This window comes from Oryctolagus cuniculus, chromosome 12 (assembly GCF_051225735.1).
Source record: "Oryctolagus cuniculus isolate XC-2025 breed Fujian yellow rabbit chromosome 12, ASM5122573v1, whole genome shotgun sequence".
Lineage (NCBI taxonomy): Eukaryota > Metazoa > Chordata > Mammalia > Lagomorpha > Leporidae > Oryctolagus > Oryctolagus cuniculus.
This window is the reverse complement of record NC_142878.1, coordinates 115,668,881-115,729,828: the sequence shown is the minus strand read 5'-3', so window position 1 is coordinate 115,729,828 and position 60,948 is coordinate 115,668,881. Positions and strand designations below refer to the sequence as shown.

General features: G+C 43.1%; 2 pseudogenes; both read right to left on the bottom strand.

Annotated features, from left to right (window-relative positions):
• Positions 1–5,685: 5,685 nt before the first annotated feature.
• On the bottom strand, positions 5,686–6,958 carry LOC127488454 (UPF0561 protein C2orf68-like; annotated as a pseudogene).
• A 17,417-nt stretch (positions 6,959–24,375) lies between these two features.
• Positions 24,376–31,524, bottom strand: LOC138844826 (protein-L-histidine N-pros-methyltransferase CARNMT1 pseudogene; annotated as a pseudogene).
• Positions 31,525–60,948: the final 29,424 nt, after the last annotated feature.

The following is a 60,948-nucleotide window of genomic DNA, read 5'->3' as shown; positions in this document are numbered from 1 at the left end:
CTGTGCTTTGATGAGGGAAGATTGCCTTTCATCTGAGAGCCATTTTTCATTGTGTTGTATGCTGCAATCGCACCGAATTAAAATATTTTTCCTAATTGTTTTCTTTCTCTGAAAATGTTCATCTTAAGGATGTATTTACAATAAGATTGCATTTGGGGGCTGGTACTGTGGTGCAGTGGGTTAAACCACTGCTTGAGGTGCTAGCATCACATACAGGTGCCAGTTTGAGTCCTGGCCGCTCCACTTCCAATTCAGCTCCCTGCTAACATACCTGGGGTAGTAGCAGAAGTGCTTGGGCCCCTGTACCCACGTGGGAGACCTGGAAGAAGCTCCCAGCTCCTGGCTTTGGTCTGGCCCAGCCTTGGCCATTGCAGCCATCTGGGGAGTGAAGTAGATAAAAGATGCCCCCCTTTCTCTCTCTCTCTCTCTCTCCTCTTTCTCTCTCTCTCTCTCTTCCTCTAACTCTATCTTGCAAATAAAGTAAATAAATCATCTTAAAAGATATTGCATGTTATATACCTTATTACCATCAGATAGCTGAATAATTTTGGGGCTCCTAAGCTTACTGGGGATGCATTAAAGACCTGAATTTAAGGCCTATGACTAAATTTGCTAGGAGAAAATATAGGGGAAACACTTCAAGACATTGGTGTAGATGGTGACATCTTGGTTAAGGTCTCCAAGGCATAGACAACAAAAGCAAAACTAGACAAATGGTATATCAAAACTCAGAAGCTTCTGCATGTCAAAGGAAAAGATAGAGTGAAGAGACGTCCAACAGAAAGTGCAAAAATACTTGTGAGCTACTTATCTGATAAGGGGTTAACATCCAAAATATATCAGCAACATAAAAAACTCAACAACAAACAACCAATCGAGTTAAGAAATGGGGAAAGGACGTCAGAAGACAGTTCTCTAAAGAAGAAATGCAAATGGCTAACAAATATAGTGAGGGAATTCTTAGGGGATAATAATTTAAACCAATCCAAGCATTTGGTATATGATTGTCCTTGAATGCAGAACCTGGCAATCAGGAGGTAATTAGTTCTGACCAAATGATACTCCATTATTGGTTTTGTAATAATTGTCAAATATCTTCAGTTTCTCATAGTGGATTCCAAAACATTTGGAGAGGCTTATTATTTTTTGGACATTTGGGAAGGAAGGAGAGACTGTTCAGTGCTCAGAAAGGTGTTCTTTAGAACCACCACAAGAGAGCAGTAAGACGTAGGCTTTAGTATCTGCACCCCTGTTTCTCAGAGGCTTGGGAATATTTATTCCACCTTTCTTGTGTTAATGTCTCCTTTTCTTCATTTTAAAATTCTCAAACATCTTAATAGAGATAAATTTACTTTCTCTGGAACCTTCTGATTGTGCATCTGTGTCTGTATCTGTGTGCACATGTGCATGAGTATATGTTAGTGTTCACATGCATGCATTGTGATGTGTGTGCTTGTCTAACATATGTATACATCTCTGTTAGTGTTGTTATTGTATATCTTCATGTGTACCTTCATCTCTAACAGAGATGTATACATATGTTAGACAAGCACACAGCTTTGCAACATTGAATGATTCTCTACTTTATGTAGAAAAATTCATGATATCAGCTCTGATGACCAAAGAGCTTGCCATAAAACCCTCCAGACATGAGGCACTGAAAAACCCAGGAAGCTTGCTTATTGTGAGAGTTGAAGGATCAAATTCCATTGCATATTAACTGTAAATTTCAAGATTTAGAGGTGACTTTTTTCTTTTTTTAGTTTTCTTAAAGATTTTAAAATTTATATGAGAGTAACAGAGAAAGACAGAGAGGTCTTAGATCTACTGGCCCAGTCCCCAAAAGGCTACAATGGCCCAGACTGGTCCAGGCCAAAGTCAGGAGCCCAGAGATCTTTCCCAAGTCTCCTGCATGTGTACAGGGGACCAAGCACTTGAGTCGTCTGCCACTGTTTTTCCAGGCAAATTAGCCCAGAGCTGGACAGGAGATGAAACTGTCAGGTCCTGGACTTGTGCCCATACTGGATGCCAGCATCACAGACGGCAGCTTAACCTGCTATACCACAATGTCAGCCCAAAGTAGTTTTATTTTTAAACATTGCCTTTGTTAATGAATTAATAAATCTATTCATCCTTGATTTTTCCAGTCATTTCTTTATTCTCTGTGAATTTGCATTTGCTCTTTGGGATACCAACCCTTCTGCATTATTGACTGCAAACATTATATGAGGTTCCCTCTTGTCATTCATGAAGGGATGAAAGCATAAACTCATTTTAATGTGAACCTAAGGAGATCACTTTAACATTAAAGACAGATAATCTTGAGGTAGTTTCCTTTTTCCCTTCATTTGCTCGATTTTATTTACTTTTCCACCTCTCTGGTGTAAGCATGGTTTTAATAGCACAAGTTCCCATTAGTTGTGTTTCCAGAGTGGCCATGAGAAGCCACTCAGATGTAGTCAGCTGATGCATAGTAATAGTTCTGCAGTATAAAGCATAAGCACATCAGAGCACTGTGTTGGTTTCTGATTTTCAGACTGCTTTTTCCTTTGCTTTTTTTTTTTTTTGCTGTAAAAAGAGTAAGTTTATTGTTTAAAAAAATACTGTATTTTAAAAGAACCTTTTTTTCTTGGGCCAGTCACATAATTTGCACTTAATTTTATTAATCCACACAGCAGAAACACTGGAAATGAGGAAACAGAACATATGGCTTTTTATACATTTAACACAAGCAGTGCAGTCTCATCTGTTGCAGGCAGTGGAGTTGTCACTCAGGTTTTCGTTTTGAACATTGCTCCAACTCCTGGGGACGTTTGGGGTGGGTGCCTATGGCTCCTCCCAGCTGATTCCTCAACAGGGCAGCAATTCAATGAGGGGATTTAAGACGTTTCAAGTAGTTAACTGTCAACATGCCGTGGCAATTCTCCCAAAAGGCAGCTCAGAGGTAGGAAAGTGATGTCCTTACTGTTCTTTCTTCTTAGAAAGGTTCCCCTAAATTTGTGAGCTGGCTGGGGATCTACCAACCATTCACTGGTCCTGCCAAATGAATGGCAGACTGGATACATACTACCTCCAAACGCTTCCACATGGGCTCATCTCTAGCAGGCAGTGCCCCTCAGAGTGGACCGACCACATGAGCATCCTTTCCACAGAGAGATGCGCTTGTAATTGCCTACAAGGGCCCACTGGCTGGTTGGCCTCCAGAGGCTCTCTCAATGGGTACAAGGTTTTCTAGAGAAAGGTGGTTTGGCCCAGTGGTTAGGATGCCCATGTCCCACCAGGAATACCTGGTTTCAATTCCTGGCTCCAGCTCCCTAATACAGACTCTGGAAGGCAGCAGTGATGGCTCAAGTAACTGGATTCTTACCATCCACATGGGAGACCTTGACTGAAGCTTGGCTCTGGCCTAGCCCAGCTCAGGCCATGGTCATTGTGGACATTTGGGGGGTGAACCAATGGATGGGAGCTCTTTCAAATTAAAAAAACAAAACAAAACAAAAACAAACCAAAAAGTTGTATAATTCCCTTCCTTTCTTGTGTTACATTCTTTAAGCACTATCTCTGCCAACTGGCTATGATTCACGGTTTAGTGTTTACTCTTGCACAGCCCAAAGTCCCTGCAAGCCTAAGTTCCTTGTACCTATGACATCACCTGCTGGCTCAGGAAACACAAAGCGTTAAAATCCAGGCTTACCTTCAGTTAAGAATTAATACTGCATATTGAATGCTGAGAGATATGCCTATCAGACTTTTTTTAAGACAGCCAAGAATTTATCTAATCAAACGAACACTGATTATGAAGCAGCCAGTTGGAAAGTTCTATTTAGTCCAAAAGTGTTGCCACTGTCCCACACAACACAGGGCAGTCCTGAGACATCCTGGAGTCAGTGGGAGAACACAGTCCTGGATGGCAAAGCACCAATTTTTGTAACTGGTGGAAGGTGTCTGGAGGCAGTTCCGGTGATGAGATAGTACCATTTTTGGGCTTCCAGTAGGGGGTGGCAGTCAGCGGTAAGGCTGAAGCTGTCCGTCTGCAGAGAGGCAGCCTTGCCTCCAAGAGCCCAGTTCTGATGGACAGGCTCTCTTCCAGGTACAAGGCTTAGTGCTTTACAGGTCATGCTACACGGATTAGAGTGCTCTGTTGGGTAGAAAATGTTTTACATACACTTGATAAGCAAAGTGCTGCAAGAAAAGCAAGTTTAGAGGCAAGGAGTTTCAATCCATCTACCTGAGGGGATCTCGGAGGATCCCATGACAAACACACGAAAGGACACGATGTGTAAACACTGACAACTTCCCTCCACACAAAACAGGAACAGAAGCTCAAATGTCAGGGGTCACGCCCCCAGACTTCAACCCTCTGGTGTTCTGAGTTCTATAAAAATAGGACACAGGTGATCCAGTTGTGAGATGAATCCAGAAAGTATTTCCTTCTAAGCCATCATGGAATTCCAGTGAAGTCCTATGTCCCAACCATAGGATCCATTGAGGAGCTGGAGGACTAGAGTGACTGGTCCTCTAGGCTGTGTGAAGAACGGGGGTAGGGCTCGGCACAGCCTCCATGACCCAGGCTGTGGAGGGTAGTGAACAGAAGGCACTTTTAGCCAGCTGCCTAAGTAGAGGGCAAAGACTTTTCTCCTTTGAAAGTAGACCTGAGCCCAGGACTGGTAAGTTCAAGGCACTTAACCTGGTGCAGCTTTGCGGGTTTGCAGCACTCTGCTCACTGGCTTTCACAACCAGGCCCCTCGACCTTATCTGCCTCACTCACTGTCCCAGCGTTCCCTGGCGCTGCAGGCTGCAACTCAGCATTCCACGTTCTAATGGCGTAGCTGAAGGAGCCGCCTTGCCCCATTTGGAGGGAGATGATTTTCAGGAGTGCGGGGCACAAACCAACAGTTCTCTTGGGTGTCTTTTAGGAGAAGAACTGCTGCAATAGAACTGCCAGCCTGATCCTGAGACCCTGATGTGGAGAAACCAGGGGGCCAAGGGGCTTTGGTTTCAGGAAGTTCCAGGGCTCACTGGCTCACTTAAGCTGTAAACTTCAAGTCACTGAGGTCACACCGATTTGCTCGCAGATAGATGTGCCTTGGAAACTTTGGTGCACACGATGTCTTGTGGACTTCAGACCTTAGCCTAACCCTGTGGTAGAAAAAAATGTTCCCTCGGGAAGAGCAGCGCTACCCTGGGACTCTTTCAGGACCTCAGTTATACGTACACCAGAGGGCTTCAAGAAGTTCACAGACAATTCAGACTGTCTTTCGATTCCACTTTCCATGAACTTTTTGAAGCTGCCTTATGCATATCCTTGAGATAGCGAGGGAGGAAGCATGGGACAGGACATTGGACAGGGAGAGGGAACAGATAAGGAGAGTTGTGTAGTCCCCCCCCACACCTTTTTTTTGCAACTAGGGCTCCAAACAGGCAATTATTGTTAATGTTGAGTTTCCCTTTGTACTTATGGTCTAGACTTTTAAGTCACGGTTGGAGAGTTAGTTTCAAGCTTGCTTTGATAATTCTCCATTGGTTGTCCTGAGCAGAGGAGTCTATTCGCAGCTATTTGCAGCTGGAATTCTGCAGCTCCAGGCAGGTTTTGCTGCAAGAAATCCTTGCAGTTTAGCACCAGGATCTTCTTCCTAGGTCTGCTGTCTGACAGTGGTGTGGCGCATGCAAGCAGCTCACGAAAGCATGGGAGGGGAGGGAGACGTGCTTGTGAGTGGGCCTCAGAAATAAAGGTCTCCCACTTTATTCTGGCGTCAGAATTACTTGGAGAACTTGTTGGAAAGGCAGAGCCTCACAGTCCCCCCCTCCAAGGTCCTGAGCAGCAGCAGGTGCACAGTCCTGTTGAGGGGGTGGGGAGAGAACTGAGAGATTCGACCTGAGGCAGAGAGATGAAGAAAAGGAAAAACAAAGAATAAAGCTAAGAAAAAAAAGAAAAAAAAGTCCAGGGAAACACGGGTGGAAGTGAAGTGAGCACAACACGAAGGAAAGGAACTATGACATAACAGCGCTCACGGAGCTGGGTGGGACACGAAGCAGCCAGGCATGTGACCTCTGAGAACGCAGCATGATGGCGAAAGGCTTCATGGACCCTGGTTCGCCCTCAAGCCTGTGCTCCCAGAACACCAAGTCAGCCACACCGAATTCTCAGAGAATTCCAGAATATGAGGCTGGTCAACAGGCCAACCAGTAAACAGTTGTGGGGGACATGGGCCAGGTGGAGTCTTGGAATGACCCTGGGGATGCAGCAGCTCTGGCAGTGTCAAGATCAAACAGTGGTGCAGGTGCCCTCAGGCTACGGCTGAGCTCCCTGGGCAGAATTCTTCCACGGGCAGTGAATCCAGCCTGCAAAGAATGCTTTCAAGTTGGTCAGTGACGGTTCTGGTGCTTTGCAATCTCCTCTTGGATACGCAACTTGAGAGCCTCTCGCATGGGCGGATCCAGAGGCGTGCGGGCAGACACCTCCTCGCTCACCCTTCCTGGGTCATCGTCCTGATACACAATAACTGATGTGACCTCGCCACTGTCCGCCTCGTATTCTAAGCAGAAGAGCTGATGGCCAGAAGGCTCTAGTTCAGAGCCACCACTACTGCTGCTTTCACTGGACTCCTCCAAGTCTGGGTTGCCTGGGCGGGTAGAGCCATCTTCTCCTTGGCCGCCTGCTTCACCTTCTTGTCGTAGTCGTCCCTGCGGGGAGCCTAGCGGGAGTCAGGGACAGCCGGCCGGGCCAGGCCAAGGGTGGCGGTGGCGCTGGGCGGGGAGGTACCGGGCGATCTGGTTCCGTCGGATGTGGTGCACGAAGCCGTGGCTCATGTCCAGCCGCCCGCCAGGCTTGCAGCAGAGCCTGGGCCTGGGATCCCGGGCCGCCTCCATCTGGAGCCCTGGGCGCAGAGTCGCCGCCACCTCAACGGCCCCAACGGCCGCCCTCCCGCCGGTGGAGGCCCGAGCCAGCCCGCGCTCAGCTTCCGTTCGGGTTTCCTTTGCTTTTTATAAACATCACAATTTGAATTAACATATCTCAGTCCATTGCTGTGGATAGAAGTTAAACCATGTGTTGTAAAAAATAGGGTGTGGAGGGAGAGTTTCTGGGTGATGTTCCATCTCTGTCTGGCTTCTTGGTGATTTGGACCTGGGTCAGTGATAAATTCATGCTTCTCTCTGGTCTGCTTTGCTTTCTAGGAGTCCAACTATTCTAGCTATTTGTTCCTCCAGGTTATTGCTTTGCAGGTTCCTTTGAATGCCTGTTATAATTCAGGCCTATTTTTGGTTAGGAACGGCAGCAGTGGAGATGAATGTATGTATTACTGTTGTCTCACTAAGCAGCCTGGAGTAGAGCCGATGGGTTTACTTGACAGTGTGAACTTCCCTTCATGTTCCTGGAAGCAGCCTCGACCCCTGCATGCAGGCAACAAGGTAGCAGGACAGCGGCACAGCAAACAATGCCATGGAAATTTACTGTTGCAGGGAGCTAGGCCATGCTGCATTGGCTTCTGCATTGGCAGTGCTTAGCCTCGACAGCAGAGCCATCTGCTGGGGCTGCCTCCTTCATACAGGCAGCCCTTCTTTCTTAGTGACCATGGCTCCTGTGACAGCAAAGCTACAGGTTTGGATGGTGGAAACCGTGGAGGAGTCAACAGTGTGGAGCAGCTTGAGTAGATTTCTTTGGTGCTTGAATGATCCTGGCCCACCCGTACAGCTTCTGTGTCTAACATCACTGCCTTCTGCTGCATGGTGGCTCTGCTCTGTCGTGTGTCAGAGACCTTTGGGTAGCATTTTCATTTATAGAGCATGAGCCTAGAAATGTCACTTCCCCAGTGGTTTTAAGTATTAGTTCTTTGGCCTCAGTTTCTGGAAACTCTTCTGTCTTAATGTCATGGCCCAGCACAGAGATGGTGTTTTTCTGGCACTTGCTGGGTTGAGATGGCTGTGTGGCCTTCCTGCTTTATTCCATAAGTGAATGAAATCCTGTTTCAAAGATCAGAAACATAATTTGTTCATTTCTGAGTCAAAGACAGCAGGCTACCTCACTGGTAAGGCAGGCATAAATGGTTATCCCGTGATACCTGGTAAAAGCCACTTGGTTCTTCTTCCTTTAGTTCTGAAAAGCTAGAGCTTGTAGAGTGTTTTTGTAGGCTACAAGCTGACCATTATTGAAGGTGCTGTGAGCATGTGGTAACCCTGTATTCCTAGTCTTGGTTAGCATGTGAATGGTTGTGTTTAATGTATGAAAAAATATATAGATATATATTTCTAAACCTCCAAGAAATAAATAAAGGAAACAAATTGCTTTCAAATGCTTGTGATTATTTAAATGTTTGGTAAGTAAAATAGTAGTATCATACGCTTAATAATAGTAGCTCTGTCTCCTCATACATACATGTTATAAAAAGTTACTAGGAAATTACTGAAAACAATGGCTAGCTTTCTTTAATATTATTTCTCTCTAGAGTAGAGTCTAGATCCTTTCTAAGCCAGATAAAGTACTGAAACAGTAATTACTGAACATAAGTTTATGTATTCTATTTGACATCTTGCTTCTGTATGATAAGGAGAAGCAAAATATCTTGGAGTATCTTAATGAATATGAAAAAGATAAGCTGGCGCTGCGGCTCACTAGACTAATCCTCTGCCTTGTGGCGCTGGCACACCGGGTTCTAGTCCCAGTCGGGACACCGGATTCTGTCCTGGTTGCCCCTCTTCCAGGCCAGCTCTCTGCTGTGGCCAGGGAGTGCAGTGGAGGATGGCCCAAGTGCTTGGGCCTTGCACCCCATGGGAGACCAGGATAAGTACCTGGCTCCTGCCATCGGATCAGCCAGGTGCGCCGGCCGCAGCGCGCCGGCCACAGCGTGCCGGCCGCAGCGGCCACGGCGGCCATTGGAGGGTGAACCAACGGCAAAAGGAAGACCTTTCTCTCTGTCTCTCTCTCTTACTGTCCACTCTTCCTGTCAAAAAAAAAAAAAAAAGATATCACATGAGGGTCCTTATTCCTCTAGAAATTACAGATTCACAAATGTATTAGTCTGCTATCAAATGCTGCTCCATGACTGCACTATAGAGTGAATGTTCATGGCTTCCTCAAATATATCTGTTGGTATATTTAGCCTGTTGTGATAGTCTTCAATACTGGGGTTCTTGGTAAATGATATGGTCACTCTTACAACAGAACCCTATGGTTTTTTTTTTGTTTTTTGATGATTTCTTTTCTTTTTTTTTTTTTTGACAGGCAGAGTTAGACAGTGAGAGAGAGAGACAGAGAGACAGAGAGACAGAGAGACAGAGAAAAAGGTCTTCCTTCCATTGGTTCACTCCCCAAATGGCCACTACACCTATCTGAAGCCAGGAGCCAGGTGCTTCCTCCTGGTCTCCCATGCGGGTGCAGGGCCCAAGCACTTGGGCCATCCTCCACTGCCTTCCTGGGCCACAGCAGAGAGCTGGCCTGGAAGAGGAGCAACTGGGACAGAATCCAATGGCCCCTCTGGTACTAGAACCCCGGGGTGCCGGCACTGCAGGTGGAGGATTAGCCAAACGAGCCGCAGTGCCAGCCTAGAACCCTATGTCTTAAACATTACTTGGCTGTTTCTTCTCTGAACAGCCCTCAGCAATTTTGACAAATTATTTCAACCATAATTGTTTCCATATTTGTCAGCATGTCCTAGGAAAATAATTTATTTGAAATCACAATTAAGAATTACAGAATCAAATTGTTGCAGGAGTTTGAGTCAGTTTTTTACTTCAGGTTGGATAATGAGTGTGAGAAAAAGGAGAAGTAAAGTTTCACTGAGGAGGGGATCCAAGGGAGTGTTCCAGTAAGGTTGTGGACAACACAGCTTATTTAGCAATTGCCTGTTGATTGATCAATCGCCTATGTTGGGGCCTGCTTTGTTGTTTTGTTTCATGTTTGCATATGTTTTCTTCAGGGGTCTGGTTTCTGGTGAATTGAGAAATGGCTTCCTTACATACATTTCAGGAAGTGGTCATTGTCTCTGACCAGGTTATCTCTCTATTGAGGTCTGATCTGGCTTCCAATACCTAGAACATTCTATACATCAAGAAAGTGGTCCTGGTCTCTGATGAGCTGAGAATGCCATCTTTCTGAGTAGAAAGAGTTGAAAGACGTTACCTCACTGATCACTATAGAAATGCCATAGTTGGAAACTGTTGCTGACAGGTTGAAAATGTGGTGGTCTGGCCGGTGCCGTGGCTCACTAGGCTAATCCTCCACCTTGCGGCACCGGCACACCGGGTTCTAGTCCCAGTTGGGGCGCCGAATTCTGTCCCAGTTGCCCCTCTTCCAGGCCAGCTCTCCGCTGTGGCCCGGGAGTGCAGTGGAGGATGGCCCAAGTCCTTGGGCCCTGCACCCCATGGGAGACCAAGATAAGCACCTGGCTCCTGCCTTCGGATCAGCACAGCGTGCCGGCCGCAGTGGCCATTGGAGGGTGAACCAACAGCAAAAGGAAGACCTTTCTCTCTGTCTCTCTCTCTCTCACTGTCCACTCTGTCAAAAAGAAAGAAAGAAAGAAAGAAAGAAAGAAAGAAAGAAAGAAAGAAAGAAAGAAAGAAAGAAAGAGAAAGAAAGAAAGAAAGAAAGAAAGAAAGAAAGAAAGAAAGAAAGAAAGAAAGAAAGAAAGAAAGAAAAGAAAAAAGAAAATGTGGTGGTCTGCTCCGACACCAGAACCTGGTATCTTGTAGTTATTTAAGAAAAAAGGACACTTCTATATCCCAGAACCCGTAATTTTCCTATCTTTCTGTTGGTATTTCACTTACTGCATTCTCACAAGATAGTTACTCAAGGAGCACCCCGCTGCTACCTTTACAATGAATAGTTGATCTGCTGACTGATGTGAGATGAGAAGGCCATAGATATCCAACTGCAGCACCAGCAACAATAAGCACAAAGAAACACATAGGAACATCTGACTACAGAATTGCCCACTTTTGGCAACTGAGGTTTATCTTCAGTTATTGAAACTGGAGTTAGAGAAGTATTTAACTTCATAATAGTAAATGAGAAATGGGCATATCTTTCCCATTCCTAAGATTCTTTTTTCAGTTGCTGACTGAGTGTGGTGGCTGCAGCTGACCAATTCTACAATAGCTTCTCTGTGCTGAGAACTACAGGTTGCACTGGGAGGCCAAGATGTAGCCCCTCTCCTACCAACACCTCTTTTTCTGTTCTATCCTCCATGGTAGGAAGGTTTGATTGCTTCTACAACACAAAACTCAGAGATCACAACCAGTTAAATTTGTGTTTTAACTCTGGTATACTACACATAAAACATGAATGCCATGGCATTGTTCTTAACCATCGTTTTTGTACTATGTCTATGATGATTAATAATTATTCTGTAAAGAATTTCGATGGTGTTCATGTTTGCAGGGAATTTTTCCCTATATTCATTATCTGGTTTTTTGGAGTTCCTTCTCCATAGACTTCTCTTATAATTCTGTTTCTAGAAATTGAAACAGTAATAAAGGCCCTCCCAACAAAGAAAAGCCCAGGACCAGATGGATTCACTGCTGAATTCTACCAGACATTTAAAGAAGAACTAATCCCATTTCTTCTCAAACTATTCAGAACAATCGAAAAAGAGGGAATCCTCCCAAATTCTTTCTATGAAGCCAGCATCACCTTAATCCCTAAGCCAGAGAAAGATGCAGCACTGAAAGAAAATTACAGACCAATATCCCTGATGAGCATAGATGCAAAAATCCTCAATAAAATTCTGGCCAATAGAATACAACAACACATCAGGAAAATCATCCACCCAGACCAAGTGGGATTCATCCCTGGTATGCAGGGATGGTTCAACATTCGCAAATCAATCAATGTGATTCACCACATTAACAGACTGCAGAAGAAAAACCATATGGTTATCTCAATTGATGCAGAGAAAGCATTTGATAAAATTCAACACCCTTTCATGATGAAAACTCTAAGCAAATTGGGTATAGAAGGAACATTCCTCAATATAATCAAAGCAATTTATAAAAAACCAACAGCCAGCATCCTATTGAATGGGGATAAGTTGGAAGCATTTCCACTGAGATCTGGCACCAGGCAGGGATGCCCACTCTCACCACTGCTATTTAACATAGTTCTGAAAGTTTTAGCCAGAGCCATCAGACAAGAAAAAGAAATCAAAGGAATACAAATTGAGAAGGAAGAAGTCAAACTATACCTTTTTGCAGACGATATGATTCTGTACTTAGAGGATCCAAAGAACTCTACTAAGAGACTATTGGAACTCATAGAGGAGTTTGGCAAAGTGGCAGGATATAAAATCAATGCACAAAAATCAACAGCCTTTGTATACACAAGCAATGCCATGACTGAGAAAGAACTGCTAAGATCAATCCCATTCACAATAGCTACAAAAACAATCAAATACCTTGGAATAAACTTAACCAAGGACGTTAAAGATCTCTACGATGAAAATTACAAAACCTTAAAGAAAGAAATAGAAGAGGATACCAAAAAATGGAAAAATCTTCCATGCTCATGGATTGGAAGAATCAACATCGTCAAAATGTCCATTCTCCCAAAAGCAATTTATAGATTCAATGCAATACCAATCAAGATACCAAAGACCTTCTTCTCAGATCTAGAAAAAATGATGCTGAAATTCATATGGAGGCACAAGAGACCTCGAATAGCTAAAGCAATCTTGTACAACAAAAACAAAGCCGGAGGCATCACAATACCAGATTTCAGGACATACTACAAGGCAGTTGTAATCAAAACAGCATGGTACTGGTACAGAAACAGATGGATAGACCAATGGAACAGAATTGAAACACCAGAAATCAATCCAAACATCTACAGCCAACTTATATTTGATCAAGGATCTAAAACTAATTCCTGGAGCAAGGACAGTCTATTCAATAAATGGTGCTGGGATAATTGGATTTCCACGTGCAGAAGCATGAAGCAAGACCCCTACCTTAGCCTCACACAAAAATCCACTCAATGTGGATTAAAGACCTAAATCTACGTCCTGACACCATTAAGTTATTAGAGAACATTGGAGAAACCCTTCAAGATATTGGCACAGGCAAAGAATTTCTGGAAAAGACCCGGGAGGCACAGGCAGTCAAAGCCAAAATCAACTATTGGGATTGCATCAAATTGAGAAGTTTCTGTACTGCAAAAGAAACAGTCAGGAGAGTGAACAGACAACCGACAGAATGGGAAAAAATATTTGCAAACTATGCAACAGATAAAGGGTTAATAACCAGAATCTACAAAGAGATCAAGAAACTCCACAACAACAAAACCAACAACCCACTTAAGAGATGGGCCAAGGACTTCAATAGACATTTTCCAAAAGAGGAAATCCAAATGGCCAACAGGCACATGAAAAAATGTTCAAGGTCACTAGCAATCAGGGAAATGCAAATCAAAACCACAATGAGGTTTCACCTCACCCCAGTTAGAATGGCTCACATACAGAAATCTACCAACAACAGATGCTGGCGAGGATGTGGGGTAAAAGGGACACTAACCCACTGTTGGTGGGAATGCAAACTGGTCAAGCCACTATGGAAATCAGTCTGGAGATTCCTCAGAAACCTGAAGATAACCCTACCGTTCGACCCAGCCATCCCACTCCTTGGAATTTACCCAAAGGAGTTTAAATTGATAAACAAAAAAGCGGTCTGCACCCTAATGTTTATTGCAGCACAATTCACAATAGCCAAGACCTGGAACCAACCTAAATGCCCATCAACGGTAGACTGGATAAAGAAATTATGGGATATGTATTCTTTAGAATACTATACTGCAGTAAGAAACAACGAAATCCAGTCATTTGCAACAAAATGGAGGAATCTGGAACACATCATGCTGAGTGAAGTAAGCCAGTCCCAAAGGGACAAATACCATATGTTCTCCCTGATCGGTGACAACTGACTGAACACCAAAAAGGAAACCTCCTGAAGTGAAGTGGACACTATGAGAAATGGTGACTTGATCAGGATAGCCCTGACTGCTAATGGACAACTTAATACATTATCCCTCATAGTATTTTTTTTGTCTGTTCTACTTAATATGACTGGTTTAATTCTGTAATTATCACACAGTTATTCTTAAGTGTTGAAAATTAACTGAAATATGATCCCTGTTAAACATAAGAGTGGAAATAAGAGAGGGAAGAGATGTATAATTTGGGGCATGCTCGGGCTGACTTGCCCCAATTGGTAGAGTTGGAAACATACCAGGGGATTCCAGTTCAATCCCATCAAGGTGGCATGTGCCAATGCCATCTCACTATTCCAAGTGATCAATTTCAGTTCACAATTGATCATAATGAAAGGACTAAGAGTCAAAGGGAGCACATAAACAAGTCTAGTACCTGCTAACACTAACCGATAGAATAAATAAAGGGGAGAGTGATCCAACATGGCAAGCGAGATACTCAGCAGACTCATAGAATGGCGGATGTCCTAAATAGCACTCTGGCCTCAGAATCAGCCCTAAAGGCAGTCTGATCTGGCTGAAAAGCCCATGAGAGTATTTCAAGCATGGAAAGCCAAGACACTCTGGCAAAAAGATCTCTGTGAGTGAGATCCCAGTGGAAAGAACAGGTCTTCAAAGAGGGAGGTGCCTTTCTCTGAAGGGAGGAGAGAACCTCCACTTTGACTATGACCATGTCTAAACAAGATAAGAGTCGAAGAACTCAAGGGGCTTCCATAGCCTTGGAAACTCATGACTGGTGCATAGGGAGATTACTGATGCCATAAACAGGAGTGTCAATTTGTAAAGTCAACAACAGGAGTCACTGTGCACTTACTCCTCATGTAGGATCTCTGTCCTTAATGTGCTGTACACTGAGGCTTAATGCTGTAACGAGTACTCAAACAGTATATTTCACTTTGTGTTTCTATGGGGGTGCAAACGATTGAAATCTTTACTTAATGTACACTAAACTGATCTTCTGTAAAAAAAAAAAAAAAAAAAAGAAAAGAAATTATCAATTCCCAACTTGACTCTCACTGGGATTAAACATGACAAGAGGTCTGATCTGATTTCATCATCATTTAAAAAAAATCATCTATTATTTTTCACTTTATGTTTCTGTGTGGGAGCAAACTGTTGAAATCCTTACTTAAGGTATACTAAGCTGATCTTCTGTATATTAAGATAATCGAAAATGAATCTTGATGTGAATGGAAGGGGAGAGGGAGTGGGAAAGGGGAGGGTTGTGGGTGGGAGGGACGGTATGGGGGGGAAGCCATTGTAACCCATGAGTCGTACTTTGGAAATTTATATTCATTAAATAAAAGATAAAAAAAAAATTCTGTTTCTGTGAATTCGTTGGTAACAGTCTATGTTTCATTTGTGAGTTAAGATTCTGAGTCTCTCCTTTGTAATCTAAGTGTTTGTAATATGTGTTCATTTGTCAAAGAATCAAGTTTGATTCTGGTGATTTTTAAAAAGATGTACTTATTTAAAGGCAAAGATGGAGGGGGGGTAGGGAGGGAAAGAGAGAGATATCTTTGACTTTCTGATTTAATCACCAAATCAGCACAGTAGCCTGGGAATAATCAGGCCAAAGCCAAGAGTACAGAACTCAATCAGGGTCTTCAAAATGGTGGCAAAACCCCAGGTATTTGAACGAATATCTTCTGCTTCCTATTTGCACAGCAGTGAGCTGGATGGGGAGCAAAGCAATGTGATTGTTTACTTCCCACATACTCAATACGGTCAGGTCCAGGTTTGCCGAAAGCCAGAAGCTTGAAACTCTATAGCTGTATCCCACATTGGTGGCCAGGACCCAGGTTCCTGTGCCATCACATACTTCTCTCTGTGATCTACATTAGCAGAACAGGTACCAGTAGCCATAACTGTGACTAGAAACCAAGTATATGCATATGGCACTTAGGCATCCTAACTGGTTGGTATCTTAACCAATAGGCCAAATGCCTATTCCATATTGTATGTTCTTTTTAAAAACATTTTATTTATTTTATTTGAGAGGCAGAGTTACAGACAGTGAGAAGGAGAATCAGGAAAGAAAGGTCTTCCTTCCATTGGTTCACTCCCCAAATGGCTGCAATGGCCAGAGCTGCGCCAATCTGAAGCCAGGAGCCAGGAGCTTCCTCCAGGTCTCCCACATGGGTGCAGGGGCCCAAGGACTTGGGCCATCTTCCAGTGCTTTCCCAGGCCTGAGAAAGGAGCTAGATTGGCGGTGGAGCAGCCAGGACCAGAACCGGCAACCAGATGGGATGCCAGTGCTGCAGGTGGAAAGATTAACCCACTACACCACAGCACTGGCCCCTCCGTGTTATATGTTCTTAACACAGTAATTTGTATCAATATGTAATGTCCTTTTTGTCTCCTGCAATGATTTTTGTCTCATATAATTGTCTGATGGTAGTATAACCACACCAGTTGGATTTTTTACCTATGATACAATTCTACATTTCCTTTTCTGTCCATCACTTTGAACCTCCTTTCTATTGAATCTACAGTGATTTTATGTAGACGGTATACGGTTGGATTTAGTTTTAAAGCATTCTGATATCTGCTTTTTCATTAGAGTGTTGACACTATTTATATTGGAATAATTATGACATTACTTCTGAAATTTTACATTTGCTTTTTGTTCTCTCTTAGACTATTTTTATCTCATTTCAACCCACACAGCATTTTCTTCATTTCCTTGGATTTTGTAGTGAACACTTTTTATTCCCTTCTCATTTTCCTATTTGTACATGTTTAGGATACTTTTGTTCTTATTACCAATACTTACCTTGGCAAGATTAATATGGGAGACAAAGAAGAACATTATTGAGGAAAATTACTGGGTCAAGAAGACAATATGGGGTTTGAATTGGGCCTGAAAGTTAATGCACCAGTAAGGATGCATGCCCCAAATATGTAAAAAGTCTCAAATGTATATTATGTATAACATTCTAAAATACATAGCCACTTAGCCTGAGTTGATGCCACCTGCAATAGCACACAAAGACAATGTTCCTATACGCCTCAGTCCAACCCTTTTTTTTTTCTTGGTCAAAAATAACATTATTATAACTTCTGTGCATGAACATGCTTATTTCTAATTATGTTTATGTATTTCTCTTTTAATTGTAATAAGAAATAAAAGGAAAGTATGGACAACTATAAAACCATCCTCGATTCACCATCCTCTCAAATAGAGCAGGAGCTGAGGAGGGTCGTGGTGTAGTTGGTTTTCATGGTGGCATTAAACTTTGTTCCCTCTCTACATTCAGGAAACACTTTCAGAGCAACAGGTATTTCCCAGAGTTACCTTGATCTTTTGTTTTTGTGCGCAGTCATCTGGATTCTCCAACTTTCCTTCTAACAATAAACACATGGCCACTATGCATGAATGTGCACTGGTCCTGGGGTTCTTCATACATCACACTTTTTTAAAATGCTTTGGGGGGTAGCTAGAGTGCCAATTTCAGGGGTTCCCAATGGCCAGCCCGAATCCCTTCCTCATGCAGAACAATGTGTCATTACAAGCTTCTTCTGAAACTTTTTCTCTGGAACAATGAACAGTCAAGGTGAATCCAGATCATGTACCTGCTTCATGCAACATTTGAGGGAACTACAGGTCAGGGTGGTGAAAGCCATGGCCACAAGTGACACAGCTGGCAGGCAGGCATGGTGTTCTCTAGATGTTCAGATCCTCACAACATTTTGTTTCTCATCTTATAAAATGTGAACCATTGTCTTCTTTCCTCCTTCACCAAAAGTTCATCACACCAGAGTCAGTTGGCATATACACTGGGAGGAAAAATGATCCCAAGAAAGGGTGTGTGTCACATTTGCACATGAGCTGCTGGATAGCCTGAACCACAAGGGCTCAGGCTTTAGGAAACTGCTCTCTCACTCTAGAGTTTTACACATTCTGCTTGACCCTATGGGACTGTTTGTCTTTGGCTATTCACCTTTCCAGCCTCATCATTTTCCTGCTCCCTAGTAAAATCCTTCCCTTGGCTCCCTTGTGAACCTGTTCTCCCCTTCCTAACCCTTCTTCCTCCTCCTGCCTGTCTTTGCTTATCTAGGGTTATGGCTATGAATGCCAAAATCCTGCCTTAATCTTGGAGTTTTATTTTCTGTGTGCTCATAGTATGAACATTAATTTTATATAACTGGCCTGAACCACCAACCGCCCATACATTTGGCTCAGCCTCATTCTCGATGTGTATATATGGGAATTTCTGAGTAGATTTAACATCTGAACAGCTAGAGTTTGTAAAGAAAATTGCTCTTCCTGGTGAACCTTGAATAGAGCAACAGGACTGAACAGTCTGATCAAGAGGGCACCCCCTCCCTTCATAGAACATGTGAGAGAACTTAGGGGCAGGGAAGTGAAAGACCTCACCCCAGTTGACACAGCTGACAGCCATTGAATTTTCCTGGTGATGGTTCCTCTCAACATTCTGGGTATGAATGTCACAAAATTTGAGCATAGGAACCATTATCTGCTTGCCTTCTTCAACAAAGATTCATTGTAACAGGGCTGGTTGGCATATAACTTAGGGATGACAAATGATTCCAAGAAGCACTGTTTTACATTTGCACATGAGCCATATGATGCCCTGAACCATGAATGCTACTGAAAGAGATACTAGGGATCTCTGGATATGTGGAAATGGGAAATGTCCCAGATGCTCCTGAGGAAGTAGGAGCATTGGATTCCCCCTTCTGGGTGTTTCCTTGGTGGAGAAGCCATTGCAGGTACATGTTTGACATTTTGTTTTTGTTTTGTTTCAGATGAATAATTCCAATTTGTATTTATCTGGAACCCAAGAGAGAAATGAGCAGAGCCAGTGTGTGCTATTGGAAGCAGGCATGAGGTGAGTTTTCCATCATCATCCACACAGCCCCTCACTCCATCCTCAGATCACCCCCAAGGTGCAGGCGTCATTATCTTCACTCTGTGAGTGAGAAGCCTGAGGCTCACAGAGGTAAAGGAACTTGTTTTAGCAAAGAAGGACTCAAAACCAGGGACAAAAAATAGCCAACTTGGACTTGATATAGAAAATTTGTAATGCTGCAAATCTGCACCATCCTTTTAGGTTTCTCAACCAGAGAATACCTTGATGAAAACACATGGAAGAGCTGGCTGGTAGCATTTATAAAGGATTTACAGAGGTAGGAAGAAACTGGAGCAGAGAGCAATGGCATAGAAGGCTGTGACTGCAATCCAGACACTGGAGATGGAGCAAACAGAGTTTGGAACTAGCAAGCCTTGGTCCAGGACAGGCCTACTGGTTAACACAGTGGTTGGGATGCCCATATTTCATATTGGAACATCTGGGTTCAAGTCCAGGCACAGCTTCAGATTCTAGCTTCCTGCTAATGTGCACCCTTAGAGGCAGCAGGTCATGGGTCAAGTAGTTAGGTTCCTGCTACCCACAGTCAAGACCTGGATGGAGTTCTTGGCTCTCAGTTTCAGCCTGGCCAAGACCTGGTAATTTCTGGCATTTGAGGAATTGGATTAGCAGACAGGAGCTTGTTTTCTCTGCCTCTCAAAAAATACATTTAAAAAAAAACCAAAACACCCACAAGACCTTGTTCTAGCCTTGTCCCTGCCATGCTTCCATTACTGCTGGGGAACCCTGAGCAAGTCACAGCCATTTCTCTGAAGCTTTGTAATTTGTCCCTAAGATGCTGATGAACTGATAATAGAAAACCCTGAGGTTCTTTCAAACTCTAAAATTGTGCCTGAGATTTATAAATTTTAATGCACTCTGAATACCATCTTGAATCCAGAAAAGAATATAGATGTAGTAATTCTTAACATAATCTTGTCAAAGTACAAAGGAATAGGCTTGATTTTAAGAATGCTTTTTTTTTTTTGGACAGGCAGAGTGGACAGTGAGAGAGACAGAGAGAAAGGTCTTCCTTTGCTGTTGGTTCACCCTCCAATGGCCGCTGCGCTGATCCAAAGCCAGGAGCCAGGTGCTTCTCCTGGTCTCCCATGTGGGTGCAGGGCCCAAGGACTTGGGCCATCCTCCTCTGCACTCCCGGACCACAGTATAGAGCTGGCCTGGAAGAGGAGCAACCGGGACAGAATCCAGCACTCTGACCAGGATTAGAACCAGGTGTGCCAGCGCTGCAGGCGGAGGATTAGCCTATTGAGCCATGGCGCCGGCCAAGAATGCTTTTTAAAGCAGATTACATCACAACAAGCCCATCATTTCAGCATCTTTCTGTTTTCCTTGTTTATGAATATGATTTGGACACTGGTGCTATAGCAGTGGTTGACATTAAAGTCAAATAAGAATATTATGTTTGAAACAGAGGAGAGAATTTAAGCTTATCTTTCTAAGAAATTTATGAAAATATACTTGGCAGACAGAAATTGCATTGTCATCAAATTAGTTTTCTAAGCTCAAATTTAATTAAAATGAGACACTTCTACAACTGGTTCAATCAACAGAGTGTAAAGAGATTTTGGAGGGGCCGGCACAGTGACGCAGTGGGCTAATGTCCTGGCCTGAAGCACCGACATCCCTTAAGGGCACCAATTCAAGATCTGGCTGCTCCACTTCCAATCCAGCTCTCTGCTATGGCCTGAAAGCAGTAGAAGATGGCCCAAGTCCTTGGGCCCTTGCACCCATGTGGGAGACCAGGAAGAAGCTCCTGGCTCCTGGCTTTGGATCAGTGCAGTTCTAGCCATTGTGACCAATTGGGGAGTGAACCAGTGGTTGGAAGACCTCTCTCTATCTCTCCCCCCCACCCCATGTAACTCTGAATTTCAAATAAATAAATAAATCTTTTAAAAAAGAGAAATTTTGAATAGAGCACACAGGAAATAAATATAGTACCACTCGAGCAAATAATCAACACAACAGTTGCGTGTCTGCTGTTGCTGGTGATGCTTCTCAAATATCTTTAACGACTTCTGGATGAATTGACTTCTGCTGGTGTGAAGCAGGCTCGTCATGCCTGGCTCACACTTGCAAATTTAGTTCTGTAAGAACAAGAGTTCCCTCTTGGGGAAAAGACCTTAATTCATTTATTGAGGCTCCACTTCTATAACTGACACACTTCCTATTAGGCGCCATGTCCAAAAACTGTCCCATTGAATAATTAAAGTTCCAAACCATGAACTTTTTTTCTTTTTCCCAGAATGTAAGTCCACCATTTCAGCTGTTTTCAAGACAGTGTAAGTTGTGTAAGTTGGCAACTCTTTTTTTTTTTTTTTTGGACAGGCAGAGTGGACAGTGAGAGAGAGAGACAGAGAGAAAGCTCTTCCTTTTGCTGTTGGTTCACCCTCCAATGGCCACTGCAGCTGGCACAGCACGCTGATCCGAAGCCAGGAGCCAGGTGCTTCCTCCTGGTCTCCCATGCGGGTGCAGGGCCCAAGGACCTGGGCCATCCTCCACTGCCTTCCTGGGCCACAGCAGAGAGCTGGACTGGAAGAGGAGCAACTGGGACAGAATCCGGTGCCCCAACTGGGACTAGATCCTGGTGTGCCGGTGCTGCAGGCGGAGGATTAGGCTATTAAGCGCAGCGCCGGCCCAAACCATGAACTTTTAATGGACACTTTGAAACCACAGTGCTATTTAAACCCTATCAGGTTTTTGGGTTTTTTTTGTTTGTTTGTTTTTGTTTTTGTTTTTGTTTTTTTTTTTTTTGGTAGAATAGTTTCCTGGGTGACTTTTGTGATACCTCTCAACCAAGGGATAGGAGACGTGTACACAATTAATACTTTCCCACACATGGATTGTACGCTGCAGGTAATATAAAGGGCTGATTCAGATGCTAAGCATTCAGTCACAAACACCAAGTGGATTCATGGGGTGATTAACTAGGGACTGTTGACGGAGGCCCATGAGAATGTCACTTAAGTAAGTTAGTTGACCCTCGCAGCCTGGTAGATGATGACGAACAGTTATCAATGCATCTGGTTACATGAAATGTGTGAGGTCTGGAAAACCTTGGGGATATCAAAGTCACATAAACAACACAACCTTGATCTGACTTGCATGATCCAGGCAGGGGCTAGTCATAGTTGTGAAAAGCACTAACATATCTCCCGGGATTTCTAGCTTCCCATCCTTATTAATCCTATGAGAAAGCATATTCTCACACTGGCGATTTTACCATACAGCTGTGTATGTTGGGGACCTCTTGACCAAAGAAATAAGATGCTTCTCTGAGAGTTCTTTACAACAAAGCCAAATTAATAGGAGAGATACATGAGGGAGCAACATTGTTTTCAGTTTGGTTTGTATTGACTGCATAGTCAGATACTCATGATTCACTTAAGGTGCACTCCTGTCCATGTTTGGCTTTGTCTCCACTGTGTAGCTTATGCTAACAGTTTTGGCAAGAAGGCTCTGCATTGCTTTGCTTGGAAGGTCAGGCAGACATGCAAGAAGGGCTCGCGATCCCTTTTCACTGTATTTCTTCTGAGCAGAAGCCAGGTGAATTGGGTTGAAGTGATAGGTCTTTTCCCTTAGCAGAAATTCCCACCTGGGTCTGCTCTTCTGGGAAGCGCTCAAAGCCAATTTCATGACACCAAGCACCTCCCTGTAGCTGAGGGCATTGGGCTCTAGTCACAGCTATGGCTACAGATGGCTTTTCATGCTGATGTAGCTCACAGACAGCAGCATGTGATGGCTGAAGAACCTGGGTCCCTGCCACAAAAGTGGGAGATGTCCACCTGGTTCCAAACTATGGCCTGGCCAGGACCTGACTCTCTTGAATATTTGAGATGTGAACACTCTGTTTGCTCTGCTCTCAATTCAGCTCACTGCTGTGCAACCAGGATGCAGCAGATGATGGTTCAAATACTTGGTATTTGCTACAATTTGTAGGACACAGAAGAAGTTTGAGCTCCTGGCTTTAGCCTGATTCTGAAATAAAACTTGATTTATGTTTTAAAGTAAGACTGCTAGGTTACAAGCACCTGAAAGCTTTTAGGCAAACAAGATAAGCAGGATTATAGTGGCAAGAACAGGTGAAGAGAATGCAGGACAGCTTGTAACCCCAGTGTTTCAGCCTGTGAGGAAGCAGGGGAGGGATCTCCATGCTAGGAAATCAATAGTCGGCTCTAACCGCCCCAGGTATGCTGACCTACCAAGCTGGAAATCTTGCAAGATTGTTAACCAAGTTTCGATGTTGGTGCATGCACTTCCTGAACCCATCACTTGACTGGATGAGTGAGGTTATTCATCACACAAATGAGTCTATGAAGCATCAGTCAACAAATGCAGGGCCATCCACGGTGAGTATGTGTCCCTAGAGAGACACACACACACACACATGTGTTGGCCTTCATTACTTGGCTGTGGTTTACTATACTAAACTGAATTCCAAAGACGCCCAGAAATGAGGACAGGCAGGAGCCCCCATTTCACTGCTGTGGGTCCTGAGGAGCTGCCTTTGGATGAACCTTTTATGCAAGTGAGAGTTGTTTGGAGATGGCTGCCCATGTCTACTCTGATACCTTCTTCCTGTATTTTGGGAAATGGGCCCTGGTTGGCCCAGTGATATTTTTGGTCGTCATGGGGTGAGGGAGGAGGGATTGAGGTAAGCTTGGGGGCTCAGGCTTCAGATACAGCTCTCACCCTAGAGTTTTACTCCTTCTGCTCACCCCTCAGGAACTCTTTTCTCTTTTGTCATTTGCCTTTTCAGTCTCATCATTTTCCTGACCCCTAGTATACCCCTTCTCTTGGCTCCATTTTTACCTCTTCTCCCTTTCCAGCCCCCTTCTTCATGCCTGACTACGCATATCAAGGATTATGGCTATGGATGCAGAAACCCTGCCTTAATCTTGATTTTATTTTTTATTTTCTGTGTGGTCATAGTATGATAGTTAATTTTACATAATGACTGGATTGGGCCACCGAGTGCCCATACCTTTGGCCTAACCTCATTCTTTCTGTGTCTACGTGGGTATTTCTGGCTTGGTTTAACATCTGAACAGCTACAGCGTACAAAGGAAATGGCCCTTCCTGGGGAGGCTTGAATAGAGCAAAAGGACAGAGCAGTCTGTAATCAAGAGGTCACACTCCTTCCTTCACTGTCTTAGATAATTGACGTCAGAATATTCTGGATAGTGTTCTAGATTTTGATGAATGACTCTCCTGGGTATCCAGATTGGGAAATGGGCACACACGAAGGTTTCTGCAGCAATATTCAATCTTTCCTTCATAGGACCTCTGCCTACACCTCTATTTGAATATGCTCTAGTCCTGGGTGTCTTCCACATACCACATTTGTTTCAATGCCTTTGGGAAGTGGCTCAGGTGCCAGTTTCAGGGGCTTTCAATGTCAGCCTCTGTCCCTCCCACATGCACACCTGCTGTGACATTGCAGATTTTTTCTGAAACTTTTGTCTGGAAAAATGATGAACAGTCTAGATGCATGCAGATTATGTACTTTCTTCATAGAACATTTGAGGGAACTAAGGGCAAGGGATAAAGTTTATTAATTTCAGAGCATCTTTCTAGTATAAACCTCAAAGAAAAGCACAAAAGTGTCCATTCCTTTCCTTGACACAACCTAGCAGAGATATTTTTCCAGACCAATCTTTCTAGTCTAGCACCATGTACCAGAATATTTGTTTTTGAAGGATCCCATATCTTGGAAAATTTAAAAAACATTTTTATAATGATTGGCTGGCAGCAGGAATCCCATCCTGCTTCGCCAGTTTCACTACAGTCTCACAAAGTGTCTCAGTATGGATTTTAACTTGCATGTGAAGTGTAGATGCTGGCGAAATCTTTCCATTCTTTCCGTATTCTTCATATCCTTTATTTCCAAACATATTTATAAAGTCGTTCACAATGGTCAGTAGCATGTCTTGATTAGGATCAGTGCAGTTTGAGATCTTGTCCAAGTTAAGATATTGAGGAAGCAGTTTCTGCTGATTAACTGGAAGTGATCAAAATTCTCTTTCTTTTTTTTAAACTTTTATTTAATGAATATAAATTTCCAAAGTACGATTTATGGATTACAATGGCTTCCCCCTCATACCGTCCCTCCCACCCACAACCCTCCCCTTTCCCACTCCCTCTCCCCTTTCATTCACATCAAGATTCATTTCGATTATCTTAATATACAGAAGATCAGCTTAGTATACATTAAGTAAGGATTTCAACAGTTGGCTCCCGCACAGAAACATAAAGTGAAAAATAATAGATGATTTTTTTAAATGATGATGAAATCAGATCAGACCTCTTGTCATGTTTAATCCCAGTGAGAGTCAAGTTGGGAGTTGATAATTTCTTTTTTTTTTTTTTTTACAGAGGATCAGTTTAGTATACATTAAGTAAAGATTTCAACAGTTTGCACCCCCATAGAAACACAAAGTGAACTATATTATTTGAGTACTCGTTATAGCATTAAATCTCAATGCACAGCACATTAAGGACAGAGATCCTACATGAGGAGTAAGTGCACAGTGACTCCTGTTGTTGACTTTACCAATTGACACTCCTGTCTATGGCATCAGTAATCTCCCTATGCTCCAGTCATGAGTTGCCAAGGCTATGGAAGCCCTCTGAGTTCTCCGATTCTTATCTTGTTTAGAAAAGGTCATAGTCAAAGTGGAGGTTCTCTCCTCCCTTCAGAGAAAGGTACCTCCTTCTTTGAAGACCTGTTCTTTCCACTGGGATCTCACTCACAGAGATCTTTTGCCAGAGTGTCTTGGCTTTCCATGCCTGAAATACTCTCATGGGCTTTTCAGCCAGATCTGAATGCCTTTAGGGCTGATTCTGAGGCCAGAGTGCTATTTAGGACATCTGCCATTCTATGAGTCTGCTGAGTATCTCACTTCCCATGTTGGATCACTCTCCCCTTTATTTATTCTATCGGTTAGTGTTAGCAGGTACTAGACTTGTTTATGTGCTCCCTTTGACTCTTAGTCCTTTCATTATGATCAATTGTGAACTGAAATTGATCACTTGGACTAGTGAGATGCATTGGTACATGCCACCTTGATGGGATTGAATTGGAATCCCCTGGTATGTTTCTAACTCTACCATTTGGGGCAAGTCAGCTTGAGCATGTCCCAAATTATACATCTCTTCCCTCTCTTATTCCCACTCTTATGTTTAACAGGGATCACATTTCAGTTAATTTTCAACACTTAAGAATAACTGTGTATTAATTACAGAATTAAACCAGTCATATTAAGTAGAACAGGCAAAAAAACTACTAAGAGGGATAATGTATTAAGTTGTTCATTAACAGTCAGGGCAATGCTGATCAAGTCACCATTTCCCATAGTGTCCATTTCACTTCAACAGGTTTCCTTTTTGGTGTTCAGTCAGTTGTCACCGATCAGGGAGAACATATGGTATTTGTCCCTTTGGGACTGGCTTATTTCACTCAGCATGATGTGTTCCAGATTCCTCCATTTTGTTGCAAATGACTGGATTTCGTTGTTTCTTACTGCGGTATAGTATTCTAAAGAGTACATATCCCATAATTTCTTTATCCAGTCTATCGTTGATGGGCATTTAGGTTGGTTCCAGGTTTTAGCTATTGTGAATTGAGCTGCAATAAACATTAGGGTGCAGACCGCTTTTTTGTTTGCCAATTTAAATTCCTTTGGGTAAATTCCCAGGAGTGGGATGGCTGGGTCGAACGGTAGGGTTATCTTCAGGTTTCTGAGGAATCTCCAGACTGACTTCCATAGTGGCTTGACCAGTTTGCATTCCCACCAACAGTGGGTTAGTGTCCCTTTTTCCCCGCATCCTTGCCAGCATCTGTTGTTGGTAGATTTCTGCATGTGAGCCATTCTAACTGGGGTGAGGTGAAACCTCATTGTAGTTTTGATTTGCATTTCCCTGATTGCTAGTGACCTTGAACATTTTTTCATGTGCCTGTTGGACATTTGGATTTCCTCTTTTGAAAAATGTCTATTGAGGTCCTTGGCCCATCTCTTAAGTGGGTTGTTGGTTTTGTTGTTGTGGACTTTCTTGATCTCTTTGTAGATTCTGGTTATTAAGACTTTATCTGTTGCATAGTTTGCAAATATTTTTTCCCATTCTGTCGGTTGTCTGTTCACTCTCCTGTTTCTTTTGCAGTACAGAAACTTCTCAATTTGATGCAATCCCAATAGTTGATTTTGGCTTTGACTGCCTGTGCCTCCCAGGTCTTTTCCAGAAATTCTTTGCCTGTGCCAATATCTTGAAGGGTTTCTCCAATGTTCTCTAGTAACTTGATGGTGTCAGGTCGTAGATTTAGGTCTTTAATCCATGTTGAGTGGATTTTTGTGTAAGGTGTAAGGTAGGGGTCTTGCCTCATGCTTCTGCACGTGGAAATCCAATTATCCCAGCACCATTTATTGAATAGACTGTCCTTGCTCCAGGAATTAGTTTTAGATCCTTGATCAAATATAAGTTGGCTGTAGATGTTTGGGTTGATTTCTGGTGTTTCAGTTCTGTTCCATTGGTCTATCCATCTGTTTCTGTACCAGTACCATGCTGTTTTGATTACAACTGCCCTGTAGTATGTCCTGAAATCTGGTATTGTGATGCCTCCGGCTTTGTTTTTGTTGTACAAGATTGCTTTAGCTATTCGAGGTCTCTTGTGCCTCCCTATAAATTTCAGCACCATTTTTTCCAGATCTTAGAAGAATGTCTTTGGTATCTTGATTGGTATTGCATTGAATCTATAAATTGCTTTTGGGAGAATGGACATTTTGATGATATTGATTCTTCCAATCCATGAGCATGGAAGATTTTTCCATTTCTTGGTATCCTCTTCTATTTCTTTCTTTAAGGTTTTGTAATTTTCATCGTAGAGATCTTTAACGTCCTTGGTTAAGTTTATTCCAAGGTATTTGATTGTTTTTGTAGCTATTGTGAATGGGATTGATCTTAGCAGTTCTTTCTCAGTCATGGCATTGCTTGTGTATACAAAGGCTGTTGATTTTTGTGCATTGATTTTATACCCTGCTACTTTGCCAAAATCTTCTATGAGTTCCAATAGTCTCTTAGTAGAGTTCTTTGGATCCCCTAAATAAAGAATCATGTCATCTGCAAAGAGGGATAGTTTGAGTTCTTCCTTCCCAATTTGTATCCCTTTAATTTCTTTTTCTTGCCTAATAGCTCTGGCTAGAACCTCCAGAACTATATTGAATAGCAGTGGTGAGAGTGGACATCCCTGTCTGGTACCAGATCTCAGTGGAAATGCTTCCAACTTTTCCCCATTCAATAGGATGTTGGCTGTGGGTTTTTCATAGATTGCTTTGATTGTATTGAGGAATGTTCCTTCCAAACCCAGTTTGCTTAGAGTTTACATCATGAACGGGTGTTGTATTTTATCAAATGCTTTTTCGGCATCTATTGAGATAATCATATGGTTGTTCTTCTGCAGTCTGTTAATGTGGTGAATCACATTGATTGTCTTGCGCACATTAAACCATCCCTTCATACCAGGGATAAATCCCACTTGGTCTAGGTGGATGATCTTTCTGATGTGTTGTTGCATTCTATTGGCGAGAATTTTATTGAGGATTTTTGAACTATGTTCATCATGGATATTGGTCTGTAATTCTCTTTCAGTGCTGCATCTTTTTCCGGCTTAGGAATTAAGGTGATGCTGGCTTCATAGACAGAATTTGGGAGGATTCCCTCTTCTTCGATTGTTCTGAATAGTTTGAGAAGAATTGGAGTCAGTTCTTCTTTAAATGTCTGGTAGCAAAATTCTCTTTCTATTCAATGTGCCAACTCTTACATTCTGGGGCCATAGTGGCTGAGAGCATTCGTGATCTTCTAGAAGTGCTAGTGCTCCAGTCTCTCCTTTTCCTCCTCCATGCTGCTCAAGGCAGCAGAGGACATCGCCATGGCCGAGCCCCAGTGCAGGGTGGAGAACAGTGTTCCACCGCACCACTTCCAGCACAGCTGCCACTGCTGTCTGACCAGCAGCCTTTGGCAGCTGAGTGGCGGGAAGCTGTGCTAAACTCCTCTGCTGCATCCCTGCCATCATCCTTGGCTTGGTGGCAGCTGCTCCGTCCTCATCTTGATGGTGCAACATGAACCTGCTGCAAACTCAGTGCACATTTCACTCCCTGCTCTCCTCAGTGCTGCCTCCGTGCTGGAATCCCTGAGGTGCTGAGGGATCCTTGGCATTCCCCACAGGGTTAAAGGGCTATGCAAGGCCTTAGTAAGAGTTGGCCCAAGGCACAGTGACAGGATTTGTTCACGTACTACCAAGAAATATTTCCAAGGTCCTGTACTCTGATGTGTCATGGGCACAATTCCTGGGGCCCATGGCAATGGAGATCTTCCCACGGCTGCAGGGGCTCTTGGATGCCACTCCAAGGCTCCCCAAGATATGGCTCGGACACCCAGCGTAAGCCTGGTGGGTCATCTCTGGGCATCAAGCTCAGCAAAGCAGAGCTGCTTCCATTCATACTCTCCCATTGCTCCCTGGACCAAAGCAGATGGGTCTAAGGAAGACGGGACAGGGCTGGGCCCAGGCACCTGAAGCCATCCTTCCTAGTCTTTGTGATCTGACTGGAGCTTAGCTGTCTGACCCTGCCCACTCCCTTCACTTTTGCTTTCTTGTCTGCCAGTTGCAAACTCTATTCCTGCCCTTACAGGAAAGAGAAGCTGTGCTCTAGCTTCTTCTGCAAGTAGATGCAGGACCTTGCAGTGGGCCTCAGTGAGATGCATGTGCCTAACCTCCTGTGAGCACACTTGTCTTTAGACAAACATCCTGTCATCCAGTGCTCCCAAACATGAGTATTTCCTTCTCCCTGCTTGCCTTCTTCTGGCTTTGATTCATTACCTTCCTGCCCTTGAGTTCTCATTTTTGTTCTCCTAAAACAATGCCCTGGTCCCCTTTACCTCATTCCACCTCTGACTATGTAGACATGTCTCAGCACTCCAGACTTAATGGATTAGAATTCACTTGCTCTATCAAGCATTTAACACAATCATAACTAGGGTGCTGTGTTGTGGAGCAGCAGTCTGAGCAGCTGCTTGCAAAATCAGCACCCATAAGGTCATGAATGTTAGTACCTGTAACCCCACTTCCTATCTAGCTCCCTTGGATAATGCCTGGCAAGAAAGCAGAAAATTGTCCCATTCCTTGGGTGCATGCCTCCCATGTAGGAGACCCAGATGGAGCTCCATGTCCTGGCTGTGGCTCGGCCCAACCACTGCTGCGGTGGCCATTTGGACAATGAACCAGAGGATAAAAGATATCTGTCTGTCTCTCAAGCTCTCTCCCTGTCTTCTTTCCCTGTTACTTTGCTTTTCAAATGCTAACAAAAAATGTACATCTCTAAAGTTATTCACCACTAGTCTAAGCTCATGCAAAACAGGAACCCTGTTTTATTAACCACAGCATCTGTAGTGCCAGGGACATCTCTGTCCTTTCAAAAACATGTACAAATGAGAGACTTTTTTAAATATTTATTTACTTGAAAGAGTTACACAGAGAGAAGAGAGGTAGAGAGAGAGAGCGAGCTCTTACATCTGCTGGTCCACTCTCTAGTTGGCTGCAATGGCTGGAGCTGGGCCAATCTGGAGCCAGGAGTCAGGAGCTTCTTCCAGGTCTCCCATGTGGGTGCAGGGGCCCAAGGACTTGGGCCATCTTCTACTGCTTTCAGGCCATAGCAGAGAGCTGGATCAGAAGAGGAGCAGCTAGGGCTCAAACCAGTGCCCCTATGGGATACTGGCACTGCAGGGTTTGCCTTTACTTACTATGCCACAGCACTGGCCCCAAGACACATTGTTTGTAAACTTGGGTCATTGTCTGTCCCAGACTGCAGAAAATGTAGCAATAAGGACTGTGTCATACACATACCTGATAGGATGCATTCAGCCTCCCAGCCTACATTTGTGGTCTGCCTTGTTATGCTGTCCTTAGTATGCACCATCTGATAATCCCGTCAGATTCTCAAGTCCGTGTATTGAGTTTACAGAGTCTAGATTGTGCCTACTATTTCTGAGCCTCTTTCTGGAAGGGGGGGTATGAACTGGAGTATGCACAAGGAAATAAAATTATAGCTTGTTCTTATACCTTCGTACTCTGAGGCCTATATTTTGTTTTTTATTATCTTCCCTCTTCAGTCTCTGGAGAAGCTCAATGCAGGGGACAGAGAAGTGCTTCCTGACTCTGAATAGGAGGCAGATTTGAACTTGAGCATGGCTTAATCAAGTGAGCAATGTGAAACCTTCTCAAACTGAAAAGGAAAACAAGGCATCTGCTAAAGGCATCCTCACAAAATGCATATAAACTACACTTGTTACTTTTGCATGTTGATTCATGTATATGTGTTCATTTAAATGGTGTAGCAGGTAGCCCACATTCTCAGATTTCCCTCCAGTCTCTCCTCACCTGAGGAAGAGGCCAACGGTGGGGATCATGAGAGCAGTTGTGTCCAGCAAGCCATTATCACTGACCCAATATTGCACCCCACTTCTCATGTGCAGGGAAATTGGGAAACTTGTCTTTCTTATTCCCTGGAGGTCTGTCCAGCTTGAAGTCACCTCCTTGTAAAATCTCAGAATGAGCTGTGGAGGGCATGCCAAGGCAGCAACACAGATCTGTCTCCCAGAGAGTCTACTCATGGTGGATGGGCCTGAGAAGCTTCTGTTTGCATGGTTTGGGATAGTACCAAGGAGATCTGTGGATGGAGACATTTTAGCAGGGTCCTCATGCTGTCTCTGGTTGACTTGAGCAGAGGGAAGTAAAGGTTGGGGATAGAAGCAGAAGGTGTAGAATATTGCATGACATGTTTAAGCCATTCTGAATTGTGGAGAGCCATCCTCCAAGATTCCGGGCCCACAGGCACCTCATCTCTCTCTTGCTTCAGTCTCCTCATGGTTCTGGGATGGACAGGAGAAAAACAACTCACTTTGCTCTTAGCAGATTACCCTCTTCATGAACTAGCTATGTACTGCAAAAGGAGAGGGGGATGAAGAAAATGGATTAAAATATTTTGACACAAAAGGATCCATAGTATCACATCATGATACCAAGAACAACATCCCACATTGTCTGCTTCCACTGATTATTTTTTAAAGATTTATTAATTTAAAAGGGACCATGACAGAGACAAAGGAACACACACACATGGGGGGGTGGGGTATAAAGGGAGGGACAGGGAGGCAGGGAGGGGGAGAGAGAGTAAGGGAGGAAATGAGGGAAGTCTTCAACCCACAGGTTCAACCAGCGCTGGGCAGGTAGAATCCAGAAATCAGGAATTCCATGGGGATCTCCCAGGTGGGAGCCAGGGACTCAAGTCCTTGAACCATGGTCTGCTGCCTCCCAGGGATGTTAACATGGAGTTGGCTTGGAAAGAGCATCTGGGACTTGGTCTGCCATTCTGATGTCAGGTGAGCAGCAGAAGCCTAACTTGCTATGCCACAACACCCACTCTGATTTTTCTTTGTAAAGCTTTATTTGAAAGAGATTGATTGATTGATTCAGAGACAAAGAGAAGATCTTCCATCTGTTGGTGCCTTCCCCAAATGACTGCAGTGATTGGGGCTAGGCCTATCTGATGACAGATTCTTTTTTTTAATTTTTATTTTTATTATTTTTTTGACGGGCAGAGTGGACAGTGAGAGACAGAGAGAAAGGCCTTCCTTTTTGCCATTGGTTCACCCTCCAATGGCCGCCGTGGCCAGCGCGCTGCGGCTGGCACATCGCGCTGATCTGAAGCCAGGAGCCAGGTGCTTCTCTTGGTCTCCCATGTGGGTGCAGGGCCCAAGCACTTGGGCCATCCTGGCAGGAGATTCTTGTGTGTCTCCTACAAGGGTTCAAGGACCTAAATACTTGAGCATTCTCTGGCTTGCCCAGGTCCATTGTGGAGCTGGATTGGAAGTGGAGCAGCTGGAACTTGAAATGCCAAGTGGCAACATTATGCTACAGCACCAATCCCATCAATGATTTCTTTTTTTCCCAAAGACTTTCATTTAGGGAATACAAACTTCATGCATTTCATAAGTACGGCTTTAGGAATATAGTGATTGTTCCCACCATACCCACCCTCCCACCCACTCTCTCATCCCACCTCCTGCTCCCTGACCCATTCCCAGTCCCATTTTCCACTAAGGTCCATTTTCAATTAACTTTATACACAGAAGACCAGCTCTTTACTAAGTTAAGAGTTTCACAGTTTGCACCAAACAAACTGTTCCTCAACAGTTGAGACAAGGACTGTTCAAAGTCCTTTCATCTTGAAGTTAATTTCACTTAATTTTTTTAGAAACTTGATTAAATTTAAAGAAGCACTGAAGAATGATACATCTTTTTGTGAGCACCTAGACATAATTATAATTCAACTCTTAGAGGTACTGCATGAGAAGTTAGTGCACAGTGACCCCTGTGTTAATTTAATAGTTGAAACTCTTATGTGTAATGTCAATGACCACCCAAGGCTCTTGACATGAGCTCCCTAGGCTATGGAAGCTTTTTGAATCCACAAACTCTATCAGTATTTAGACAAGGCCATAAGTAAAATGGAAGTCCTCTCTTGCCTTCAGAGAAAAGTACCTCCTTCTTTGATGACCACTTCTTTCCACTGAGGTCTCGCCCACCAAGGTCCTTCTTGTCAGACATTTTTTGCAGTGTCTGGCTTTCCATGCCTGAAATGTTCTCATGGACTTTTCAGACAGACCAGGAAGACTTAAAGGGCTGATTCTGAGGTCAGAGTGCTACTTAAAGGGATTGTCTATCATAATCTACTCAGATTCTGAGTCTGCTGTGTGAACTGCTAATCATGTTGGAACATCCATTCCTTTTTAATTCTATTACCAGACCCTTAATCCTATCCATATGATCAACTTAACACTGAAGATGATATATTTACCAACAGTTTAATGGTATTTGAGGTCCCATGGCAAGTATTTAAACTGTAAGTAAGTCCATAGGAAAGTATGCAGAACTATACAGGTTTAGAGTTAGAAACTCCACATGCTTCATAATTACAACTTTAGAAACATGGTGATTCTTCCCACTGTGCCCACCTCATGCCCATACTCCCACCCCTCTTCCTCCTCCTCTTATTCCTACTCTTTTTACTGAGATCTATTTTCAGTTGACTATATACACATATGTTAAACTCTGTTAAGAGTTTGACAAATAGTATTTTTTAAAAAAAAACTCCGTTCCTCAACAATCAAGACAAGGACTGTTAGTCATTGCCTCTCTTCTACAGATTTCTTTTTAGGTGTTCTATTAGTTATCACAGATCAGGGAGAACATATGGAGTTATCCCTTTGGAACTGGCTTATTTCAGTAAGTATGATGTTTTCCACATTCATTCATTTTGTTGCAAATGATCAGATTTCATTTTTATAACCACTGTGTAGTATTCCATGGTGTACATATCCCATAATTTCTTTATCCAGTCTTCAGTTGATGGGCATTTGAGTTGCTTCCATGACTTAGCTAGTGTAAACTGAGCTGCAATAAATATGGGGGGGGTGCAGATAACTCTTTCATGTGCTGTTTTCATTTCCCTTGGGTAAATCCCCAGGAATGGATGGCTGGGACATATGGTACATCTATATTCAGATTTCTGAGCTATCTCCATACTGTCCTCCACAGTGGTTTTATCAGTTTACATTCTCACCAACAGTAGGTTAGGGTACCTTTATCCTCACATCCTTCCCAGCATTTGTTGATTTCTGTATGGAAGCCATTCTTACTGGGGTGAGGTGAAACCTCATTGTGGTTTTTATTTGCATTTCTCTGGTGGCTAGTGATCCTGAGCCTTTTTTTCTGTGTCTGTTGGCCATTTGGATTTCCTCTTTTGAAAAATGTCTAGGTCCTTTGCCCATTTCTTCATTAGGTTGTTTGCTCTGTTGTGGAGCTTCTTGATCTTTCTGTATATTCTGGTTATTAAACCTTTATAGATTGTATAGTTTGCAAATAATTTCTCCCATGCAGTCATTTGCCTCTTCAAATAGCTGAATGTTTCTTTTGCACTGCACAACTTCTCAATTTAATATAATCCAATTTGTTAATTTAGCTATGATTGCTTGTGCCTCTGGGGTCTTTTCCAAGAATTGTTTGCCTGTTCCAAAGTGTTATAGGATTTCCCCAATGTTCTCTAATAATTTGATGGTATCAGGTCACAGATTTAAGTCCTTAATCTATGATGAGTGCATGGTTAAGATGTAAGGTAGGGGTCCTGCTTCATACTTCTGAATATGGAAATCCAATTTTCCTAACACCATTTGTTGGAGAGATTGTCCTTGCTCCAGGGATTGGTTTTAGATCCTGGGTCAAATATAAGTTGGTTGTAGATGCTTGAAATGAATTCTGGCAATTCTACTCTGTTCCATTGGTCTATCCATCTGTTTTTGTACCAGAACCAGGCTATTTTGTTTACAACTGCCTTGTAGTATGTCTTGATCTGGTATTGTGATGCCGTCAGCTTTCTTTGTATAATATTGCTTTAGCTATTTGAGGTCTCCAGTGTTTCCATATGAAGTTCAGCATCATTTTTTATCCTTGGTATTTGATAGGAATTGCATTGAAGCTGTAAATTGTCTTTGGAAGAATGGACATTTTGATGATTCTTCTAATCCATGAACATTGCAGATTTTTCCATTTTTGGTATCTTCTATTTCTTTAATAATTTGTGATTCTCATAGAGATCCTTGACATCCTTGGTTAAATTTATTCCAAGGTATGATTTTTTTGCAGCTATTATGAATGGAATTGATCTTAAAAGTTCTTTCTCAGCCATGGCTTTGTGTATTCAAAGGCTGTTGATTTTTCTGAATTGACTTTATATCCTGCTACTTTACCAAATTTTTCTATGAGGTCCAATAGTCTTTTAGTGGAGTCTTTTGGATTCTCTATATAGAATAATGTCTTGTGCAAATAGGAGTAATTTGACTTCCTTCTTCCCATTTTGTATCCCTTTGACTTATTTTTCTTGCATAATGGCTCTGGCTAAAACTTCCATGAATGTTTTAAATAGAAATGTTGAGAGTGGGCATCCTTGTCTGGTTCCATATCTCAGTGGGAATGGTTCCAACTTTTCTCATTCAATAGGATGCTGGCTGTGGGTTTGCATAAATTGCCTTGATTGTATTGAGGAATGTTGATTCTTTACCCAATTTTCTTAGAGTATTCATCATGAAAGGGTGTTGTATTTTATCCAATGGCTTCTCTGCAGCTATTGAGATAATCACATGGTTTTTGTTATTCAGGCTGATAATGTGATGTTTGACATTGTTTGCTTTGTGAATGTTGACCTATTCCTGCATACCAGGGATAAATCCCACTTGGTCCAGCTGAGTGATCTTTCTGATGTGTTGTTGGATTCAATTGGCTAGAACTTTTTTGAGGATTTTTGTGTCTATGTTCATCAGGGAAATTGGTCTGTAGTTCTTTTTCTGTTGCATCTTTTTCAGGTTTATGAATTAAGGTGATGCTCGCTTCACAGAATGAATTTGGGAGGATTCTCTCCCTTTAAATAGTTTTTGAATAGCTTGAGAAGGATTGGACCTTCTTCAAATTCCTGTTAGAATTCAGCAGTAAAGCCATCCAGTCGTGGGCTATTCTTTGTTGGAAGGGTCTTTATTACTGATTCAGTTTCTGTCTTGGTAGTGATTTCTTGATGTTGTTTTACTGTGTGGCACTTTATGTGTCTCTACTTTTGTTTTTTTCTGCTAGTTTTTGTTGGATTTAGGTTCTTTTTTGCTTGTTCTTAACTATGTACATTGAATTGAGTTCAGATATTTGTTTTTATTGTAGTTGCTTATAGGTATAAATTTTCTTCTAGGCCCTGATTTCACAGGTGATTGTATTTTGTTCTCATTGCAATTAAAATTCTAAGTGTTTTGCAACCTCTTTTTGACATCTTTGTTAACCTACTGTGTGTATGTGTGTGTGTGCACTTCCATACCTGTGGCAAGCAAGATGTATTTAAGTCAGGATGCTCTTTCCACAGAGATCAGAAGGGGCCTTCAAGAGAGGAAAAAATTCTGGAAATGACAGACGGGGTCCTTTAAATACAATTGAGTTGAGGTACAGGATTTCAGGTAACAGATGGTAAGGGCCCAACTCAACAGAAGCCTGGAAATGCAGTCCCCTATAGACTGCTCATGATAAAATACAAAAGTCCTCAGAAGTGTATGATAGTAAACTTATTTATATTCTCATGATAAAGCTAGAGACCCAGAAGCATGGAATTGGCACTTTTGTCTTGCTAAAGGCAGCTTCTCAGCAGAATAATGCATCTTGTCCATGCTTAAAGGGACATCCTCTTTCCCCATTTCAGTGGGGAACTGACCTAACTGCCTGTTCTTTCAAATACCTCCTCACATTACCACCCCTCCCCCAGAAGAATGGACCCTAACAGCAGTGTTAGGGATATGGGGACTGCTACCATACTGATGGCTTCATGCTAAAATGGGACATCCTTAAGGGACAGAAGGGCATCCTTCTGAGTGTTGATCTAAGGTCCCCACTAGAAAGCAGATTGCCTCAGGGGTGTCATCTGGAGCACTTCCTACTGTTTGATTCTGGTTGTTTAGTCCTGGGTAAAACAAAGCATGTAAGGGAATTACTATCTCTCCCCTACTTCATGTTGACGTTCTGAATTGCTCCCAATTGAGAATGTCAACATTTGTGAATTCCAGGAATCTACCTAGAAGCATCAAGGTCAAAGACTAAGTGTTAGAGGGCCGGCGCCGCGGCTCACTAGGCTAATCCTCCGCCTAGCGGCGCCGGCACACCGGGTTCTAGTCCCGGTCTGGGCGCCAGATTCTGTCCTGGTTGCCCCTCTTCCAGGCCAGCCCTCTGCTGTGGCCAGGGAGTGCAGTGGAGGATGGCCCAAGTGCTTGGGCCCTGCACCCCATGGGAGTCCAGGATAAGTACCTGGCTCCTGCCATCCGATCAGTGCGGTGCGCCGGCCGCAGTGCGCTAGCTGCGGCGGCCATTGGAGGGTGAACCAACGGCAAAAGAAGACCTTTCTCTCTGTCTCTCTCTCTCTCACTATCCACTCTGCCTGTTAAAAAAAAAAAAAAGACTAAGTGTTAGAGCTGAAGACATACTCTGATGTGGGATGGGGGTGTGCTCATTGGCATCTTATGGAGATGGGCAGATTTGTTTCCCAAATCTTTTTTTTTTTTTATCTCAATTTGGATGTCTTTGAGGTTTATTCTGCCATGGATTTCTTGTGCATCTTGGAGGTATAGGCTCAAGCTTTTCCTCAGATAGTGTTTATGTCATGTCATTATTGTTTCTGCTTTTTTTTTTTTTTTTTGACAGGCAGAGTTAGAGACAGAGAGAAAGGTCTTCCTTCCATTGGTTCACCCCTCAAATGGCTGCTATGGCCAGTGCACTGCACTGATTCGAAGCCAGGAGCCAGGTGCTTCCTCCTGGTCTCCCATGCAGGTTCAGGGCCCAAGCACTTGGGCCATCCTCCACTGCCATCCCAGGCCACAGCAGAGAGCTGGACTGGAAGAGGAGCAACCAGGACAGAATCTAGTGCCCCAACTGGGACTAGAACCGGGGTGCTGGCACCGCAGGTGGAGGATTAGCCTAGTGAGCTGTGGCACCGGCCTGTTTCTGCTTCTTAAAGTCTCCTTTTCTTATGCAGCTTATCTTGTACAAGTCATGGTATATTTGATACAGTTTCACTGTTTTTAAACTCTGTTCTTCATTATTTTTCCTCTGTTCCTTGCACTGGGACATCTCAATTATCTGGCATTCAGGCTCACTATTCTTCATCACACTCAAATCAACTTTTAAGCATTTATTGTGATTTTTTTTCATTGCAGCTATGTTTGCAGCTCTATAAATTGTTTGCTTCCTGTTTAAAATTTGCTTCTTTGAAGACATTCTCATTTTGTTCATGTGTGGTTTTCCCAATTTGCTCATTTGCTCTAGATCTTTATGATTTGATTTTTTTGCACAAAATAAAATTGACTTGTTTTTGTCCTTGTAGAATATTTCTATGTTTTCATTTTCTTCTTGCAAGAGAGACTTGCTTTCATGTTTCTTTGTATGGCACACAATTTCTTATCCAAGACATACAGCTCTTGTCATCTCTGCCCCAACCCCACCTCAGGTTCATTGTTCCCGTTTTTTGTGTGGCCTATGTGTTCATTTTCTTCTATCATCTCTTTTGGAATGTCTGTCTTATGTTTTCTGTGTCTACTGAAGTGTTCAGTTTCTGTTCCTAAAATTCTTTAAGTCAAAGGAAACTGAGGAAAAGAAAATCCTTTTTCAGTCCTGCAGATTGACTCCATGTTGCTCCACTCCACTCCACTCCAAGTGCTTTTCAGCAACTTGTCCTCTGTGCCACACTCAACACCTCCTGTGTGCATCCTGCACATCAGCCAGAGCTGAAATCTTGGGACACTTCTCTCATCTCCTGTGCACACAGCCCACCTCGCGGATGTGATGATGTCCATGATTACAAGGCATACACAAGAAGTTTAAATGTCCTGTTATCCCAAGTAGCTCCTGACCCGTCCCCTCACTTACCCCTCTTCAGAGTATCTGTGGCTCATCCCATCTGATCTCTGGTCCCTCGGCCTTCTGGGGCCAATGCTTGTGCCTTTATGGACTTTCTGCAAATGTTGCCTGAGAAGCTATCACATCCTTGGAAAGGCTTCAAGCTGGGCACACCAGAGGCAAGCAGCCTCCGTGCCACACCTCAGAGACCTTCTCACAGTCCAGTGGAGAAGCGTGGTCTTTGAGACTGATGTCAGCATTGCCCCTTCTGGTCTCGGAAGCTTGCATCAGGAGTTTGTATTGCTGCCATTAGCACTGCTGCTCACCTGAGAATGGAACATGGGGCAGGGATTTAAACTGCAGCAGCGCTTTCTTAAAGCTGCAGCTTTCTGTGTGAACCCTTCCCCTGACTGCTGTAAGGTGGTAAATCCATCCCAGGTTCCGGAAACTTGATTCCTGTGGATTTTCTAGGTTTTGTTGCTGCTGGGGCACAATGGAGCACTAGATCTCCCTGCTTGGGAATTTTTAGTGATGTTACCATGAATGTACTTTTGATTACGAAACTGGGTCTAACACGTGTGGCTGAGGTCATTCAGATGAGTGCAATCTGATGTCTGTTTTCACCCAAAGACTCCTTAACCCCTAGAAATGCATCATTAGTAAAAGATGGGCGTTCCGCAATGAGAATGCCTGGCCAGGTGACCCAGAGGCTCTGTGGCTATTGGGCAAAACATTTTTGTTTAGAAAACAAACTATTTTGAGAAGATCAGCCTGTCAGATGAATTCAGGCCTTCCATTCCAAAAATTCTATCACTCTATTTCCAAAGTCTTCTCGGAATTTCCAAAGCATGTTAAACTGAATTGCATTTCTCCTCAGACACAAATTCATGTTGAAGCTCAACTTCCCAGGATTTCAAATGCAAAGATATTAGGCATTAGTAGAGCCGTTGAATTAAAATGAGATCATTCAGGTGGGCCATAATCCAGCTGGAGTGTCCATTGAAGAAGGGAATATTAGGACATACACAGAATCAGCAGGGAGCTTTGTGCACTGACGGCAAGCCAGGTGAGGACAGTGTGAGGAGGCAGCCATCTGCAAACCAGGAGAGAGGCCAGAAGACATGATAGTAGCCCTTAGTGTGCTCTCTGTAACCCTTCCTCCAGAACTGTAAGGAATAACCTCTTCTTTTACTTCATTATCTGTGGAATTCTGTGAGTTCCCTAGAAAATTCATAAGGGCATTTCCTCTATCAACATGTTTCCCATTTGGTCTAAAACATTCACAATGTGCCCCTCATCTCACTGTGATGATTTTGGTTCTTAAACTTTGATTTTGATTGAAAGGCAGAATCGCACAGAGATTTTCCGGTAGCCAGCTCACTCCCCAGGTGGCTCCAATAGCCCAGGCTGGCTCGGACTGAGTGACTGAAGCCCAGAGACAGGGGCTTCATTCAGGCCTCCCACATGGATTTCATTCAGAAATCAAGATTCTAGCTGGGGTGAGGTGAAACTTCATTGTGGTTTTGATTTTCATTTCCCTCATGGCTAGTGATCCTGAGCATTTTTTTTTTTTTTTGACAAGCAGAGTGGACAGTGAGAGAGAGACAGAGTAAGGTCTTCCTTTTCCGTTGGTTCACCCTCCAATGGCCACCGCGGCCACGCGCTGGTCTCCCATGGGGTGCAGGGCCCAAGGACTTGGGCCATCCTCCACTGCACTTCCCTGGCCACAGAAGAGAGCTGGCCTGGAAGAGGGGCAACCAGGACAGAATCCAGCGACCCGACCGGGACTAGAACCCAGTGTGCCGGTGCCGCAAGGCGGAGGATTAGCCTAGTGAGCCATGGCGCCGGCGGTCCTGAGCATTTTTCCATGAGTCTGTCGGCCATTTGGATTTTGTCTTTTGAAAAAATATTTCAGTCCTTTGCCAATTTCTTAACTGGGTTGTTTTGTTGTGGAGTTTCTAGATCTCTTTATATGTCCTGGTTATTCCTCTAGTTTCGCAGGTGCACCATCCCCCACAAGACTCCAAGCCTGGTTCTCTCTAGGCTTTCCCTGCAGCTTTATCGCCAGTGGCTTGGTCGGCTGTAGTCTGGTCTCACCTCACTCTCCAATGCTGGTGCAGAAATCCCTGCTGTTGGGGTCCTGAGTTGTGGGCTTCTCCGCCCTCCACATAGGTCCACTGTGTCCCTCTAATTTGTGTAGAGATTTCTCTGCCATTTTCTCCCTAACTCTTCCCTGAGACTGCACTCCCTCCACTTTTTAAAAACTATCTCTGCTAGGGGTTGGCACTGTGGCTCACTTGGTTAATCCTCCACCTACAGCGCCAGCATCCCATATGGGTGCCGGGTTCTAGTCCCAGTTGCTCCTCTTCCAGTCCAGCTCTGCTCTGAATTCCCGTCATCCTTTGGTAAATATTGTCAGTTTTGAAGACAAACTACTGTTTAAGTGCCAGTGTGGAAGGGCATGTACTTAAAGGGAGTGAAAGAATAGGAGATTGGCTGGTGCCATAGCTCTCTAGGCATATCCTCTGCCTATGGCACCAGTACTCCGGGTTCTAGTCTCAGTTGGGGCGCCGGTTCTGTCCCAGTTGCTCCTCTTCCAGTCTAGCACTCTGCTGTGGCCCAGGGAAGGCAGTGGAGGATGGCCCAAGTGCTTGAGCCCTGCACCTGCTTGAGAGACCAGGAGGAAGCATCTGGCTCCTGGCTTCCTGGCACAGCGCGCTGGCCATAGCAGCCATTTAGGGGGTGAACCAATGGTAAAGGAAGACCTTTCTCTCTGTCTCTCTCTCTCTGTCTAACTCTGCCTGTCAAAAAAAAAAATAGGAGGCACTCAGGAGAACGACTGTTACCCACAGGATGAGAAGGGTGAAGTGTAACGAGTCACGGTCAAGCTCAGACCTTGTCTGGTACTGAGAGGATCTCGGACACATCTCTGTTGGAGAGCTGAAGGATGCCATGTGCAACCTCGATGTGTGTCTGGAAAAAGATGAATTGTTCCAGTTGGGCATAACATAGGATGTCCTGAGTACTGCACTCTGTGTGTCTGAGAAAGATGTGTATTCTGTGCTGCTGAGTGAAATGTGCTCAGCTCTCTGTTAGGTCCATTTTGTCTAAAGAGTAGTCCAAGTCCACTATCTTATTGCTTTATTGTCTTGAACATGGGTCCTGTGTTCAATGTGACATATGAGAACCCGCTATTACCAGTATATTACTGTCTTTTACCTCTGTCCTCTTGATATTTGCCTCATACTCAGGAATATGTACTTAGAATTTTCATATCCTGTTGATGAATTACATATTTATCATGGCTCAGTAACATTCTAAATAACTTTCTACTATTTTTTATTTAAAGTACAATCATGATTTTCTATTTTGTTAAAGATAAAACCACCTGTGTCTGAACTTAGGACATATGAAGGTAGCTTTTTTTCCATCCCTTCACAATGAGTCTATATAAGATTTTCTAACTTTGTCTTTTGTCAGGCAACATGAAAATTGATCATTCATGTAATCTGATCAGCCCCTTCATGTATTTTCTTTCAAGAGACTCAGTAGTATTCTTTTTTAGTTTTTATTAACAAAATATCAGATTTCATGTGTTTGTAGGTGCAGTTCTGATAACCGTAGTTCATCCCCCATCTCTCCTCCCACAACCCTCCTCTTTCATCTTTTTTTCCTTTAATTTTTATAAAAACAATTTCAGTATGTAATCACGGGCTTAGTGCACCACGAACCATAATAGTCAACAAGTAAAAAGCAGAAAGACCACAGGTCCACAGCAGTACAAACATGGGCTAAAAACAACAGTGCAATCACAAGAGGACCATGTCATTTCAATAGACTTTTGTACTCTAACTTACTACATATAAAAGAAAACCTATGATGTTTGTGTTTCAAGAACTGGATTATTTCAATACACATAATGGTTTCCAGTTGCATTAACTTTTTTAGAAAAGACAAGATGTCACCCCTTTTTTCTATCTGTAGTGTTCTGTCGTGTATATATGCCACATTCGCTCTATGCAGTCATCATCTGATGGACATCTGAACTGATTCCATAGCTTAGCTATTGTGAATTGAGCTGTAATGAACGTGGTGGTAGAAATATGTCTCACGTACCAATTTCATCTCATTTGGTCACTTACCAGGAGTGGAATGGCTGGGTCATACATTTGATATATTTTCATATTTCCAAGGAATTTTCATACTGTGTTCAATAATAATTGTATGGGTTTACATTCCCACCAATAGTGTATTAGGGTACCTGTTCCCCCCACATCTTTGCCAGCATTTTTTTTTTAATTTTTGGATTGTACACATTTTAACTGGGGTGATGTGAAACCTCATTGTGATTATTTGTATTTTCCTGTTGGCTGGTGATCCTGAGGAATTGTTCATGTGTCTATTGATCATTTGTATTTCATGCATTGAAAACTGACTGTTCATGTCGTGTCAGATTTCTTCACTGTATTGTTTTTATTGTTTTGGAGTTTCTTGAACTCTTTACATATCTTGGTTCTTAATCACTTATCAGTTGCATAATTTGCAAACATTTTCTGCCAATCTGTTGGTTGCCTTTTTGTTTCCACTGTAGAGATGTTTCACATTCTTGGTTAATTTTATAAGATATTTAAAATATTTCTGGAGCTACTGCTAATTGAATTGATCTTAGAACGTCTTTCTCAGCCATGACATTGTATTTGTTATTAAGGCTATTGATTGTCATGTGTTGACTTTATATGCTGGAACTATACCAAGTTGGAGTCCATTGATCCTGTATACAGAATCATGATGTCTGCAAACAGGGATGATTTGATTTCCTCCAATTCTAATCTCTATCTATTTGAATTGATTTTCTTGCCTATGGCTGTGGCTAACAGCTCCAGAAGTATACAGAATAGCAGATGTAAGAGTGGGCATCTTTGTCTGCTTCCAAATCTTAGTGGAGATACTTGCAACATTTCCCACTCAATATGATGATGGTTGTGTGTTTGTCATATATTGCTTTGATTGAGTTGAGGTATGTTCCTTCTATAACCAAATTGCTTAAGATTTTTGTCATGAAAAGATGTTATACTTCATCAAGTGCTTTATCACACCTGCTGATATAATTATATGGTATTTATTCTTCAGTCTGTCCATGTGACACATCACATTTATTCATTTGCATGTGTTGAAACAAACCTACATACCAGGGAAAAAATCACACGTGGTTTATGTGAATAAGCTTTCTGATGTGTTGTTCAATTGGATTAGCTAGAATTTTTTTTGAGGACTTTTGCATCTGTGTTAATCAGGATATTGGTCTGTAGTTCTCTCTCCTGTATCTTTTTCTGGTTTTGTAATTAAGGTGATACTGTCCTCAAAGAAGGAGTTTGGGAGTAGCCCTTCCCTTTCAATTGTTTGGAATAGTTTGAGAAGCATTTGTAGTGGGAGTTGGGAATAGGGTGAGTGGTTGAATGCTCAGGTGTACCAGCCAATATTTAATTTTTAAACATCTATTTTAAATACTTCCACAAAGTGAATATTGGAACAGTACACACTTTGAATATTTAATATTTAAATAATCAAATATATAAATATATAAATATTAAATATTTAAATATTATAGGAAATATAATGTATATTATATGTATATTGTAACTCTCTCGAGAGAATCACAGTAATGTCAAATAATAGACAATATAATCAAGTTTACTCTATTAAACAATGAAGTAAAGTAATTTACATAAAGTAAATTGATTGAACAGTTACAATGGAGTCAGAGCAAAACCCTTCCAGCCCAAGCCCCATCTTTGCAAAAGATAAATACAATTTCTGCTGCTTCTGGAATAATGAAGGATAGAATTGAAAGGGAGAGAATGATCCTACGGGGCAAGCAGGATGCACAGCAGACTCATGGAATGGCAAATGCTCTAAACAGCACTCCAGCCTCAGAATCCACCCTTGGGGCATTTGGATCTGGCTAAAAGGCCCATGAGAGTCTCGCAAGCATGGAAAGCCAAGACACTGGCAAAAATGACCTGAATGAAAGATCTCGGTGAGAGAGATCCCAGCAGAAAGAACGGGCCATCAAAGAAGGAGGCGCCTTTCTCTGAAGGGAGGAAGGAACCTCCACTGTGATACGGCCTTGACTACATAAGATCAGAGTTGGTGAACTCAAGAGGCTTCCATAGCACCGACAGTTCGTGATTATTGACATCATAAATAAGAGTGTCAATTGTTAAATCAATAACGGGGGCTGGCGCCGCAGCTCACTAGGCTAATCCTCCGCCTAGCGGCGCCGGCACACTGGGTTCTAGTCCCGGTCGGGGCGCCGGATTCTGTCCTGGTTGCCCCTCTTCCAGGCCAGCCCTCTGCTGTGGCCAGGGAGTGCAGTGGAGGATGGCCCAGGTGCTTGGGCCCTGCACCCCATGGGAGACCAGGAAAAGCACCTGGCTCCTGGCTCCTGCCTTCAGATCAGCGCGGTGCGCCGGCCGCAGCGCGCCAGCAGCGGCGGCCATTGGAGGGTGAACCAACAGCAAAGGAAGACCTTTCTCTCTGTCTCTCTCTCTCACTGTCCACTCTGCCTGTCAAAAAAAAAAAAAAAATCAATAACGGGAGTCACTGTGCACCTGCTCCCCATGTAGGATCTCTGTCCTTAATATGTTGTACTATGAGAATTAACGGTAAAACTACTAGTCGACCAATACTCTATTTTGTGTGGCTGTGTGGGTGCAGTCTGTTGAAATCTTTACTTAGTATATACTAAGTTGATCATCTTCATATAAAGATAATTGAAAATGAATCTCAAAGAATGGGATGGGAGAGGGAGTGGGAGATGGGATGGTTGCAAGTGGGAGGGAGGTTATGGGGGAAAAAGCCACAACAATGCAAAAGTTGTACTTTTTCTTTTTTTATTTAATAAATATAAATTTACAAACAATTTCTGTTGCTTCTGGATCATGTCCAGATTGCAGATTTGGTAGCAGAATTTAGGGACAGAAATTATGCCCCTCCTTTGGGTATACCTTTTCTGTAGTTCTTCTTGTAGCAGCTGGCATCTGGTAGACACTCAAAGTATCAATGTATTTTAAAAAGCATTTAGAATTAAATTTTAAAGTATTTTTCATTTTGATAAGATTTTTGATATTCATAAAATGGAATGTATCAATGGCCTCAGAAGGGCCAATCTTAGCTGTAGACTGCAGCATTACCTTTGTTAACTTCTTCTACTGGATAACATTGTCTGCTCAGAACTTATTTGAAAATCTCTACTTTGTTGCCAGAAGACTTGGCTGCAAAGAGATAATAAGAGTGAATAAGCTAGACATAGAACGATAAATACTACATTTGCTCCCTTATAGATAGGAGCTTAAATTTTAAAAGACAAAAAGTATGATTCCAAAATAAATAAGAAAATGTCAATGTATATTAGTATTTCTGTAAATATTATGGAGCTGGTGCTATAGCACAGCAGTTAAAGTCACCTCCTACAGTGCTGGCATCTCACACAGGCACTGGTTCAAGTCCTGGATGTTCCCCTTCGGATCCAGATCTCTGCTGTGGAAAGCAGTAGAAGATGGCCCAAGTACTTGGGACCCTGCACCCACATGGAAAATCCAGAAGAAGCTCCTGGCTTTGGATTGGCCCAGCTCTAGCCATTGCTTTCATTTGAGGGGTGAACCAGCGGTGGGAAGACCTCTCTCTCTTCCTCTGCCTCTCTGTAACTGTGCCTTTCAAATACTGAAGACCAGGATAACTTTGGGAAATGGAGTTGTTGTACTGAAAGCATTCCTCAGAGTAGAGAGGAAACAGTAAAGTTAACACCACTGTGAAAACAAGGTTCACCATTATCCTCCTCTCCCCCACCTAGGTGAGAGGATGGTCACAAGAGGACGGTTTTGAAGGTGTCCATCCTTTCTTGGAAGCTTCTGGCTGAGGAAAGGGGATCAGTGAGACACAACTAAAGAAACCTTGATTTTCAAGACTCCGTAAGAGCCTGGCAATTCTACAACCTGAGAGCAAAAGTTCTTACACTGCACTTAAGTGGGAAACAAGAACCCTCAAACCATGATAGGCTTTTTCTTTCTAAAACAGGCGCCATTTAAAGATATCTAAGGATACTGCCATTTAGTGTCTTGCTTGGATTCTGGGACATACGACTAAGAACCTATGCTCCTCTCCCCACTCCCCTTCACAAACCTAATTCCAGACACTTTACCACAAAGCTAGCCTGCCAAATGTGGTGAGGTTGAGGCCTTGAGGGCAGATCATGAAGACACAGGACTAAGAGGGTAAATACTGCACCAGATGCTTCATTCAGGAAGTGCCTCCCAGCATGGTGCCATGAAGATATGAGAGGGAGAGGCCCCAACCAGATCAGAATAGGACCAGGCCCTCCTGAGGAACAAGGGGAAAGCAGAGAGGGGCTCTCTTTAGCAACAAGGGGTAGAGAACCTGGAGTAAAGTGTTCAGTAAACACCAGTGGTTGAAGATCTTTACATCAATAGCATTGATTGATTAGTATTTAACAGATGCCAGATGCAGAATAACTAATGTGGAGACAGCTAAAACATGCTAAATTGGATTATATTCATCCATTGGCTACGTGAACACTGACTTCAGTGCCAGTGGTCTTTGAGATAATCCCAAGCATAATGTGAAAAATTAAACACCATGAGGTCCATTTTACAACAATGCCCAAAGGCTATTGTTGATTCTCCTATATACCAGCAAGGATTACAGGAAGACTTTTAAACAGTACATCCCTAAGAAAAAAAGTCATTTCTACATATTAAAGAATCACTATGGTGAGGCCGGCACTGTGTCACAGTGGGTTTAAAGCCTTGGCCTGGGGCCAGCGCCATGGCTCACTTGGTTAATCCTCTGCCTGCAGCGTTGGCATCCCATATGGGCACCGGTTCTAGTCCCGGTTGCTCCTCTTCCAATCCAGCTCTCTGCTGTGGCCCAGGAAGGCAGTGGAGGATGGCCCAAGTGCTTGGGCCCCTGCACCCACCTGGGAGACCAGGAGGAAGCACCTGGCTCCTGGCTTCAGATCGGCATAGTTCCAGCTATAGCAGCCATTTGGGGGGTGAACCAATGGGAGGAAGACCTTTCTCTTTAACTCAAAAAAAAAAAAAAACAAAACAAAACAAAAAAAAAACCTGGCCTGAAGTTTCAGCATCCCATATGGTTCAAGTCCCAGCTGCTCCTCTTCTGATCCAGCTCTCTGCTATGGCCCGGGAAGGCAATAGAAGATGGCCCAGGTCCTTGGCCCTTTTGCCCACATGGGAGACCCAAAGGAAGCTCCTGGTTTCTGGCTTCAGATCGGCACAGCTCTGGCCATTGTGGCCATCTGGGGGGTCGGGGGGTGAGACAGCAGATGAAGACCTCTCTGTCTCTACCTATTTCAAATAAATAAAATAAATCATAAAAAAAGGAATCACTATGGTACATTGTATACACCTCCCTGTGTGCCACTCAGATAGCTGGCTGGGGAGTTTTGGATTCCACCCAGGAATACTCTTCTTCTAGGTGTAACAGATTATTCCTAGAAACCAAAGAAACAATCTTCCTTCCCCAGAGAAGCTACTGTATCATTTGCAACTAGATTTGGTTAGACAGGTCCCAGGGGAGCATGAAAAATTTAGCTCCTCGATTCCAAGAGTATCTCACTGAAGCTGTGACCATGGATCTAATCTGGGATGAGAACAGACTAGTACATCACCACCACTAGCAGTTCAGCCATCAGACAGAGAGCTTGGACAAACTATTTCAGCACTGTGCAGGGCATTTTGCAAGGAGGGAATCTAATGCCTGGCCAGACCCACAGGCTCAGGCAAGGCTGAAACGTGTTGAGATCTTCGGGTCATCACAGCTCAGGGGTCTACCCAGGTGTGGCTGATGGACATCCAACGTGGAGGAATCAGCTCATTTAAGGAAAAACCAAGGTGTCTTACTGCTCCTACTGATCCCCAAAACAGGTGAGTTAATTTTATTCTGACCACAATTGGCCTCATTGCGGATTACACAGGCACAAATTTCAACTGTGCTCCTGTTCTGCGAGACAAAGCATCTCCCTGTGCTCTACTTTGATTTGTTCTTTGTCTTCTTAGGTGAGTTTGCTTTATCTACCCACCAAGCTTGTGCGTTCAGGGTACACTTCCGTTTCTTTCATCTTTACAAAACCACACTGCCTGACACCTTAGCATAATTCAGATCCTCAAGATTTCTGTGGAAATTAACCAGAAATGCCAATGTAAGTAGACACAACAGAATGCAGAAATCTCCATGTATGCATCTGTTGATCTATGTAACCATCCATTCATCCCTCTATGTATCTGGCATTTGCCTGTATTGGCAAAGAAAGATGCATTATACAGCTACTGACGCTCCTGAGTCATTTGGGGAGGATCCCAGGGACCAAGATGCCCATGTCCCCATCTGGAGACCCAGGAGAGCCATTCATTCAATTCTAGGACACTATCAGAGTATTGGTCAATTATCTAAGGCATTAAGGTAGGAGGGTCCGCTCCTGCTCACGGACTGAGTAGCCCTTCTGCTCTACTCAAACCTCACCAGGAAGGGCAATTTCCTTGACAAAGTCTATAGATGTTAAACCTAGCCAGAAGTACCCACACAGAAACATCAAATTTATGCCTGGCCAAATGTGTGGGCACTTGGTGGCCCCCTCCAGTCATTACATAAAATCACCTTTCATACTAGGATCAAACATGAAATAAAACACCAGGAGTAAGGCAGGACTTTAGCATTCACAGCCATAACAGTTGATACCCATAGGCAGACAGGAGGAGGAAGGGCTGGAGGGGAGAAGGGGTGAAAAAGGCAGGCTAGGGGAGGGGCTCACTGGAGGACAAGAAGATGGAGAGTTTGGAAACACCAGGAATCAGAAGACAAGACAGGGGCTGGCGCTGTACTGCAGCGGCTTAATGCCCTGGCCTGAAGGGCCAGCATCCCTATGGGCACTGGTTCAAGACCCAGCTGCTCCACTTCTGATCCAGCTATGGCCTGGGAAAGCAGAGGAAGATGGCCCAGGTCCTGGAGGAAGCTCCTGGCTTCAGGATCGGCAGAGCTCCAGCCGTTGCAGCCAATTGCAGATGGAAGACCTGTGTGTGTGTGTGTGTGTGTGTGTGTGTAAAACTCTTTCAAATAAATAAATCTTCAAAAAAAGAAAAAACACAACAATGTCATAAGGATGAACAGCACTGTGGCATAGCAGGTAAAGCCGCCGCCTGCAGTGCCGGCATCCCATATGGGTGCCAGTTCAAGACCTGGCTGCTCCACTTCCGATCCAGCTCTCTGCTAAGGCCTGGGAAAGCAGTAGAAGCTGACCCAAGTCCTTGGGCCCCTATACCTGCGTGGGAGACTCAGAAGAAGCTCCCGACTCCTGGCTTCAGATCAGCACAGTTCTGGCCATTGTGGCCAACTGGGGAGTGAACCAGCGGATGGAAGACTGACATCTGTCTCTGCCTCTGCCTGCCTCTCTCTCTCTGCCTCTCTCTGCCTTTCCTTCTCTGTGTAACTCAAATACATAATAAATCTTTAATTAAAAAAAAAGCATCAGCAGAAAGAGTAAAACTTCAGACTGAGCACAGCCCCCTGAAGTGGAGCCCCGAGCTCTAGCTCAGTCCCTCACCCTCACCCTCACCCCATCGTGACCAGCACTGCAACCAGGGCCAAGCTTCCTGAACTCAGGAAGCAGCTAGCAGAGATGTACAGCCATTTCCTAACAACCCTCGCATGTGCACAAAATGTGCTTTCACAGGCATCGCCTCAGTTCCCACAGCAAGGAAACTGCGGTCCCTGCCTTCTTTCATCCCTGGGGGTCTTTGAAGCCCAGGACAGCCCAGGAAACCACAGCCAAGTAATGAAGGCAAGGCCATGCATGTTTGCCTCTTGCAGAACACACACACTCACCACGGGTGGCTCTCCATTGGCTGACAGATGATTCCTAAAGCTTGGTCTGTGTGAGAAACAGCCTCACCCATCCGCTCAAGTGATGGACTCGACTCAGTGAGTGCAACAAGAGCGAGACCCAACTTCCGATCTTGCAACACCTTGTGCCAGCACACCAGGAGAAGGTTCCAGCAAGCTATTTATTTCCTAGCAAGCAGATCCCTCCCCCAGTTCCTCATTGGCTGAGTAACAACAGCGTGACAATCTTCCTGGCATTTGCTTCAGTTGTTTGGCCACAACCTTCCTGGGTCCCTAAAAACTGAGGTGCATGGAATCTACCATTCTTACTTTGAAAATGAACCAAGTGTTTACTTCTCACAGGGAGGAATAGTGAAGAGGAGTTCTTGGGCAAGGCACCTTTGTGCAGAGCAGTGTGTATGAGGGGTGAACAAGGGCTTGTCTAGGAGAAGATATACTATATTGGCTAACACAAATCTGCACTCACGTAGAAAACTCACACTCTCATCTGTGGGAAATCACTAACCTCTCCCACTCCTGAATATGGCCCGGAAAGGGTCTATTGTAAACTGCATGCATGTCTGTATCCTCCGGCAAATTACAAATGCCCAAACACACCCCCCGACAGTCTTAGCCTAGTACTTCTCCCAGTGGTGGCACAGATTCCCAGAAGTAACTTGGGGGTTTTGCCTCCACATGCTTGAAACAATGGGATTCAGACTCATCTCTGTGCCTTGGTTGTCAGCTTCTAAGCAGCTGTGTTTCCAGCTCCCATTCCATGACAAGCAAAGTCCCGTATCATCCACACCCACCCACACTCCAACACAGGAGCCCACAAAGAACTGTGGGCTGTGTTTTGGGCCCTTGTGAGACTTGCTGTCTCCCACAGTGCACATCAGGAGGAAGCTGGAATCAGGACTGGACCAGATGTAAACCCAGGAAATCCTATGTGGGATGTGGACACCAGGAGGTGACTTATTGCTGCCCCAGGAATCCACCTTTTACTCCTATAACACTTAAGAGGGAATTACATAAAATTAATTATACACAGGCAAGTTTGTGCACACAAGGCATGACTATGTTATCAATAACAAGAAAAGCAGTATTGGACCAGGGCACACAGGAGCAGAATTTGTGTATGCTATTGTAGGTGGCATTGACTCAACTAAGGGGCTATATATTTAGGATGCTGTATGTGATCTCAGTATCAACATATTTTTGATAATCTTTTAGAGATTTACTTTATTTATTTGAAAGGCAGAGTTACAGGGAGAGAGGGGAAGAGAGGCAGATCTTCTGTCCACTGGTTCACTACCCAAATGGCCTCACGGCTGAAGCTGGCCCCAGCCAAAGTCAAGAGCCAGGAGCCAGGAGCTTCTTCCAGATCTCACATTGGTGCAGGGGCCCAAACACTTGTGCCATCCTCCACTAATTTCCCAGGTGCATTAGCAGGGAGCTGGACTGGAAGTGGAGCAGCCAGGACTTGAACTGGTGCCATATGGGATGCTGGCATCACAGGCAGCAGCATTACATGCTACATCACAAACACCAGCCCCTAGATAATTTTTGTGTACATGGGGGACAAGTTCAAGGGCATTTAACTAGCTGTGAGCCAAAGCCATACCAAGGGTGCTCGAGGCTGGCCAGGACACCACACGGCCCCTCAGGGCTCAGGCTGTGAGCGCCTCCAGGCAGCAGTGGAGGTCAGGGCACATCAGAATGAACTTTGAAAAACTGATTTGAGGGGCCAGTACCACGGTGTAGCAAGTTAAGCCTCTGTCTGCAGCACCGGCATCCCATATGGGTGCCAGTTCAAATCCCAGCTGCTGCACTTTTGATCCAGCTCCCTGCTGATGCACCTGGGAAAGCAGCAGAGGATGGCCTAAGAAATGGAAATGCAACAAACACAACAATGCACCTCAAGGACCGCAAAAAGCAAGAAAATCCCAGAGTTAGAAGACAGAAATAATATCAGAACTGAAACATGAAATAAATTTTTAAAAAGATGAGTGGATTAGGTTTTTTGAAAAGGTGAACAAAATTTGTATTTTTAAATTTTATTTTGAGATCTGAAACACAATCTTATTTATCTGTTGTTATTAAACCTTAGTTTTGACTGAACTCAGATTTAGCAGTAGACGCTCTCAGAGAAGACAGCCCACATCTCCCGACAATCTGTTCCTGGCGTTTTTCTTTGGCCTCCTTTGGCCAAGAGTTTAGCATATTCTCCAGCCTCCTCCTAGTTCTTCTTAGTACACTGTTTCTTCAGAGCAATTCACTGGCGTCTGTGTTGCAGGACACGTGGAGTAACGAGACACTGAATCTTGGGTGCTTTGGTCCTAGGTTTCTTAGCTTCTTTGTTTAAGGGCTTTTCTTACAACATACAGGCATACATCATCATCTTTAGAGAAACTGAAAAGTTTACAAATTCTGCTGGCTCTTTTAGGACCCAGGCAACGAGGCACCGTTGTATTAGTCAATCCAGGAATATCTTTCTCTCTCTCTTTTTATTTTATTTTTTTTACAATGACCAAGTTGAGAACACTCAAATTGGCATCAACAATGAAGCCCCGAACTGATTTGAGCTTTCTTTCTCCAGTTCTCCTTGGTCAGTAACAGGAATGCCCCTTACTCAGCAGAAGGTGGACCGCCCACGGGTCAAGACACCTTGCTTCATGGGAAAACCTTGTTTGTCATTCCCACCACTGATCCAGACCACATAACCCTTCCATTCTTCACCCAGAGCGTCAGCAGCAACTTCTGTAGCCATACACTTCTCATAGAAAGTACGAAGTTTACGTTCATTGTACACTTCGATGAGTTTCTGGCAGCCAGTGGCTGGGAAGGAGATATTCAGCTTCATTTTGAAGCAGCTGACCGCTTCGGAGGCTAAATTTTATTTAAGGTATACAAGTTTCATGTATTTTCTATATACAGATCTAGGAACATAGTGATATTCCCCATCCTTCCCTCCCTCCCACCCACGTTCCAACCCTTCTTCCTCCTCCCTCTCCTATTTCCATTAATTTTTACAAAAATCTATTTTCAGTTTACTTTATATTCCTAAGGGTAACTCTACACTAAGAGTTCAGATAGTATAAAGGAAAAAATACTGTTGTGGGGGCTGGTGCTGTGGCACAGCAGGTTAAAGCCCCAGTCTGCATTGCAGGCATCCCGTAAGGGTGCAGGTTCAAGTCCTAGCCGTTCCACTTCCAACCCAGCTCTCTGCTATGGCCTGGGAAGGCAGTGGAAGATGGCCCAAATCCTTGGGCCCCTGCACCCACGTGGGAGACCTGGAAGAGGCTCCTGCTTTGGATCAGTGCTGCTTCAGCCATTATGGCCAACTGGGGAGTGAACCAGCAGATAGAAGACCTCTCTCTGCCTCTGTCTCTCTGTAACTCTTTCAAATAAATAAAATAAATCTCTAAAAAAATTCACTTGAACAAATTTTTAGGTAGACAATAAAAACAGAGAAGACTCAAGTCAATAGCAGACATGAAAATGCGACAATGCATATGATAACACAGAAACATCACTGCCCATTATAGATTGTGAAAACCACATGCCAACAAATTTGAGAACCATTAAGAGAAAGATAAGGGCCGGCGCCACAGCTCACTAGGCTAATCCTCCACCTGTGGCACCGGCACACTGGGTTCTAGTCCCGGTTGGGGCACTGGATTCTGTCCCGTTAGGAATCTAAAACATATTGTCAGGAATCTTCAGGATACTATTAAAAAAACCAACATTCGGGTTCTAGGAGTTCCTGAAGGCATGGAGAGGGAGAAAGGATTAGAAGGCCTTTTTAGTGAGATATTAGCAGAAAATTTCCCAGGTTTGGAGAAGGACAGAGAAATCCTAGTACAGGAAGCTCACAGAACCCCTAATAAACACGACCAAAAGAGATCCTCACCACGACACGTTGTAATTAAACTCTCCACAGTGAAACATAAAGAAAAGGATCCTAAAATGTGCAAGAGAGAAACGTCAGATTACTCTCAGAGGATCTCCAATCAGAATCACAGCTGACTTCTCATCAGAAACTCTACAAGCTAGGAGGGAATGGTGAGATATAGCCCAGGTACTAAGAGAGAAAAACTGCCAGCCCAGAATATTATATCCTGCTAAGCTATCATTTGTGAATGAAGGTGAAATAAAGACTTTTCATAGCAAACAGAAATTGAAAGAATTTGTCACCACTCGTCCAGCCCTGCAAAAGATGCTTAAAGATGTGTTACACACAGAAACACAGAAACACGGTCATCAATATGAAAGAAGATAAAGGAAGGAAACCTCACAGCAAAAGATCACAGGGAATTCAAAGCATATATTAGAACGTATCTTTGGCAAATGGCAGGGCAAAGTTACCACTTTTCATTAGTCACATTGAACGTGAATGGCCTGAACTGTCCAGTTAAAAGACACCGATTGGCTGATTGGGTTAAGGAACAAAACCCATCTATTGGCTGCTTACAAGAAACACATCTTTCCAACAAAGATCCATACAGACTGAAAGTGAAAGGCTGGAAAAAGATATACCATGCCAACAGAAATGAAAAAAGAGCAGGCGTAGCCATCTTAATATCGGACAACATAAACTTTACCACAAAAACTGTTAAGAGAGACAAAGAGGGACACTATATCATGATTAAGGGATCAATACAACAAGAAGATATAACAATTATCAATGTATATGCACCTAACTACAGGGCACCGGTTTATCTAAAAGATTTGTTAAGGGACTTAAAGGGAGACTTAGACCCCAATACAATAGTACTGGGGGACTTCAATACTCCACTCTCAGAAATAGACAGATCAACAGGACAGAAGATCAACAAGGATACAGTAGATTTAAACGACACTATAGCCCAAATGGATCTAACAGATATCTACAGAACTTTCAATCCTACAGCTAAAGATTTTACATTCTTCTCAGCAGTACATGGAACCTTCTCTAGGATTGACCACATACTAGGCCATAAAGCAAGTCTCAGCAAATTCAAAAGAATTAGAATCATACCATGCAGCTTCTCAGATTATAAAGGAATGAAGTTGGAAATTAGCAACTCAGGAATCCCTAGAGCATACGCAAACACATGGAGATTGAACAACATGCTCCTGAATGAACAATGGGTCATAGAAGAAATTAAAAGAGAAATCAAAAATTTTCTGGAAGTAAATGAGGATAACAGCACAACATACCAAAACTTATGGGACGCAGCAAAAGCAGTGTTAAGAGGAAAGATTATATCAATAGGTGCCTACATCAAGAAATTGGAAAGGCACCAAATAGATGAGCTTTCAATTCACCTCAAGGATCTAGAAAACCTACAGCAAACCAGACCCAAATCTAGTAGGAGAAGAGAAATAATTAAAATCAGAGAAGAAATCAAGAGGATTGAATCAAAAGAAAAAAAAAAAACATTACAAAAAATCAGCCAAACGAAGAGCTGGTTTTTTGAAAAAATAAACAAAATTGACACCCCATTGGCCCAACTAACTAAAAAAAGAAGAGAAAAGACCCAAATCAATAAAATCAGAGATGAAACAGGAAACGTAACAACAGACACCACAAATAAAAAGAATCATCAGAAATTATTACAAGGACTTGTATGCCAGCAAACAGGGAAACCTATCAGAAATGGATAGATAACTGGACACATGCAACCTACCTAAATTGAACCAGGAAGACATCGAAAACCTAAACAGACCCATAACTGAGACAGAAATTGAAACAGTAATAAAGGCCCTCCCAACAAAGAAAAGCCCAGGACCAGGTGGATTCACTGCTGAATTCTACCAGACATTTAAAGAAGAACTAACTCCAATTCTTCTCAACCAATCCAAACAATCGAAAAAGAGGGAATCCTCCCAAATTCTTTCTATGAAGCCAGCATCACCTTAATTCCTAACCCGGAAAAAGATGCAGCATTGAAAGAGAATTACAGACCAATATCCCTGATGAACATAGATGCAAAAATCCTGAATAAAATTCTGGCCAATAGAATGCAACAACACATCAGAAAGATCATCCACCTAGACCAAGTGGGATTTATCCCTGGTATGCAGGGATGGTTTAATGTGCGCAAGACAATCAATGTGATACACCACATTAACAGACTGCAGAAGAACAACCATATGATTATCTCAATAGATGCCGAGAAAGCATTTGATAAAATACAACACCCGTTCATGATGTAAACTCTAAGCAAACTGGGTTTGGAAGGAACATTCCTCAATACAATCAAAGCAATCTATGAAAAACCCACGGCCAACATCCTATTGAATGGGGAAAAGTTGGAAGCATTTCCACTGAGATCTGGTACCAGACAGGGATGCCCACTCTCACCACTGCTATTCAATATAGTTCTGGAGGTTCTAGCCAGAGCTATTAGGCAAGAAAAAGAAATTAAAGGGATACAAATTGGGAAGGAAGAACTCAAACTATCCCTCTTTGCAGATGATATGATTCTTTCTTTAGGGGACCCAAAGAACTCTACTAAGAGACTATTGGAACTCATAGAAGAGTTTGGCAAAGTAGCAGGGTATAAAATCAATGCACAAAAATCAACAGCATTTGTATACACAGGCAATGCCATGGCTGAGGAAGAACTTCTAAGATAAATCCCATTCACAATAGCTACAAAAACAATCAAATACCTTGGAATAAACTTAACCAAGGACGTTAAAGATCTCTATGATGAAAATTACAAAACCTTAAAGAAAGAAATAGAAGAGGATACCAAAAAATGGAAAAATCTTCCATGCTCATGGATTGGAAGAATCAACGTCATCAAAATGTCCATTCTCCCAAAAGCAATTTATAGATTCAATGCAATACCAATCAAGATACCAAAGACATTCTTCTCAGATCTAGAAAAAATGATGCTGAAATTTATATGTAGACACAGGAGACCTCGAATAGCTAAAGCAATCTTGTACAACAAAAACAAAGCTGGAGGCATCACAATACCAGATTTCAGGACATACTACAGGGCAGTTGTAATCAAAACAGCATGGTACTGGTACAGAAACAGATGGATAGACCAATGGAAGAGAATTGAAACACCAGAAATGAACCCAAACATCTACAGCCAACTTATATTTGATCAAGGATCCAAAACCTATCCCTGGAGTAAGGACAGTCTATTCAATAAATGGTGCTGGGAAAATTGGATTTCCACGTGCAGAATCATGAAGCAAGACCCCTACCTTTCACCTTACACAAAAATCCACTCAACATGGATTAAAGACTTAAATCTATGACCTGACACCATCAAATATTAGAGAGCATTGGAAAAACCCTGCAAGATATAGGTGCCGATAATGACTTCTTGGAAAACACCCCAGAAGCACAGGCAGTCAAAGGAAAAATTAACATTTGGGATTGCATCAAATTGAGAAGTTTCTGTACTGCAAAAGAAACAGTCAGGAGAGTGAAGAGACAACCGACAGAATGGGAAACTATATTTGCAAACTATGCAACTGATAGAGGGTTGATAACCAGAATCTACAAAGAAATCAAGAAACTCCACAACATCAAAACAAACAACCCACTTAAGAGATGGTCCAAGCACCTCAATAGACATTTTTCAAAAGAGGAAATCCAAATGGCCAACAGACACATGAAAAAATGTTCAAGATCACTAGCCATCAGGGAAATGCAAATCAAAACCACAATGAGGTTTCACCTCACCCCAGTTAGAATGGCTCACATTCAGAAATCTACCAACAATAGATGCTGGAGAGGATGTGGGGAAAAAGGGACACTAACCCACTGTTGGTGGGAATGCAAACTGGTAAAGCCACTATGGAAGTCAGTTTGGAGATTCCTCCGAAACCTGAAGATAACCCTACCATTCAACCCAGCCATCCCACTCCTTGGAATTTACCCAAAGGAAATTAAATTGGCAAACAAAAAAGCAGTCTGCACATTAATGTTTATTGCAGCTCAATTCACAATAGCTAAGACCTGGAACCAACCCAAATGCCCATCAACAGTAGACTGGATAAAGAAATTATGGGACATGTACTCTATAGAATACTATACAGCAGTCAAAAACAACGAAACCCAGTCATTTGCAACAAGATGGAGGAATTTGGAACACATCATGCTGAGTGAATTAAGCCAGTCCCAAAGGGACAAATATCATATGTTCTCCCTGATTGGCGACAACTAACTGAGCACCAAAGGGGAAACTTGTTGAAGTGAAATGGACACTGTGAGAAACAGTGACTTGATCAGCTCTTGTTCTGAAGGTTGATGTATTTGTAATACTTTATCCATTTTAGTATTTTTTTGTTCTAGTACCATTGGTTGAACTCTGTAATTAACACACAATTATTCTTAGGAGTTTAAATTTTAACTGACTTGATCAGCCCTCACCCTGACTGTTGATGAGCCGCTTAATATGTTATCCCTCTTAGTATTTTTTTGTTTGTTCTACTTAATACTTTTGGTTGAATACTGTAATCAATACACAATTCTTCTTAAGTGCTGAAACTTAACTGAAAAGTGATCACTGTTAAATATAAGAGTGGGAATAAGAGAGGGAAGAGATGTGCAATTCGGGACATGCTCAAGCTGACTTACCTCAAACAGTAGAGTTAGAAACATACCAGGGGATTCGAATTCAATCCCATTGAGGTGGCATGTACCAATGCCATCTCACTAGTCCCACTGATCAATTTCTGTTCACAATTGATCGTAATGATAGGACTAAGAACCAAAGGGATCACATAAACAAGAATAGTGTCTGCAAATACTAGCTGATAGAATCAAAAAGGGAGAGAATGGTCCAACATGGGAAGTGAGATACACAGCAGACCCATAGAATGGCAAATGTCCTAACAGCACTCTGGCCTCAGAATCAGCCCTTAAGGCATGCAGATCCGGCTGAAATGCCTATGAGAGTATTTCAGGCATGGAAAGCTAAGACACTCTGGGGGGGAAAAAACCTAAATGAAAGATCTCCACGAATGAGATCCCAGTGGAAAGAATGGGTCATCAAAAAAGGAGGTACCTTTCTCTGAAGGGAGGAGAGAACTTCCACTTTGACCATGGCCTTGTCTAAAAATTATCAGAGTCAGTGAACCCAGGGGACTTCCATAGCCTTGGCAGCTCATGACAAGAGCCTAGGGTGATTACTGATGCCATAAACAAGAGTGTCAATTTGTTAAGTCAACAACAGGAGTCACTGTGCACTTACTCCTCATGTAGGATCTTTGTCCTTAGTGTGCTGTACATTGAGATTTAATGCTATAACTAGTACTCAAACAGTATTTTTCACTTTATGTTTCTGTGTGGGAGCAAACTGTTGAAATCTTTACTTAATGTATGCTAAACTGATCTTCTGTATATAAAGAGAATCGAAAATGAATCTTGACGTGAATGGAAGGGGAGAGGGAGTGGATAAGGGGAGGGTTGCGGGTTGGAGGGACGTTATGGGGGGGAAGTCATTGTAATCAATATTCTCTACTTTGGAAAGTTATATTCATTAAATAAAAGTTAAAAAAATGTAGTACAAAATGATTTTTTTTTAAAATGAGGAAGTGAGGGATAACTGGAAATTACTCAACATGATTATCTGAGTAATGCTTTCCTCTACAAAAGCAATATGAAATATGTCAAAAGCTGTCAATATATATATGTC